This window comes from Brassica napus, chromosome C4 (genome assembly GCF_020379485.1).
Source record: "Brassica napus cultivar Da-Ae chromosome C4, Da-Ae, whole genome shotgun sequence".
NCBI classification, from domain to species: domain Eukaryota; kingdom Viridiplantae; phylum Streptophyta; class Magnoliopsida; order Brassicales; family Brassicaceae; genus Brassica; species Brassica napus.
In genome coordinates this window covers 19303506-19374908 of record NC_063447.1, presented here as the reverse complement: position 1 = coordinate 19374908, position 71403 = coordinate 19303506, and the positions used below count along the sequence as shown (strand labels likewise).

General features: G+C 37.0%; 5 protein-coding genes across 7 annotated transcripts; all 5 read right to left on the bottom strand.

Moving 5' to 3' along the window:
• Nucleotides 1–8631: 8631 nt before the first annotated feature.
• On the bottom strand, nt 8632–12228 carry LOC106427610 (stomatal closure-related actin-binding protein 1). Its single transcript, XM_013868326.3, has 13 exons — nt 12021–12228; nt 11326–11621; nt 11028–11156; nt 10841–10933; nt 10602–10742; nt 10431–10499; nt 10252–10335; nt 9968–10148; nt 9766–9882; nt 9419–9477; nt 9195–9329; nt 8964–9113; nt 8632–8861 (listed from the first exon to the last, which is right to left on the bottom strand). The coding sequence occupies exons 2-13, from the start codon at nt 11614–11616 to the stop codon at nt 8814–8816; spliced, it is 1497 nt and encodes a 498-aa protein (XP_013723780.1). The 5' UTR covers nt 11617–11621; nt 12021–12228; the 3' UTR covers nt 8632–8813.
• A 29785-nt stretch (nt 12229–42013) lies between these two features.
• Nucleotides 42014–45258, bottom strand: LOC106427612 (pentatricopeptide repeat-containing protein At2g26790, mitochondrial). Its single transcript, XM_013868329.3, has 3 exons — nt 42643–45258; nt 42488–42569; nt 42014–42414 (listed from the first exon to the last, which is right to left on the bottom strand). Exon 1 carries the CDS (start codon nt 45161–45163, stop codon nt 42767–42769), a length of 2397 nt encoding a protein of 798 aa, XP_013723783.1. The 5' UTR covers nt 45164–45258; the 3' UTR covers nt 42014–42414; nt 42488–42569; nt 42643–42766.
• A 2652-nt stretch (nt 45259–47910) lies between these two features.
• LOC106427580 (hydroxymethylglutaryl-CoA lyase, mitochondrial-like) lies at nt 47911–50426 on the bottom strand. 2 transcript variants are annotated; one of them, XM_048754548.1, is made up of 9 exons: nt 50069–50426; nt 49654–49788; nt 49434–49578; nt 49175–49357; nt 48979–49059; nt 48730–48885; nt 48471–48607; nt 48251–48391; nt 47911–48162 (listed from the first exon to the last, which is right to left on the bottom strand). In XM_048754548.1, exons 2-7 carry the CDS (start codon nt 49779–49781, stop codon nt 48536–48538), a joined length of 765 nt encoding a protein of 254 aa, XP_048610505.1. In that variant the 5' UTR covers nt 49782–49788; nt 50069–50426; the 3' UTR covers nt 47911–48162; nt 48251–48391; nt 48471–48535. The 2 variants fall into 2 exon arrangements, with proteins under 2 accessions (XP_048610505.1, XP_048610504.1); XM_048754547.1 differs by having other exon boundaries at nt 48251–48366.
• Nucleotides 50427–50660: 234 nt separating this feature from the next.
• Nucleotides 50661–61946, bottom strand: LOC106427595 (dnaJ homolog subfamily C GRV2-like). Of its 2 annotated transcripts, XM_048754545.1 has the most exons (22): nt 61099–61946; nt 60713–60946; nt 60510–60597; nt 60189–60397; nt 59826–59927; nt 59690–59752; nt 57370–59556; nt 56858–57220; nt 56552–56692; nt 55956–56348; nt 55352–55843; nt 54645–54868; nt 54199–54543; nt 53765–54059; nt 53028–53474; nt 52593–52938; nt 52162–52505; nt 51595–52062; nt 51376–51500; nt 51166–51289; nt 51018–51086; nt 50661–50938 (listed from the first exon to the last, which is right to left on the bottom strand). In XM_048754545.1, exons 1-22 carry the CDS (start codon nt 61522–61524, stop codon nt 50786–50788), a joined length of 7638 nt encoding a protein of 2545 aa, XP_048610502.1. In that variant the 5' UTR covers nt 61525–61946; the 3' UTR covers nt 50661–50785. The 2 variants fall into 2 exon arrangements, with proteins under 2 accessions (XP_048610502.1, XP_048610503.1); XM_048754546.1 differs by lacking the exons at nt 60510–60597; nt 60713–60946; nt 61099–61946 and having other exon boundaries at nt 59826–59937.
• A 788-nt stretch (nt 61947–62734) lies between these two features.
• Nucleotides 62735–65080, bottom strand: LOC106427611 (4-diphosphocytidyl-2-C-methyl-D-erythritol kinase, chloroplastic). Its single transcript, XM_013868328.3, has 11 exons — nt 64838–65080; nt 64652–64747; nt 64506–64574; nt 64326–64430; nt 64198–64254; nt 63917–64117; nt 63736–63828; nt 63560–63659; nt 63378–63477; nt 63128–63213; nt 62735–63044 (listed from the first exon to the last, which is right to left on the bottom strand). The coding sequence occupies exons 1-11, from the start codon at nt 64988–64990 to the stop codon at nt 62935–62937; spliced, it is 1170 nt and encodes a 389-aa protein (XP_013723782.1). The 5' UTR covers nt 64991–65080; the 3' UTR covers nt 62735–62934.
• Nucleotides 65081–71403: the final 6323 nt, after the last annotated feature.

Here is a 71403-nt window from a genome sequence, read left to right as displayed (position 1 = left end):
ATAACTATGTTAATTTATTTAATTGATAAAAGGCAATTCAAAAGCATATAAACAAACTGTTTAATCAACAATATGTGTATTAATTTTGGATTATTCTTACCACATTTTATTTTTAATAGAACTTTGTAAGCTTATTATAAGCCAAAACTGAATTGGCCCGGTAAGAAAGAAACCAAAATTGACCAATGTTTTTAAGAACCTTTTATAATCTATTATAAAATTAGATGATTTTATAGCCAACACCAATATAAAAATACTAAAATTTTATTTTTTACTTATTTGATTAGGTTAATTATTTTAATATTAATTATATATTTTATTTTTATGTATATGCTATTTTATGTTTTGACATACTTTATGAATTTTTTAAATAAATTTTAGTGTTATGTTTTAAGATAGTTAGCATATATATCAAGTTAGTTAATTTTAGTTCATATTTTGAAATTAATTTATAGATTTACTTTAGAAATATTAAGATTTATAAAAATATTAAACAATGATACTGATTTGGAATATTTTTCGTATTTTTATTTATATATGAATATTTTTAATAGTATATAGCTCTTATCGTAATATTGGATGTGCACATAATTTGTTTTTTTTCTTGTTAAACTCTTTTTATGTTAAGTTTTCAAGAATTTAGTATAAATACCAATCTAATTTTTAAGATAATTAATACATTAGTTAATTTATCATTTTTGTAATTTTGTATTTATTTTTATTTTACTTTCACATACATGATTATTAGAACATTTTTTATGTTGATTGCTTTTTTAAAATGTTATTTTTGTTCGATAAAATTTATTTTTAATTTTCAAATATTTAGTTTAAAAATAAAGTTAATTATTTCTGGCAAAAAAATTTAAACTTGTTTAATTTTATTTTGAGAGAAATAAAATATCTGAAATTTTATATTTAAAAATATCAAATTAACATTTTGAGAATACATATTATTAATAATAATTTTAGCTTCTATGTGACCACTTTAAATAACATATAGCCTCAATTTTAAAATCATATGTGCTTTAGATTCATATTTTCTTTATTATTTCATATTTTTTTATTTTTTAATATTATATTTTGTACGTAAAATTTATGTTATTCTTCCAATTATTTAGTTTATATATCAATATGATTCCTTTAATGATTTTGGCTTTTTCTAAATTTTACATTGATTATGAAAGAAACAATTTTTGAAAGTTCTATAAGTAATATATAAAATGGTGATTGACATATTTTTCTTGGTGCTTCAAGATAATATATGGATATTCTCAATAATTTACGGCATCAAATTATATATAGTATATGTTATTTGTGAATATTTTCAGTTATTTCTGTTTTTTTAAAGCATATAGTCCATATCATATTAAAGGTTACATACATAATTATATTTTTAGTAATAATATGCGATCAATACCAATTCCTATAAGGTACGTGAACAATCTCTTATTATATTAAGTTTTCAATAATTAGCTACAAATATCAATCTAACTTTAAAGATAAGTTTTACAAATTTTAATTTATCTTTTTATAGTTTTGTGCTGATTTTTATTTATTTTTACATACGTGATTATTTATAAATATTTTTTTAAAACTTTGTTTCTTTTTGAATATTTTTATTTTTGTTAATTTTTTGTTTAATTTCAAATATATAATTATTTTATATATCAAGTTAATTATCTTTAATAATATTTTTATTTACTTTATCAAATTAAGATGCTGACTTTTATATTATTATAATGATATTTTTAAATTCTATGTGAACACTTAAATAATATATATCCTCAATTTTGAAATCATATGTTATTTAGATTCATATGTAATGAAAAAGTGATTTAGATTTACATTGTCTTTATTATTTGAAATCCTTATATTTTTAAGATTATTTTTGTTACTTAATTTTATGTTGATCTTCCAAACATTTATTTCTTATAATAAACTGATTCTTTTAGTTATTTGGCAATTTTGCTTACAAAATTTATTATTGATATTTTTTTGAAAGAAATAGCTTCCATTTTGAAATCATATTTTGTTAGATTCATATGTAATGAAAAGTGCTTTAGATTCATATTGTTTTTATTATTTTAAAATCTTGTATTCTTTAAGATTTTTTTTGTTAGTTAATTTTATGTTGGTCTTTCAAAGGTTTACTTTATACGTCAAATTGATTCCTTTAATAATTTTGCATTTTCACTAAATTGAATAGTAGTTTCCTTTTTATTTTGAAATAAACATTTTTTGAAAATCTTGAAATTTTTAAAATAATAATTAAAATGGTAATTTGACATATTTTGGTGCTTTAAAATAATATGTGGATATTCTCAATGATTTATGGCATAAAATTACATATAGTACATATTTTTGTTGAATATTTTCAGCAGTATATAACCTAAATTTTGTAAATCATGTGTTTTAGATTTATATAGTTATAATTGTTTGAAAGTATTGCATTTTTAAAATAACTATTATATTTGTTTGTTATTTTTATGTTAATTTTCGAAACTTTATTTTATATAGTATAGATTTGTACATGATGTTTTTAACTTTGTAAGTTTAACTTATTTGATAATTATTTATATTTTATTTTGAAATAAACAATTTCGTAATATTAACATTTTTAGAAATACCAAATTGAAAAAAACGATTTGGTATATTTTTGGTGCTTTAAAATAATATGTGAACATTCTCAATGATTTATAATATCAACTTATATATAGTATATATTAGTTTGAATATTTTCAATAGTATATAACCTAATCTTTGAAAATCATAAGTTTAAATTTAGATTTATATAGTTATACTTGTTTGAAAGTCCTGTATTTTTAAATTAATTATTCTTTTCGTTATTTATTTTTTAATTTTCGAAAAAATATTAAACATTATGTTAACTTAATATAGTATTTATATTTTTGTAAATTTACCTTATTCGATATTGATTTATATTTTAGTTTGAAATAAACATTTTTTTGGTTGTATTAACATTTTTAAAAATAGTAAACTTAAATAATAATTTGTCATACTACGATTGGTCGTTTAAATCCTATGTGGACGCTCTCGATGGCTTATAGCCTCAATTTTTATATAGTATAGACTAGATTTTTTACTCGCGCTACGCGCGAATCTGCTTTAATAATTTAATTTAATTTTGCAATATTTTTTAAGAAAAAGATGAATTTCGTAAATAATATTTTTATTAATATTATTAAAATATTATTTGATTTCCTATTTACATTTTTTTTATAAATTTGTTATTTTTGAACTTAGCTATTTATTTGTTTGTATTATAAAAGTAAAATTACTGTTACTAAAGTATTTATAGTTTCTTATAAGTACATAATTTTAATATCACATAGATTTCTCAGTACATATACACTACTATACTATGCTATACACTACTATGAATACTTAATTAATAATTAGTTTTATTTTTTTAATAATATTAAGATAATATAATAGAAAATTGTTTTATATACATTTTTCTATGAAATTTATTTAAAGTGTGCTTTATTATTTTTCATAGTTAAGTTTTTATACAATTTTACCATTTAAATAACTAATATTTAGATATCAGTTTTTTTGTATACGTAAATGTATAAATGTATTTATAAACATGTGTATATTGTTTCTTAATAAAAAAATTAAAAGCGTCATATAGATTGTTCCATGCTTATTAACTAATACAACACTGTTATAAATATTTTATTATAATTTTATATGTATTTCTATTTGAATGACATAAAAGATTAATCCTTATGCAATATATCTAACTTTTTTGTATTTACCAAATTTTTAGAATGAATGTATTATTATATACTTATTTTATGCATATTTGTATTTAAAATACTCTTATTTAATTCTTTTAAATGCATATCTAATAGTTTTATATGTATATTTAGGTCTAAATCATAATACATATTTTGATGAAATTTAAATAATAGTAACTATCTGTTTGTTAGATATAAGAAAATGAGAAAATATATATATATATATATATATATATATATATATATATATATATAAAATTATGCTAATATTAAGTAATATTTTACTTATTAAAATAAAAAATAAAAATCTAAAAAATTAAATATATCTCCTACTTGATATAGTTACAATATAAATTAGTGGTGGGATTATGATGTTTTAGCGGTTCACAAAATATTTTCCCCGATGGAGAAGTTACTTTTCTCGGAAAAAGGTTACCATGTACTTCGATTTATTATTATTAGTGACCTAATTTAAAAAAAATATTTTAGATAATAAAAAAAATTAGGTATGTTTCATAAAAACATGTTTGGTTAGTTAAATGAATATTTGGATTATGACTTTTTAAAAACAATTGTCTCAAAATTTATTAAAATCTAATTGTTGATGAGTAAATAACTATGTTAATTTATTTAATTGATAAAAGGCAATTCAAAAGCATATAAACAAACTGTTTAATCAACAATATGTGTATTAATTTTGGATTATTCTTACCACATTTTATTTTTAATAGAACTTTGTAAGCTTATTATAAGCCAAAACTGAATTGGCCCGGTAAGAAAGAAACGAAAATTGACCAATGTTTTTAAGAACCTTTTATAATCTATTATAAAATTAGATGATTTTGTAGCCAACACCATAAAAATACTAAAATATTATTTTTTACTTATTTGATTAGGTTAATTATTTTAATATTAATTATATATTTTATTTTTATGTATATGCTATTTTATGTTTTGACATACTTTATGAATTTTTTAAATAAATTTTAGTGTTATGTTTTAAGATAGTTAGCATATATATCAAGTTAGTTAATTTTAGTTCATATTTTGAAATTAATTTATAGATTTACTTTAGAAATATTAAGATTTATAAAAATATTAAACAATGATACTGATTTGGAATATTTTTCGTATTTTTATTTATATATGAATATTTTTAATAGTATATAGCCCTTATCGTAATATTGGCTGTGGACATAATTTGTTTTTTTCTTGTTAAACTCTTTTTATGTTAAGTTTTCAAGAATTTAGTATAAATACCAATCTAATTTTTAAGATAATTAATACATTAGTTAATTTATCATTTTTGTAATTTTGTATTTATTTTTATTTTACTTTCACATACATGATTATTAGAACATTTTTTTATGTTGATTTCTTTTTTAAAATGTTATTTTTGTTCGATAAAATTTTATTTTTAATTTTCAAATATTTAGTTTAAAAATAAAGTTAATTATTTCTCGCAAAAAAATTTAAACTTATTTAATTTTATTTTGAGAGAAATAAAATATCTGAAATTTTATATTTAAAAATATCAAATTAACATTTTGAGAATACATATTATTAACAATAATTTTAGCTTCTATGTGACCACTTTAAATAACATATAGCCTCAATTTTAAAATCATATGTGCTTTAGATTCATATTTTCTTTATTATTTCAAATTCTTTTATTTTTCATATTATATTTTGTACGTAAAATTTATGTTATTCTTCCAAATATTTAGTTTATATATCAATATGATTTCTTTAATGATTTTGGCTTTTTCTAAATTTTACATTGATTATGAAAGAAACAATTTTTGAAAGTTCTATAAGTAATATATAAAATGGTGATTAACATATTTTTCTTGGTGTTTCAAGATAATATATGGATATTCTCAATAATTTACGGCATCAAATTATATATAGTATATGTTATTTGTGAATATTTTCAGTTATTTCTGTTTTTTAAAGCATATAGTCCATATCATATTAAAGGTTACATACATAATTATATTTTTAGTAATAATATGCGATCAATACCAATTCCTATAAGGTACGTGAACAATCTCTTATTATATTAAGTTTTCAATAATTAGCTACAAATATCAATCTAACTTTAAAGATAAGTTTTACAAATTTTAATTTATCTTTTTATAGTTTTGTGCTGATTTTTATTTATTTTTACATACGTGATTATTTATAAATATGTTTTTTAAAACTTTGTTTCTTTTTGAATATTTTTATTTTTGTTAATTTTTTGTTTAATTTCAAATATATAATTATTTTATATATCAAGTTAATTATCTTTAATAATATTTTTATTTACTTTATCAAATTAAGATGTTGACTTTTATATTATTATAATGATATTTTTAAATTCTATGTGAACACTTAAATAATATATATCCTCAATTTTGAAATCATATGTTATTTAGATTCATATGTAATGAAAAAGTGATTTAGATTTACATTGTCTTTATTATTTGAAATCCTTATATTTTTAAGATTATTTTTGTTACTTAATTTTATGTTGATCTTCCAAACATTTATTTCTTATAATAAACTGATTCTTTTAATTATTTGGCAATTTTGCCAAAATTTATTATTGATATTTTTTTGAAAGAAATAGCTTCCATTTTGAAATCATATTTTGTTAGATTCATATGTAATGAAAAGTGCTTTAGATTCATATTGTTTTTATTATTTTAAAATCTTGTATTCTTTAAGATTTTTTTTGTTAGTTGATTTTATGTTGGTCTTTCAAAGGTTTACTTTATATATCAAATTGATTCCTTTAATAATTTTGCATTTTCACTAAATTGAATAGTAGTTTCCTTTTTATTTTGAAATAAACATTTTTTGAAAATCTTGAAATTTTTAAAATAATAATTAAAATGGTAATTTGACATATTTTGGTGCTTTAAAATAATATGTGGATATTCTCAATGATTTATTGCATAAAATTACATATAGTACATATTTTTGTTGAATATTTTCAGCAGTATATAACCTAAATTTTGTAAATCATGTGTTTTAGATTTATATAGTTATAATTGTTTGAAAGTATTGCTTTTTAAATTAACTATTATATTTGTTTGTTATTTTTATGTTAATTTTCGAAACTTTATTTTATATAGTATAGATTTGTACATGATGTTTTTAACTTTGTAAGTTTAACTTATTTGATAATTATTTATATTTTATTTTGAAATAAAAAATTTCGTAATATTAACATTTTTAGAAATACGAAATTGAAAAACGATTTGGTATATTTTTGGTGCTTTAAAATAATATGTGAACATTCTCAATGATTTATAATATCAACTTATATATAGTATATGTTAGTTTGAATATTTTCAATAGTATATAACCTAAGCTTTGAAAATCATGAGTTTAAATTCAGATTTATATAGTTATACTTGTTTGAAAGTCTTGTATTTTTAAATTAATTATTCTTTTCGTTATTTATTTTTTAATTTTCGAAAAATATTAAACATTACGTTAACTTAATATAGTATTTATATTTTTGTAAATTTATCTTATTCGATATTGATTTATATGTTAGTTTGAAATAAACATTTTTTTGGTAATGTTAACATTTTTAAAAATAGTAAACTTAAATAATAATTTGTCATACTACGATTGGTCGTTTAAATCATACGTGGACGCTCTCGATGGCTTATAGCCTCAACTTTTATATAGTATTCGAAAAAATAATAAACATTATGTTAACTTAATATAGTATTTATATTTTTGTAAATTTACCTTATTCGATATTGATTTATATTTTAGTTTGAAATAAACATTTTTTTGGTAATGTTAACATTTTTAAAAATAATAAACTTAAATAATAATTTGTCATACTACGATTGGTTGTTTAAATCCTACGTGGACGCTCTCGATGGCTTATAGCCTCAACTTTTATATAGTTTAGATTCGAAAAAATAATAAACATTATGTTAACTTAATATAGTATTTATATTTTTGTAAATTTACCTTATTCGATATTGATTTATATTTTAGTTTGAAATAAATATTTTTTTGGCAATGTTAACATTTTTAAAAATAGTAAACTTAAATAATAATTTGTCATACTACGATTGGTCGTTTAAATCCTACGTGGACGCTCTCGATGGCTTATAGCCTCAACTTTTATATAGTATAGATTCGAAAAAATAATAAACATTATGTTAACTTAATATAGTATTTATATTTTTGTAAATTTACCTTATTCGATATTGATTTATATTTTAGTTTGAAATAAACATTTTTTTGGTAATGTTAACATTTTTAAAAATAGTAAACTTAAATAATAATTTGTCATACTACGATTGATCGTTTAAATCCTACGTGGACGCTCTCGATGGCTTATAGCCTCAACTTTTATATAGTATAGATTCCCATTATGAAATTTAAACCCACGCTTCTCAATTTTGTTAGTCAAAAGATGATGTGATGATCTCTAGTGTTGGCACGATGATTTTTGGTTCAGTCTTTAGGGAAAAGATGATCCATAATTCCCATGGACTTGGTAATTTCTTATTAGTATCTAACATATTGAATGTTGAGGTCAAGCAAACAAGTGTTTTTGTGAGATATGAAGCAAATGTACAATCAGTGAATCTTCTGTTTGAACCATTGAATGTCTGCTGTCCCGTCTCCTCAATTCCAGCACCTCCCAACCGATCAAATGGCTGGAAGATTAGTTTCTTTCATAAAAATATCAGTATTAGCTCTTTCACTTCTTTGGTTAATTGTTCTCTCACGACATGTCAATGAATCGTTACCAATTTTTTTCATTTCTAATATTATTAGCTCTCAAAACCAATTTCTGGTGTTCAAGAAGCCTTTTGTCATGTATATTAAAATTTAACATCCTTGGTACGAAAAAAACACATCCGTTATGCTCCTCAATTGTAAACAAAACAAACCACATCCGTTATATAAAAAGATACATCTTCTCTGATTCCTTCTTTTTTACACACAAAAACAGACAAGAAACTTCAATTCAAACAAATCCCTAAACCCCCTATATTATATATAAACTACAAAAACATAAACCTCTCAGTTAGGACTCGTCTCGGTTCTGTCCTCTGGGCCAGCAAGCGTCACCTGCAAACACATCCGTTTCAAACTCAGAATCAAAACAAACACCCCAGCTACTGCAGCATATAAGTTTTTTAACTCAAATCTTTTCTTCTTGTTACTACTCACATTGCAATCACAAGCGAATCTGCGTGCAAGCATGATGGCAGCGTTTCTTTCTCTCTCAGATTCAAAAGCAACCACAAAGGACACTCCTTTCTTTGCCTGCCAATACACTGCCTGAGCTGCCGCGTTCCCACCTCCTCTCACTCCACATAGCTATTATATGACACAACAACCATTGAAAGGGAATATGATGATGACAACCCTTAAAACGAAACGAGCATCACACTAACTAACCTGCATAGCACTAGAGTAATACTCTTTAGCAATCACCGTCTTTCCCTTGCAAAGTTTTATCCTCATTTTACCAACGTGAAACAAGTGGATAGATTCTGATGTATGGTCTTCCCCACTCATTTGCGTCACTACTACCTGTTGATTGATTACAACAAGAGGAAATGGCTTTTCAAGTTGCTGCTTTAGTACTTATATATGTCATTAGCGTGAAAGAAAAAGCTTACATTGAAATCAACATCGTGTTTTCGTACTAATGCCTCCACATAGCTACCCAGTCCAGCAGCTGTACCGATTTTTTTTTTTTATTTAACTTATTTATTCATTGATTTTTGCCATAACCAACTTTTCCACGTTTAAACTAATGAATATATATAATAGCCAGGGGTAAAGCCGAATGAAATATTAGCCTTAGGAGTTAGGTCATCAAAAATTTTGAAAAGGTTACATAGATATAAGCCTCCAAATTTGAAAAAGAAAAAAAAAATAGTTGAAATCTTTAATAAATCTCAGAACTGGCCCTGATAACAGCTACTAGGCAACACAAGCTACAAGAAGGAAACAATGAATGAACCTGGATCGATCTTTCCCACGGTGGATAATGAAAGCGTGTGGCCATTGTAAATGATATCAGCATGCAAGGCTCGTCCAACGTCAAAAGGCTCAGGAGCGTAAACTGATTTTGTGGCACCTGAATATTACAGAATATATGGCATTAAATATATATATATATATTTCAGTTAGAAAAAAGAAAGAAGAAAAAAAGGTGAGGGGACCTGATATAAGCTCCTTCTTGGTGTCATCAGAAGATGAACGGTACCACTGGATCGTACATTTTGAAAGATCAGGAGCTTCATCAGAGCAAGGTCTGACCCGTAAGCAAGAACCTAGAGCTTCATTGCCATCTATTTCGTATAAAAGTGATACATTTTCCTCGCTCTTTCTGCACAGTGCCAGCTGAATAAAAAAAATAGGCAAAGCGTGTCAGAATACATCTCTTTCTCAACCGTTACAAAATATGTGCAAAGGACCCGGGAATGTATAATTGGAATAAACTAGCCTTCTTTTTAAGTTGAAGAAAATGTTTGGATTTCTCTGCAAGCTGGTTCCTCAATGCTCGGAGCTCATATTCCATATCCATTACCTAAATCCAATGCCACATGATTTTTTGACTACTAAAAAAACAGCATAAGACAAGCCACTTCAATTAAAGCAACAACCCTTTCATCTAGTACCCACCTTGCTGGGCTGATGCAGCATTTTAATCCGCCTAGCTTCTTGAACCTCTTTCATTAAATCTTCCATGTCCTGTGATATAAAACATCAATCAATACTAAACTTATATACTTTACATAAATCAACAGTATAAGCATATGTCCTGTACTAGATTATGATGAAATCACTACGTACCTGCTTCCCAGAGGCTCTAGACATCTGTTCATGTTCTCGCAGAGCTTCTTCCACTCTTTGAACAGCTGCTCTTGCACTTTCAATCTCAGCACGCGCAAAAGCTCTTTCCTCGTCCACTATTTTCTTAGCATCCTCTGAGGCCTAAGTTAGAAAATGTTGAAACTATAATCAGCAAGAAAAAACATATTTTTCTATTGCTGAGGGTGACGATATAAAAGAGAAGCAAGAGCATCCTTTACCTGCTTCAAAAAAGAGGCCAGCTTCTTCACTTCGGCTTTTTCTATGAACAGCTCTCCTTCACGCTGAGTCAACTGAACAGCTAGAGCTTCGACCTAGCAGGAGACCACAGTTTTCAAACATGCTTAAGAAATGGAGGCACGAGGAAAAACTGTTGGTGAGTACCAGATTGACTAATAAAAGACTAACCATGGCAATGGCTTCCTCAACGTCATCCTTATTTCTACCGGCAACACGTCCTCTCAGAGACTCCAATGCATCTCGAAGTTTCTTTAAAAGAACATGTTTCTCCAAGGATGTTGCTTCTTTGAGTTTCGCCTGCACCCAAATTAGTTTTTAAATATTTCATCATATCTTCACTTAAAGCTACTTAGACTTGCCTTTTTGGTTCCTATATTTCTGTATTTATAACAAAAATAGTTTTCTGTTTTCGACTCATAACAAGAAGAGATTAAAGAAAGGGGTTTTAGGAGATATAGTAAGAGACCTCCTCGGAGAGCTTAGCAGCAGCAGCCAAGCCTTTCTCGAATTTATTGGCGAGGTCGCGAACAGACATACGCTTTTGCTGGTCCATGAGCTGCGCTGTCTCACGGGCAACAACCTCTTTCATTGACAACACTTTAGGGTCATCTTTCACATCAAAGATCTGGTCATTAGCCCCAATTCTATAATTTGGGAATCTACTTGATGCGAATCTCACATCTGCTGATACTGCTGCTGCTGCTGGAACCACTTCTTTGTGTAATGAATCCCTGAAATCTCGTGTCACCCTTGTCATTGTCCCTGTAGTATATATATATATATATATATATCACCACAAATGGGAAAAAAATGAGAAATGTAAATTAAAGAAAAAAAAAAAGAAGACACAAGTCTAAAACAGACCTGCCCGAGAATATCCCACAAATTTGAAATCGCAACAAAGAAACTCAATGCATTCCACACACATTGAAGCAAATTTAGATAAAAGTCAAAACCCTAATTAACCGAAACTCAACAACTACTATACATATACCAATTTAGAAACTAAATTCAATGAATTTTGAGTAAAATTTTAGGACAATGAAATCGAAAATCGGAAAAACGAAACACTTCTTGGGGAAACATAATATAATCGGAGAACAATGTCGGCAACGAATCTCAGTCGAGAGAACAAGACAGCGAAGGGTAAAAGCTCCTTACCGTAGTTGGATCGTTGGATTAAACTAATTGTTGTATCGGAATCCAAGTATGAGAAGGTTGTCTTGTCGGAAGACAGAAGAAGATTGGATGAAGAAGAAAAAGTGAGAGGTTTGATAGAGTCGTAAGCATTAGCTTTACTGAAAAGCAAAGACCGTGAAATTTTTTTTGTGGCTTTGGTGGAAATAATAATAATACAGTTGTTTCGAATTTTTGAGTTTTTCAACACGGGTGGTTGATGCGTGTCCCTGTAGCTGTCACGGGTTCTGTTTTCGTGTTTAACTGCCACGAAAGTTACATTATTATTTCTTCTAACCATTTTAATTTCGAGGAAATAAAATAAAATAAAGTACAATTAGAGTATATTTAATTCTATTAAAAAATTACACTATGTTACAGTGAAAAATAGAGCGATGGAACAAAAAAAACAACTTACTCTATATATAGATAGAGTAAACTCATTTTTATTCTACGAGAAAGTGACAAATATAGTACCACTAGAACACTTTTATCTTTTTTTTTTAAAAGAGCATTTTTATCTAAAACTCTATTTTATAGTGGAAAATAGAGTAGGGCTTGAGATGTCCTTAGAGCATAGCGCATATTTCTTGTTTTCGAATTTTCGGTTTTTCATTTTTGGATCGAGTACTTGTTTTGTCTCGAGGTTAAAAAAAAAAAAGCTACTAGATAAAAAAAGAAGGGGTTATTTGTGAAATAACAAAAACAAAAATCAAAATTAGCTTTTAAGAAAAAGGATAGAGAGATAGGAAGAGAAAGTTGAGAGAGAATAAAAATTTGGTTAGTTTGTGAATTTTGATTTTTTTATTAGGTACTGTGTGCAATTTCTCAAAAAATAATTTTATTAGATAAAAGTTTGAATTTAACCTAAATGTTGCTAATGACTACTACATCAACAAGCTTAAAACTATAAGATGGGGAGGCTATTCAGTATTCAATACTTTTACTAACAAGCAGTCTAAACGTTGTACTTCTATTACTAAAAAAAACACAAGAAAACTAGAGGTTCTTTTGCTTCCTCTCCCTTCAGTTTAGGCCCTCCCGCTCAGATGGCTAGATTTCTTTTTGTTTGTCCGCTTCCTTTACTTCGCCGTTCTGTCAAAAAATTCAAAATGGTAAATGAATGTTAACATTTTTTACCAAAAAAAAAAAAAAATCAAGAAAACACTATATTTGATTTTAGGGAAATTTGAACGTGAAAAAAATTAATAATTCACTAACTGACTAACAACCCTAAATAGTTAGAATATAATGTGTATTTTATATAATAATACACTTTTACTCTTTTATGTACCTAAAGCAACCGGTTGAGAAAATAATTTATAATAAATAATTCATCATTTCAAAAGTAAATCGTGGACATCTAGTTTCACACATAATTCTAAGACAACTTTTAATAATAAATTTGGGGAAAGCGAATATAATTCTTCTCAGATCTTTTCAACCGGTTGTAAAACAAGGACGACAAAGAAAAGACGATAATACATAATTAGTGTACTATTCCATTGACAGATTCTTGTTCTATTTTACATAGACATATTATGTAATGCGATATATTTTATTTCTATACTATTTTACAATGTTCCATTCCATTTGAAGAGTGCTTTATTATGTTTAGAAATATAGTTTGTAATTTTTTTAAGTTCTAATTATTGTTACATGTTTTGAACATGTAAAAATTGTCCTATGATCTATATTGTATAGTTTAAAATTACATAATATTATGTACTTTTTTTTATTTTGATATTTGGGTTTAGGGTTTATATTTGGGTTTAGAGTTTATATTTGGATTAGGATTTAGTGATTACGGTTTAGGGTTTAGTATTTAGAAGGTGAGATGGTATGGTTGGGGTCAGCATTAACTTCTTCCATGCAATTATGAACATTTCATAATTTCACCAATATGTACTATGTTATTTATTTGTTCCATTCTGTTTGGGTTTAGAGTTTATATTTGAGTTTAAGGTTTACTGATTAGGGTTTAGTATTTAGGGGTTGGAATGAGATTGAGATACGGTTTAGTATCTAGGGATTGGGGTTGGAGAATGTTTAGTATTTAGGGGTTGTAGGTCGGGTTATAATACTATACTACTTCGGTGATATGGAGTAGAACATTCGGGGCATATGTATGGAGTCAATAAACGTATACGTGAATGACTCTTTTTTTTTCCGAATATTTTTCACGTGCTCTTGACCTTATATTCTATTGACTACGTTATTTTCTCTCACACATTTTTATTTTTACAAGAAATTCTCGTATGTCATATTACTAAAAGATTTACTATATGCGGTAAAAAAATGCATGACGTTGGTGTTCTTATGTGATTTAATTGTGAATAGTGGAGTTTTTATCCTATCTATATGTGTATTGACGTCATCTATTACCTCTCTCTGTAACCTGTTACTTGGAAGCGAGAAGGACTTAACCGGACTAAATGTGTGTATAATGTTATTGATTTAATAACGTCAAAATCATGTCTATATACTTAATATTCCCTCAGAAATTGGCTAGTTCGCCAATTCTCCCTTGATTTTACTAATTGTCTTTTTTCTTGTTTTCATAGTATCAAAAAGAATTTAACATTGCAATGATTGGTTGGGTTTTATTTTGTTTCTGTAATTTTATTTATTTTTAGTCACTAAACTTTATCAACCATAATATAGCTTGATTTTTAAAAGTTAAAGTCTACATCAAATTTTTATTAATTTTTACCAATCGTACTTTACCATTATTTTTAAAACTACATAAAAAGGAAACTTTCTTTTTTTATGTATTCTAGAAAAAAAACAACATCTCCCTTTCATAGGTTGTAGAATATGTAAAATGAAAAACATATCTATAATATCAAATAAATTAGATAATCATAACAAAAACATATATAAATATCTTATTTAATTTTGAATGTTTTATAATTATTGAAAATATTTTATATAGCATAAATATTATTTACATATCACATTTTAAATCACAATAAACTTTGATAATTTATTAAAAAAAATATTAATATAAATTATTTTAATTGATAAAATAATTATTTTATGTATACATCACATATTTCACATATTTTATTTAAAAAATCTACGATCTATAACCTACAACTACAACAAATTTAACTATAACAAAAGTCTTTGCAAAAAATGTCTACAGTAACAACTTTACGACTACAACCAACTTGCTACAACTAAATTTTTACATCTACAGTCGAACTAATCATCACCATAAGTTTACCTCAACGGTTTGGGCTAGAAGAAATGAATATATACAACTATGTGATATTGACTACTAGAGCTTGATCCGCGCATCCGCGTGCACTACAAGAAAACGTTTCCGTTACGACGAAAAATTAGGAGGAAAATTCTTCCTCGTAAACTTACAAGTAGTTTACGAGGATTTTGCGATGAAATGGAAATTCTTAGTAAAGTAGACGTAAAATTACTTGGAAAACCGCTCGTCCTAAATGTCATGTAAATTTACGACGAAAGTACGTCGCAAAGAATATTCGTTGTAAAACAAATGTAAGAGAGATGTAAAACCCTTGTAAAATTTTCCTTGTAAAATCGTTGTCATTTCTCACAACTCACTCTCTCACAACACAAACGAAAACAAGAAAAAAAATTTCCCCAACAAAAATTCTAAAAAAAAAAAATTCCCAAAATAAGTCTAAGGAGAAAAACAAATGGCGGATGTCGGTAGTATTTACGAGTTACGAAGTTGGATATATTCTCATAAAGATTCGGAAGAGAGAGTGACGAATGCATTTCTGAGCGGGTTAGAGACATTCATGTACCAGGCGGGGGCTGTACACCAATCACGCAGGAGAGCGGTAAGATGTTATGCCCTTGTCGGAACTGCAAGAATTCAAAATTTGCACGTAGTGAAACTGTATGGAAGCATTTAGTAAGTAGAGGATTTACACCACATTATTATATTTGGTATCAACACGGAGAGGGTTATTGATGCGGCAATCCAAGTAGAGGTTCCCGTGGTTAGGCGTGGTCCGACTACCCGGAGTGGAGCCAAGGCCATAAGACTCGGTTTCTCTAAAGCTGTCCAACAAATCCTTGATCAAGGAGTTCAAACCGGCCAGGAAGAGTTACTAATTGAAGAGATGATCCAATTGAAGATTCAAGATCAAGCCGGTCCAATCCAATTCAGATCACTCGCCCAGAACCGAACCGGCCTAACCATCTCTACATGTGAACTCGGTTCAGACCCTGTCCCAATCCCAGCCGGTTCTGAGTAATCCACCCATTCCATTTAAGGTAAGCAGGTAAGATTTCATTTATGATTTCTAACCGGTTTATTGTTTTTTGGTTTGTGTTGGTTCTATCTTTTAATTTCAATTGCATGAACTTATGGGCAAATTGTTTAAGTCCTTTTTTTATTTATTTATTTGAGTCCAATAATTCAAGGCCATTTGTTTAGCCTTTGCTTTATTTGTCCAAGAAGAGTCGGCCCATTCTTGTCTAGGACTTGTCGATTTTAGAGTCCAAGAGAGTCCATGTTGCTTTGCTTCAAAGTCCCCTAGAAGGGCATAGCTGCAGGGTATTGAATCCCCACTATAAGCAGCCTTGTATTTTTTTTAGTTCATGAAATATATGAGTCAGTTTGCCCCTAGAGCAAGGAAAACCCTTAAGTCTTCTTGTTGAGCGATTTGGCTTGAAGCAATCCCGGATCTTATCAAGCTTTCCACCACCAAGCTTGTGGCGATTCCTCACTCCATACCATCCACCGATCCAGCTTGAGAGAGACTTCAGTCCAGCAAGCCAGATCCCATCTTCACGCCATCTTCATCCCCTGTTCTTGTTGAGAGAGACACACGTCCAGCAACTTGAATCCATCAGCCATCTCTATCCTTCTCTTGTTTTTGTTTCATTGCATCTTTTGTTTCAGATCGGCCATTACAATAAAAACCCATAAAAATTCATATTTGTTTCTGTTCTTTATTTCTCAGTTAATTTACTTTATGTTCTTCATTTTAATCCATAAAAACTCATAAAAATCATTCTCTCTTGTTTCAGGTACAAACCGGCCGATCCTCTCTCCATCGCATCCATCTAGCCGCTCCCTTGTCCATCCGTTCGTCCTGTCCAATCCGATCTCTTGAACCTCAGTCTAGCCATTGAGTAGTCTGGATCCCAGCCTGCAACATTTGGTATCAGAGCTTAAGGCTCCTGAAAAAATCGAATATATCTTGTCCTTAAACTTATTGCTTGCCGATTTTGTGTTCATTCATTTGCATTTGAAAAATCAAAAAAAAATTGTTCTTGCTGTTCTTGCTGTTCTTGCTATTCTTGATTGTTCATCATAGTGTCTCTCTAGATCATTTTCGTGGCTTAAAAGAGTTGACAATCTGTTTGTCTAGATTGATCGGCCAGCTTTCCATATTTGGAGGTCGATCGGTCGATTTGTATTAAAACTGATTGGTAATTGTTTAAATCACTTAGATTGATTGCCATTGCATTTAAGTTCATTGTTCTGATTAGTATTGCATTTAGTTTAGATTGTCAATCATATTTAAAAAAAAAAAAATCTTTCAATCTGATTTTAATTTCGAAATTGCATTTGATTTGAACTTTCCTTTTTCTGTTTTCTTGATTGAATCGATTTTCTTTTCAAAATTAAAAAAAAAAAAAGAGATTTCACTTTCCATTTATAATTTAGAATCCAGTTTTAAATTTCATTTAAAAAAAAAAAATCTTTCAATCTATTTTCAAACTTGAATTGCATTTAGTTTCTACTTTCTTTTTTTTATTTTCTTGATTGATCTGATTTTCAAATCAAAAGTTAAAAAAAAAAAAATTACCTACCTTTTTAAAACTTTTCGAATTTCATTTCCATAATTAAAAAAAAAAAATTGCATTTACTTGACTGATTGTTTCTTTTATTTGTCTAAGTCTTTTCATTCCTTTTTATTTATCTCTTTCTATTTCCCTTTGCACTTGATCTCTTTTCTTTCTTATATACAGGAGAGACATGGGAGACGTCAATGCTAATGATGTTCCAACCCAAGCTGACATTAACGCTCAGCTAATGGCCGGCCAAGCCCAACTTACGGCCACTATGAATGCAGTAACTGAGCAGCTGGCTCGACTGGAACAAGGGAATCATCCCAATGATCCGCGTCCTAGGAGAAGGAACCATCCCTATCTGGATGATCCACGGTGGTTCTCTGACGAGGACAGTTCCGATTCCGAACCACACAATCGAGAAGAACCTCGACCTGCCCAAGCTGGGCGAGAAGGTCGACGAGAGCACCGGATCCAAGGAGATGGGAGTCCGATCAGGAGGAGGCGCCGAGAGGATGAAGTTCCTTGGCAAGGAGGCAAAGACCTCAAACTTAGCCCGCCCACATTTGCTGGAAAGGTTAACCCGGACGCTTATGTTGAGTGGGAAAGGCGCATGAAGTACATCTTCGAGTACTACAACTACTCCGAGGCCAGGAAGATAGCCTTAGCCGCGGCCCAACTGACTGACAATGCTCTCTCCTGGTGGGATAGAGAAGTGTCTGAGGCCGGCCGAGTCTATCGAGTTGAGACTTGGGAAGAAATGCGATCCAAGCTTCGCACAAGGTATGTCCCAGCTTATTATCAAAGGGACTTATAAAAATGTTTTCGTAAATTATCTCAGGGAACCAGGACAGTAGAGGAGTACTACGAGGAGTTTGAGTCCCTCAGGAACAAACTCAAGACACGTGAGACTCAGGAGACGCTGATGGCACAGTTCATGGACTGTCGGCAAGATCGCATCGCCCGAAAGGTGGAGCGCCAGCAGTATGTGACCTTCCACGACCTGCTCCACTATGCCATTCAAGCTGAGCAGCACATTAAGAGGAAGAATGCGTCTACGGCCAAGGGCAAGAGTACCTGGATGCAACCGGCTTCCAGAGGTGCTGACAAGGGAAAATCCATTGAATTGGAAAACCGGTTCAAGAAGAACCCAGCCGAGCCGTCTAAGACCGGTCAAGCCGATCAAGGTAAGAACCAAGCTCAAAACCAACGGACCCGTGACATTATTTGTTTTAAATGTCTGGGAAAGGGGCACTACGCGAGAGATTGCCCAAACAAACGTGTGATGGTCCTCAAGGCTGATGGAGAATATGAATCCCAAGACGAGGCCGAGGTCGAGACCTTAGTGTCATATGAAGAGGTGGTCGATTATGCTGAGACCGGAGAACTATTGGTTACCAGACGTTCTCTCAGTGCCCTCTTCGACCCTGAAACCATCCAAAGAGAAAACATCTTTCATACCAGATGTAGCGTGGAACAAAAGGTATGTAGCCTGATCATAGATGGTGGTTCTTGTACTAATGTGGCTAGCAAGTATCTTGTTGATAAGCTAGGTCTGATCAAGATGCCCCATCCGCGGCCATATCGATTTAAGTGGCTCAATGATGAGACTGAGCTCAGGATAGCCGAACAAGTTGTTGTGTCTTTCAGTATTGGCAAGTACCATGACCAGGTCAAGTGTGATGTGGTGCCCATGCAAGCCGGCCACATACTCCTAGGGCGGCCATGGCAGTTCGAAAAAGAGACCATTCATCATGGCCGAACCAATGTCTATAGTTTCAACCACAACAACAAGAAGCACAACCTAGCACCTCTAAGTCCTCAAGAGGTTTATGAGATGCAACAGGCCATGGACCATTCCAGCAAGGTAAGTAAGACTAACCTTTATCTCACTTCCAGTCAAGTAGTTAAGTCTTTACACCATGACACGCATGTGCTACTAATGGTCTTTAGGGAAGGTTGTTTTGCAGGTATTGAAGCCCAAGAGATACCAGCTGAGGTACAAGGCCTCATGGAGCGGTACAAAGACGTCTTTCCTGATGAGATACCAGCCGGTTTACCCCCTATCCGTGGCATAGAACATCAGATCGACCTTGTACCAGGCGCGCCCTTACCAAACCGAGCAGCCTACCGAGTCAACCCAGAAGAAGCCAAGGAGTTAGAGAGACAGGTCCAAGACCTCATGGATAAGGGTTACATCCGTGAGAGTCTTAGTCCGTATGCAGTTCCGGTCCTATTGGTACCTAAGAAGGATGGGACATGGCGCATGTGTGTGGACTGCCGAGCCATCAACAGCATAACCATCAAGTATCGGTACCCAATACCAAGATTAGATGATATGTTGGATGAATTAAGTGGATCTGTTGTGTTTTCTAAGATTGATCTCAGGAGTGGATATCACCAAGTTCGTATGAAGGAGGGTGATGAATGGAAGACTGCCTTCAAGACCAAGCAAGGTCTATACGAGTGGCTAGTCATGCCGTTCGGTCTCACCAACGCCCCCAGCACTTTCATGAGACTCATGAACCAGGTTCTTCGACCCTATATCGGTAAATTTGTGGTTGTGTACTTTGATGACATACTGATCTATAGTCGTTGCTTAGCTGAACACATTAGCCACCTTGAACAAGTGATAAAAGTTCTTAGACAAGAAGGCTTATATGCTAACTTGCAGAAATGTGTGTTTTTCACTTATCAATTGGTGTTTTTAGGCTTTGTTGTGAGTTCACAGGGACTGAAGGTCGATGAAGAAAAGATCAAGGCGATCCAAGACTGGCCCACACCAACCACGATCGGACATGTCCGCAGTTTCCATGGCCTGGCCAGCTTCTATCGACGGTTTGTCAAGGACTTCAGCACCATTGCTGCTCCAATGACTTCCGTGATCAAGAAGAACGTATCCTTTACTTGGGGACCAGCCCAAAAAGAGTCTTTTAACAAGCTTAAATATAGTTTGACTCATGCACCGGTCCTTACTCTACCTAACTTCGATAAAACTTTTGAGATTGAATGTGATGCATCAGGTACATGTATTGGAGCCGTGCTTACTCAAGGAGGCCGTCCCGTGGCCTAATTCAGTGAGAAATTGAGTGGAGCTACCCTCAATTATCCGACCTATGACAAAGAACTTTATGCTCTAGTGAGATCTCTTGAAACTTGGCAACATTATCTTTTGTCTAAAGAGTTTGTTATTCATACAGATCATGAGACGCTTAAACATCTAAGAAGTCAGACCACACTCAAGAGGAGACACGCCAGATGGTTGGAGTTTGTGGAGACTTTTCCTTATGTGATTAAGTATAAGAAGGGTAAAGACAATGTTGTGGCCGATGCCTCTTATCTCGACCCTGGAAGCTAAGATCATGGGTTTTGAACTTATTAAAGATTCTTATGCTACTGACCTTGATTTTCAATAAGCTTTCAGGAACACTACACAAGGAACATTCGGTGCCTACTACCAGCATGACGGTTTCTTGTTCAAAGAAAAAAAATTGTGCATTCCCAAGGGTTCTATGAGGTAATTGCTGGTTCGGGAGGCCCATGGTGGCGGCCTCATGGGGCACTTTGGTCGAGATAAAACCTTAAGTGTCCTGACCGACCATTTCTTTTGGCCGAACATGAAGAGAGATGTTGAGAACCTATGCGCCAAATGCACTGTCTATCTTAAGACAAAATCCAGGTCACATCCTTACGGTTTACATATGCCATTACCTATTCCTAACCATCCTTGGGTAGATGTTTCTATGGACTTTGTGCTGGGCTTGCCCAAGATAGACCACAAAGACTCCATTTTTGTAGTGGTGGACAGGTTTTCCTAGATGGCCCACTTCAAAGCTTGTGACAAAACCAATGATGCTACCCAGACAGCCAACCTGTTCTTTAAAGAAGTGGTGCGCTTACATGGTGTTCCCCGAACCATTGTGTCCGACCGAGACACTAAGTTTCTAAGCCATTTCTGGAAGACACTATGGGGTAAGATCGGTACCAAGCTGCTGTTCTCGACCACTTGTCATCCACAGACTGACGGCCAAACCGAGGTAGTAAACCGTACACTCTCTCAGTTACTGAGAGCTACGATCGGTAAGAACTTAAGGAACTGGTTAACTTGTTTACCGTTTATTGAGTTTGCCTATAACCATGCTAGACACTCTGCTACTGAACTTTCTCCTTTTGAAGTTGTCTATGGTTTTCAGCCTGAGACGCCCCTAGACCTGCTCGAACTGCCCAACTCTATGTTCCGCAGTCGAGATGGTGCCACTAAGGTGGAATTCGTTAAGAACCTACACCGGAGGGTCCGGGAGAAACTAGAGGCGAAGGCGGCCAAGGTCAAGGCTCGTCTTGACCAGAAGAGAAAGGAGGTTTTGTTCGAACCAGGCGACTTGGTGTGGTTACACATGAGACCGGAGAGATTTTCAGATCAGAGAAAGTCCAAACTGTCACCACGAGGCACTGGACCATTCCGGGTCCTTGAGAAAATCAACGACAATGCCTACAAGCTTGAGCTTCCAGGTGAGTTTAAGGTTTCCCCTGTGTTCAATGTGTCTGATTTGTCTCCTTTCCTTGCAGATGATGGTGTTTTGAGGCCAGAACCTTTTCAAGAGGGAGGGAATGGTGTGGCCATCCAAACAGAGGTTCCCGTGGTTAGGCGTGGTCCGACTACCCGGAGTGGAGCCAAGGTCATAAGACTCGGTTTCTCTAAAGCTGTCCAACAAATCCTTGATCAAGGAGTTCAAACCGGCCAGGAAGAGTTACTAATTGAAGAGATGATCCAATTGAAGATTCAAGATCAAGCCGGTCCAATAGAGGTTCAAGATCAAGCCGGTCCAATCCAATTCAGATCACTCGCCCAGAACCGAACCGGCCTAACCATCTCTACATGTGAACTCGGTTCAGACCCTGTCCCAATCCCAGCCGGTTCTGAGTAATCCGCCCATTCCATTTAAGGTAAGCAGGTAAGATTTCATTTATGATTTCTAACCGGTTTATTGTTTTTGGTTTGTGTTGGTTCTATCTTTTAATTTCAATTGCATGAACTTATGGGCAAATTGTTTAAGTCCTTTAATTTATTTATTTATTTGAGTCCAATAATTCAAGGCCATTTGTTTAGCCTTTGCTTTAGTTGTCCAAGAAGAGTCGGCCCATTCTTGTCTAGGCCTTGTCGATTTTAGAGTCCAAGAGAGTCCATGTTGCTTTTCTTCAAAGTCCCCTAGAAGGGCATAGCTGCAGGGTATTTAATCCCCACTATAAGCAGCCTTGTATTTTCTTTAGTTCATGAAATATATGAGTCAGTTTGCCCCTAGAGCAAAGAAAACCCTTAAGTCTTCTTGTTGAGCGATTTGGCTTGAAGCAATCCCGGATCTTATCAAGATTTCCACCACCAAGCTTGTGGCGATTCCTCACTCCATACCATCCACCGATCCAGCTTGAGAGAGACTTCAGTCCAGCAAGCCAGATCTCATCTTCACGCCATCTCCATACCTTGTTCTTGTTGAGAGAGACACACGTCCAACAACTTGAATCCATCAGCCATCTCTATCCTTCTCTTGTTTTTGTTTTTGTTTCATTGCATCTTTTGTTTCAGATCGGCCATTACAATAAAAACCCATAAAATTCATATTTGTTTCTGTTCTTTATTTCTCAGTTAATTTACTTTATGTTCTTCATTTTAATCCATAAAAACTCATAAAAATCATTCTCTCTTGTTTCAGGTACAAACCGGCCGATCCTCTCTCCATCGCATCCATATAGCCGCTCCCTTGTCCATCCGTTCGTCCTGTCCAATCCGATCTCTTGAACCTCAGTCTAGCCATTGAGTAGTCTGGATCCCAGCTTGTAACAGTTATGGTGGAAATGAAGCTAGTAGTAGTAATAATAACTTTGAGGATGCTGGTGATAATGAAGAACCGAATCATTTGCATAATGAATATGGTAGATCATGATAGGTTTCAAGACATGATTACTGATGCATTTTTAGAAACAACTACAACAATAGCTGGTGGAACTGGAAATATAGATGAACCTAATTTGGATGCAAGAAGATTTTGTGTAATGCTAGTTGCTGCAAATCAACCAATCTACACTGGCTGTAGAAAAAGTCTCTCTAAATTGTCTCTAGCAGCTAGGATGATGAATATTAAAACGAATTATAACTTACATGAGAATTGCATGGATGCATGGACGGAGTTGTTTAAGGAGTATTTGCCAGAATACAACGTGTCTGCTGAATCTTATTATGAGATTCATAAATTGGTTTATAGTCTTAGGTTACCTTCGGAGATGATAGATGTTTGCATCGATAACTACATGATCTACTGGAAAGATGATGAGAAGCTAGAAGAGTGTTAATTCTGCAAGAAACCACGATTCAAACCGCAAAGACGTGGGAGGAATAGTGTACCGTACCAAAGGATGTGGTACCTGCCAATTACAGACAGGTTAAAAAGGTTATATCAATTTGAGAGGACTACTGCATCGATGAGGTGGCATGTTGAACAAGTCCAGAGAGATGGCGAGGTCACTCATCCATCAGATGCAAGACCCTGAAAATATTTCAACAAGGTGCACCCAGATTTCAGTAGAAATCTTGCATCCGAGAAACTCTTCAATGCAGTGGCTGCTCGGGTTGAAGAGCGGGAGACGCAATTAACCCCCATCAATCTCCCAATGGATTACCCGTCAAACTGACTGTTGGACCCAATTTTGGTCCATATACTAATGGACCGCGATCAAAGGCATGGGCCTTGAAAATAAATCCGAAGCCCACAACCAGAATACGAGCTCGAAGACGAGCTGTCGAGATCGCGGAGATCGTGCAACAAGAGACGAAGATCTCGGAGCTGTTACGAACGTCACGGGGTGGACTTACTATAAAGGAGGAAGGAGAAATACGGAAGGGAACCCGTTCAAAACCCTAGAGAGAGCTACACACTTACATCGATCTTGTTTTCTTCCCACTTTTAGATTCTTTCTTTATCGATCTCGTTTGTATCACTCGATCTAGTTCAATCCATTGTATTCGATCTTATTCATCAATAAAGTCCATTTTCACCTACTGGAAATTATTTAACATCGTTGTGTTCTAAAGATATCGTTGCCTACATCGTTAGTGTAGATTTTAGGTTCTACATTTTGGCACCGACTGTGGGGAAGATAAAAGAAAAACCTCTTTGCTAAGAAACCGATCTAAGTTTCCTACGCGCGACTATGGATTCCAACCAAGTCTGACCTGATTTCATCGGATCTATCGATCTCGAACTCCTCAGATCGGGCAAATCGATCACGTCAAGAAAGGTCGATAATCTCGATAAACGCTCCCATACCTCGCGAGGAACGATTAACAGTCCCACTATCACCACATTCGAGGATACACCACAGAAAGGGGAAATCTTGACTTTCCACGAGCATGAAATTGTAAAGCTCGATATGCCCCACGATGACGCCTTAGTGATCGCGTTAGAAGTAGGAGGCGTCACCTTCTCGAAAATTGTCGTCGATATCGGAAGTGCTGTTAACGTCATTTCACAAGAAACGCTACGGTCGCTCGAACAACCGGCCCCAAAGATCAGACGAGAAACGACCCCCCTCGCCAGTTTCGAAGGAAGGTCGATCCTTTCGCTCGGGGTCGTATTATTAACTACGAAAGCCTGCAACCTGAAGCGAAAAACAAAATTCACTGTAGTCAATCTTCCCATGCCTTTTGATGCCATTGTAGGATGCCCCTGGTTACACCAGATGAGGGCAGTTCGCTCAGTTTATCACCAATGCGTGAAGTTTATGTCTCCAACCGGAGAAAAGATCATACTCGGAAGCAAGAAACAAGCTCGAGCCTGTTACATGTTCGAATTCCGAAAAATGCCACATAAAGAGGAGAATATCCCACTCGCACGCGACCTCTCGGTCAAAGACCCCGCCAAAGATTTATCAAGTACCGTCCCTCTGGACGAAAGTTCCCCTGAAAAAAGCGTTAACATCGGGAACGGTTTACCTCCAAAGTTAAGGCGCGACCTCTTGTCGTTCCTCAAACAAAATATCAAAATGTTCGCATGGTCCGCGGCAGAAATGCCAGGAATCGATATCAATGTCGCTTCCCACGACCTAAACGTCGATCCCACATTTAAACCCATCAAACAAAAATGAAGGAAGTTGGGTCCCGGGCGAGCCAAAGCCGTGAATGACGAAGTGGATAAGCTCCTGAAAATCGGCTCCATTCGCGAAGTCCAATACCCCGACTGGCTTGCAAACCCAGTCGTGGTTAAAAAGAAAAACGGAAAATGGAGAGTATGCATCAACTTCACCGATCTCAACAAAGCATGCCCGTAAGACAGCTTTCCATTACCGCATATTGACCGGCTAGTAGAAGCCACAACCGGACATGAACTACTCTCCTTCATGGACGCATTCTCTAGCTATACTCAAATCCTCATGAATCCTGAAGACCAGAAAAAACGAACTTCATTACGGAGCGAGGAACATACTGCTAAAAAGTGATGCTATTAGGGTTAAAGAATGCCAGAGCCACTTACCAAAGATTAGTAAACAAAATGGTCTCCAAGCAACTTGGGGAAACAATGGAAGTTTACATAGACAACATGCTAGTAAAGTCATCAAAAGCAAGCAACCATGTTCCCTAGTTACAAGAATGTTTTAGCATCCTCAAAAAATTCGGAACGAAACTAACCCGACCAAATGTACGTTCGGAGTAGCCTCTGGGGAGTTCCTCGGCTACCTGGTAACCGAAAGAGGAATCGAAGCCAACCCAAAGCAGATTGCAGCACTCGTCGATACCTTACCCCCAAGATCGGTCCGAGAAGTACAACGCCTCACCGGGAAAATAGCCGCATTAAACCGTTTATATCCAGATCGACCGATAGATGCCTTCTTTTCTACAAGTTGTTGAAAGGAAATAAGAAATTCGAATGGAACATCGAATGCGATTCTGCCCTAAAAGAGCTCAAGGCGTACATCAGCGAACCGCCCGTGTTGTGAAAACCGATCGTAGGAGAAACCATATTCCTATACGTCGCGACCTCCGAAGACACGGTGAGCGGAGTCCTGATCCGGGAAGAAAGCAGAGAATAGAAACCAATATATTACGTGAGTAGGTCGCTAGTCGACGCCGAAACCAGATATCCCGTAATTGAGAAACTCGCACTAGCGGTAGTAACCACCGCCAGAAAACTGAGACCCTATTTCCAGTCTCATTCAATCTTAGCCATGACGTCGCAACCCCTTCGGACAATAATTCTCAGTTCGAGCCAATCCGGCAGGCTCGCAAAATAGGCAATCGAGCTCAGCGAATATAACATAGAATACAAACCACGAACGAGCTCGTAAGCGCAAGTACTAGCAGATTTCGTCATCGAACTCGTCCCAAAGGAGGATAGATCGAGCTCGAATACTGAAAAATGGAGATTACATGTCGACGGGGCATCATCGAAACAAGGATCCAGAATCGGAATACAGCTCGAATCCCCGACGGGAGAAATGATCGAACAATCATTTCGCCTAGGGTTCAGCGCGTCGAACAACGTAGCCGAATACGAATCCCTGATCGCAGGGCTACGGCTCGCAAGAAGCGTCGGTGCCCGAGAAATCAGTGCCTTCAGCGACTCGCAATTAGTCACAAGTCAATTCCACAGAGAATACGAAGCAAAAAATAAAAGAATGGAAACATACATTTCAGTCCTGCAAGAAATCGTTCAGCAGTTCGACAAGTTCGAACTAACAAAAATCCCAAGGGGAGATAATACGTCAACGGATGCGCTGGCCGCGCTAGCTTCAACTTCCAATCCGGCGGTAAAACGAATAATACCAGTAGAAGGGATAGATAAACCAAGCATAAATCTCCCATGTAAGGGAATCGACCTTCAGGAAAACAATCCCCCGCGCATTGACGCAATCACTACGCGAAGTAGGGCATGAAGAGAAAGCCAGGGTCTTGACAACGAAAACAGCGACGAGCCCGACAATCATTCCACCCTGAGCACATCGCGCGTCGGGACCAGAAGAACAGCGACCACCTCAGCTATCCCTGAAGAGGCCGTCCATAAAACCAGCAATGAGGCGCACGAAGCCTTCAAAAAGGAGCTAGAAGCCAGACCAGATTGGAGAACCCCGATATTTAAATATATAAAGGACGGCGAGCTCCCCGCCGAGAGATGGAAAGCTCGAAAAATAAAAGCCCAGAGCTCGCGTTATTGTATCATGGAGGAAAAACTATACAAAAGGAGTCTAAACGAGCCCTATCTATTAGGTGTATCCCCTAAGGACGCGTTCACAATCCTGAAACAAACTCACGGGGGAGCATGCAGAAGTCATTCCGGGGGACGATCCCTAGCAATCAGGATAAAGAAACTAGGCTACTTCTGGCCAACAATCGCCGATGATAGCGAGCAATTCGCGTTAAAATGCGACAAATGCCAAAGGCACGCACCGATGATACATCAACCGACTCAGAAAATGTCTACGATATCCTCACCATACCCTTTCATGAAATGGTCCATGGATGTGGTAGGCCCGCTAGTACCTTCCGGACCAGCCCAGCTGCGATTTCTTCTGGTATTAACCGACTATTTCACCAAGTGGATTGAGGCCGGAGCATTCTCAAATGTCACTTCCACGACGGTAACCTGCTTCATTTGAAAAAATATCATCTATCGACATGGTCTACCTTACGAAATAGTAACCGACAACGGACCACAATTCATTTCCAAAATGTTCGACGAATTTTGCGTGAAATGGAAAATCAAGATTAAGGCCGCGAGCCCCCGATACCCAAAATGCAACGGTCATGCCGAAGCCGAAAATAATACTATAATGAACAACCTCAAGAAGAGGCTCGACCTCAAGAAGGAGAGGTGGGGAGAAGAGCTGCATGGTGTCCTATGGGCCTACAGAACAACCCCCCAAACCGCAACCGGTGAAACTTTGTTTTCATTATCTTATGGAGTCGAGGTCGTAATCCCAGCCGGAATTGAGGTCCCGAGTCAGCGACGAAGAATATGTCCAGAAGACGCCAAACTCAATGAAAAGTTGTTAATCCATCAGTTGGATATGATCGAGGAGCGACGTGAAAAAGCAGCAATACACGTACAAAATTACCAACAAGCCGCGGCACGTTATTATGATTCCAACGTAAGAAACCGCGCTTTCTCCGTAGGCGACCTAGTTCTCCGGAAAGTGTTCGACGGAACGAAAGAGCCGGGAGCAGGAAAGCTAGAAACAAAATGGGAAGGACCATACAAAGTAACCAAAGAAATCCGAACATGAGAAATGCAAAACAGGCCTCCCAGAAATAAGACCTTGGAACACCTACAACGTAAAGAAATACTACAAATAACGCAAACCCGAACCTCGATCATAACTATCAAAGCTTTGAGCTAGGGGCCATCGATGCCTACAGCTCAGTCAAAAATGGAACTACGATAAGGCTTGATCCCTCGAAAGGGGTACGTAGGCAGCTCGTCACCGAGCGCAGCCCAGACAACCGAATAAACACTTGTCGCTTTTCTTCTAGCACTTAGAACATTCAATCACCAAACATAGCCTGACTTGCGATCAGGCCATATAAAGGCCCACAAAACAGATTCACGATCAGTCTCTGTTCAACACACACCTTTTAAATATTAAAAGGAACAAGCTCAATGAAGCTAAAGCTAAACATTCGATTAGGAAATGTATTAACCCGATAATCCACTTACTGAAGACAAATTTATGTTTCTCCAAGCAAACCAAAAGCCAAAACAAAAAAAAAACACAGAAACTACAAAGTCCAAAGAAAACAAACTAACACTTGCGTTATACTTGGTCAACCGAATCATCAGAAACCTCAGGAAGATCGAGGCAACTAAGAGAAGGATCCGACACCGAGGCAACACCATAATCAAGATCGAGCGAGATTTCCCGATCTTTAAGACGCACCAATTCCTCTTCGAGCTCGAAACCGCCTTCGCTATACTCGGTCAAAGCCTCAATACGAGCTCGCACCTCCTGCAAACGAATCTCTACAGCCGTCTCTTCTTTCTTCTTCTGGAGCTTATCCTTCAACACGGCGAGAACCGCGTCATACTCTTGGGCAAGAGACCGACGAGCAAGATTACGTTCCTTGAAAGCCGTCGCCTTGCAACCTTCAATCTCCCTCCTATGCTTTCCTTCATCAAGTCGAGATCAGTCTGAAGAGCGACCTTCTCCGCCTCAGTAGCGACCAACTTCCCCTTCAGCCCTTCGACCTAGATCTCGCGCTGCTTCTCTGTTACTCGAACGGCCTCCAACTCGCCCCGAAGCTGTTGAACCGTGAGAAGATGACCCAGACCTCCTCTTTACTCGGGAAATCAGCCAAGCGCTTCTCCATCAGAGCAGCATATTCATTACTCGACTCCATAGCCTAAAGCAAAAACGACAACAAAGGTCAGCTAACTGGACAGAGCAACAGGAGCAACTACAAGACAAAATTACCTTAGCGTTCGCGACCGCCATCTGCACGTAAGCATCACGTTCACGCATATCATCCAGAGGAGGAAGCCATCCCTTCTCTCTGATCTTGTGCCAAATCAGGGCAAGACCTTCGGGGTTCTCAAGGATTGGGACCTCGTCGTCATACGAAAATCTCCACGAAAAAGTCCCCTGCACATCCGAGATACGAGCGCTCGGGTCAGCTTGCGAAGTACCTTCGTCAAAAACTCTTAACAGCGGAGGAAGCTCCGAGCTCGGTGAGTTCGAACTCACACAATTAATCTCCTCGCGAGCTCGATAACGGCGCCGGTGAGTCGGCGAATCGATCTCGTCAGTCAGAGCCAGATCACCAACAGAACCACTTGAAGCATTTGACGCCCTCTGAACCCCACCAGCAGGAACATCGACCGACACCGGCCTAGCCAAAAGACCCGGAGACTGAGCCTGTGACCTCGACCTAAGGGTCGGTCCACGCCGAGTCTTCTGAGCTCACTCCAGCGACCCAACTTCAGAAGACTCATCAGGACGGTCGGGCAGCGCCTCCTTCTCCCTCGCCCCTGAACAAAACATACTCGGAGAATTAAGCGACGCGTAAACATTAAAATTTTTTAGGTGAGAAAATATCAACTTACTCTTAGCGCGATGACCTTTCTTCGGTCAAACAGGTGCTACCGGACCAACAGGAGTGGCACGGTTCTCGCCCGGTGGAAGAGCATAAGCAGCTTGAATTCGCTCTGCAGTAAACGCAAGCCATCGAGGGTTACCTCGCAAAGTGGCGATTAGCCCACGAAGCTCGGGAGTCATAGGCGCAGACCCAAAGGGCTTTACAAACAAGCGAAGAGGGTTTAGAAAACGCCAAAAGAAATAAAGAGGGGAAAGAAGAGATTCAAAACTCAACCAATCTCGTTGGACCACTCCCTCGGGATCGTCTCGAAGTCAAAGTCGCCGACCGACGCCTGGTTGATCTTAAAAACGAAAAATTTCTCCCTCCATTGATCATCTCTATTAGGAATACCGTCTATAATAGAGCGGCCAGGCCGAGGTGCGAGAATCATCGTCCCAGGAAAGCCGCTGTTCCTCTTAATAGAAAACAACTGCTTCAGATCCTCGAGACCGAACCTAAGGCCTTCCTCCCTAGCTCGGATCCACGAAGCCAAGAAATAACGCCAGAAATTAGGCGCCATTTGAGCAAATGCCATCCCAAGCTCCGCAAGCGCCTCGAGAAGGAAGCGAGGAAGAGGAAATGACAAACCTCCGTCCTGGAAATGCGATGTGTAGGCCACGCAATACCCCGGCGTAGTCGATTCCCCAGAGATCGTAAAGGGTCTCGATATGTTTCGCCTCGATAATCGTCGGGAGATGAGGACCAAATTTCTCGTTTGCCATAGATTCAAAACAAAAAAGTAAAAAGCGATGAGAAAGAAGGAGCGTAGTGTTGAAGAAGACGATATGCTCAGTTAAAAGTATAATATATATATAAAAAAGAAAACGGTTCCCGAAACGCTAAAGTCTAACCGGCCGCGAACCCTCGATTTTAACCGCACGATTCGAAAATGGCCGACAAGTCAAATCAAGTCGATGCGCGTCCCACTTCCCGAGAATCACGACGCCGCCGGATAACGGTAGTTTTCACCCTTTCGATTTCCCAAGCAAACCAAAAAGGCTGGGAGACAAATGTTGGACCCAATTTTGGTCCATATACTAATGGGCCGCGATCAAAGTCATGGGCCTTGAAAATCCGAAGCCCACAACCAGAATACGAGCTCGAAGACGAGCTGTCGAGATCGCGGAGATCGTGCAACAAGAGACAAAGATCTAGGAGCTGTTACGAACGTCACGGGGTCGACTTACTATAAAGGAGGAAGGAGAAACACGGAAGGAGACACGTTGAAAACCCTAGAGAGAGAGCTACACATTTACATCGATCTTGTTGTCTTTCCACTTTTAGATTCTTTCTTTATCGATCTCGTTTGTATCACTCGATCTAGTTCAATCTATTGTATTCGATCTTATTCATCAATAAAGTCCATTTTCACCTACTGGAAACTATTTAACATCATTGTGTTCTAAAGATATCGTTGCCAACATCATTTGTCTTCCCTAGATCAAACCCCGATCACTATCAAATACTTAGTGTAGATTTTAGGTTCTACACTGACCACCGAAGAGGTCGACATGATCTTCGAAGAGGTAAAACTTTAGAATTTTCATTAAACAAATTTAACTATTTAATATAATTTAACTATATTAATATGTTTTTATAGGTGGCTCCTAGAAAAAGGGACAGACAGTAGGCATAGACTATGTTAACGAAGTTGCAAAGGCAACTTTGTCATACGCTTCGAGACGGGATGAAGAGGATTCTCAGATGAAAGCTCGGATGGATAGCCAGCAGGATCGTTTAGACTCTTTTGAAGATCTGCTGGACGTGATGGCGGTGGGAAACCCTTTAGTGCAGAGAGTATTAAATGAGAGATGAGCAGCTCTCGGGCTGCCAATACGGAATCCCGAAGATGCCGATCCAGACCATTCCCACCCGAGCACTGCCACCGACTACTTCGATAATATGTAGTAGTTTTTTTTATTTGTTTTGTTTTGTATTATGAATTTAAATATTATGTTGTGACTTTTAAATAGTTTTATAAAATATGTTTTGGATTTTCATATTTCGTTTTATATTTAAATTTTTTAAAATTTCAAATATTAAATAATTTTTTTTTATTTTTAATTTAATATTAAATGGTAAAAAACTATGTAAATTCGTTGTAAACTTTACAAGAAATTTACAATGAAATACTCGTAAGGTCGTCGTAGCGTTTACGTGGAGCTTACATCAGCAGAGTTTTAAAATCCTCGTAAGTGTTACATGAGGTTTACATCGAAATAATACGAGTAATTTACAACAAAATGTTACGTCTCGTTTATGACGAAATGTTTCTTTCCGTTTTACGAGGAAAGCTTTCTTTGTAAACGTTACGAGGTGTTTACGACGAAACCTCCGTTACGACGGACGTTTAACAACGAAACGTGTTTCGACGTTAATTCGTCGTAACACCCTGTTTACGATGAATTTACAAGGAATATTGCCCTCGTAAAAAAATATTTTCTTATAGTGGTGGACATTTATTTTTATTTTTTATAAATAAATATCTATTTGTATAATTGATGATATATATTTTATATTAATTTATATTTATTGAAATATTATATAAATGATTTTTTTTTAAATTTTTGTTGTTTTATGTTCGTTTAATTTGATAAAAAATAATAAATACTAAAAGTTGGGATTATGTAGTTTATTAGTGGCATTAAAGTATTATTAATTAGTTGTTTTATTGAATAATCAATTTAGGAAATAGTTTATTAAATTAGGAAAAGATAAAGAATACTTAAAGTTAAATTTATTAATTATTTTAGTAGCAATATTTTTTAAATAAGTTGTAAGTCTTAGGGTTCCTATTTATTGTACTCTTCTTTGATAAGACAGATAAGCGAGTACGAGTAGTATGCACCACGACTCACTTGGACCTGAAAGCTCAATTTGAAACTCTTCAGAAGAAGTCAACTAGATGAATCCAGTTAGGGAAAACAACAACGCTCCCACGAGTGACACATGAATCCTCTTAAGCTATCTACAATGTTTGAAATTATTCAACATCTTAATCTACACTTTTAACATTCCCCATAATTTTTTTCTTCCACCTATTAATTCAATATTCATTTAATTTTTACTTTTAATAATTTTACTTAACAAAATTTAACACTCTATCCACCATTTTTATCTCATATTTTTCCTCTTCTAGAATTGTATTTTATTAGCTTAAAAATGAAAATATATTTTTAAACCATAATAACTAAAAATGAAATGTTGACAAAAAACTAAAATTAAATAAATTTAAATTTTAAACACAAAAAATGTCTTTAATCAACTTGAAATAGTATTTTCTTAAAAATAATGATAATTTTAATGATAATGTTCTAGTAAAAAAGATTTTTTCCTATATCTAAATCAAATAAACAAATCTATATTTATAAACCACAAAAATATAAATTTTGATATAGTTTGTTTTCATAAGAAATGTTATTTGATACAAGATAGTTGATCTCAAGTAATTACGATATGTAAATTTTGTTTTATAAAATTCCATCAACCAGTGATATTGTTGCATGTCAATACAATTTTAAAAAGAAAATTGTTCATTTTCGATCAGTTTTTTTAGTGTGGTTTAAATTGGAGAAAATCAACATAGTAGGTCTCATATTATGCACTTTCAACCTGTTGAATAAATTTAAATACAAGGGGATATATGTTGTGCAAGATGTGAAGCCTACGGGAGTCGATAAACCATGTGTTTTTCGAATGTCCTCCAACACTTCAGGTTTGGGCTCTCTCGAATATACCATCAAATCCAAAGATTTTCCCAACATCTTCTCTTTTCAAAAACATGGATCATCTTTTTTGGAGAGTCTTTCCTTAGATGGATGATCATCAGTTTGCATGGATACTATGGTACATTTGGAAATGAAGAAATAATAAAGTCTTTAGCAACCTGGATATTGATCCTAGGGAAACTCTTAAGTTGGCAGAAACATAATCAACACTCTGGGCTTAGGCACATATATTGAACGAACATAAGATAGCACAAAATGCGGAGGTTATGACACTACCGTCAATTCCAGGAAGATGGTGTTTCACAGATGGTTCTTGGAAAGAGAATGATACTTTCTACGGACAAAGTTAGTTTTGTACTCTAGGAGGATTTGATGGGCTGATGAAGACGCGAAATGTTAGAGCTAGTCTCTCTCCTCTCCATGCAGGGATGTTAGAGCTAGTCTCTCTCCTCTCCATCCAGGAAGATGGTGTTTCACAGATGGTTCTTGGAAAGAGAATGATACTTTCTACGGACAAAGTTAGTTTTGTACTCTAGGAGGATTTGATGGGCTGATGAGGACGCGAAATGTTAGAGCTAGTCTCTCTCCTCTCCATGCAGGGATGGAAGCGCTACTATGGGCAATGGAATGTATGAGGAACTTACGGCAGTTTCAGGTCACGTTTGCAACGAGTTGTTCTCAATTGGTGAAGATGGTTTCGGAATTTTGCAAGTTATTTGGAAGATTCAAAAATCCTGAAAGAAATTTTCCTCTGATCAGAGATCATCTATGTACCACGAACGCAAAATACTAAGGCGGATAGCCTAGCACGCAGTGTAAGGAAGTAACTGTCTTTCGTCGTTCACAGGGATGCAGATCTCCCGATGTGTTTCACAGAGTCAGTATGAGTCTGTATAAGTTGATGACAAAAAAAAAACATGTTGAATAAATTTAACAAGAAGTAATCTATGTTGAGATAAGCTTGAACAAAGCTTGAGAGTCCAGCAACCTATTCCTAGTTAGATTAGGATCTTTAGAGATAAGGATCATAATAGATATGTGTGATTACAATTAGGAATAGGAAATAGTAATGTCTTATATAAAGCAATGTCGAGCAATGACATTAGCTGTGCGTTTTTGAGAGTGATTGTGATTGAAAGGTTTTGAGTGAGTTTTATCCTTTGAGTGATTAATAAGAAAGAGTGTTTCTTATTCTTGAGTTCTTGAGTTTTATATTTGGTATCAGAGTAAACTAAACGACCTACGATCAAACGTACTCGTAAAGAAGGCAACGACCCATGGCTGACGCGAAAGAAGAGATCGAGATAACTACCAAAGCAACTGGGCCAACCTCCATCAAATTCCCGATGCTTAGCTCTTCCAATTACACCGTTTGGGCTATGCATATGAAAATCGCTCTAAAAGTAAATAAAGTATGGGAAACCATAGATCCCAACAATAGGCATGAAGAGAAGAACAACATCGCCACTGCGTTGCTATTCCAATCCATTCCCGAGGCATTAGTACTACAAGTCGGTGATCTAGACACAGCCAAAGGAGTCTGGGATGCAATCAAAGCAAGGCACGTCGGAGCTGAGCGAGTAAGAGAAGCTCGACTACAAAGATGGCTGATTTCGATAGACTTAAGATGAAGGAGGAAGATACAATTGATACCTTTGTCGGCAAGCTATCGGAGATTTCGTCCAAATCAGTTTCTCTTGGAGAAATAATCGATGAACCAAAACTCGTCAAAAAGTTCTTGAAAACCTTACCAAGGAAAAAATATATCCACATTGTTGCGTCCTTGGAACAGGTTTTAGACCTAAATACGATGAGTTTCAAAGATATAGTCGGCATGCTAAAAGCATACGAAGAAAGGATATGTGAAGAAGAAGAGGAAGAGCAACATCGAGATGATCAAGGGAAGTTAATGTATGTTAATTCAGAAACGCAGCATGAGAATTCATATGGGAATGCCAGAGGAAGAGGACGAGGTGGTCGCTTTGGTTGGAGAGGACGAGGACGAGGCCGGTATGGCTCTTATCAACAGCAAAGAGACACGTATAAACAAGGGCAGGAGAGAAGTACAGCCCACATTACATGCTTTCGCTGCAATAAGACCGGACATTACACAGTTGACTGCCCCGATAGATTACTTAAGTAGCAAGAAAGGGTTGAGAACAAGGATGATGGTACGGAGGAGGCTGATAATCTAATGGTACACGAGGTAGTTTACCTCAACGAGAAGAAGGTGAATCCAAGCGTGTTTGAGACTGAGCAAAACTTGGATAACTTGTGGTATCTTGATAATGGCGCTAGCAACCATATGAGTGGAAACAGAGCATTCTTCGTTGATCTAGATGAACAGGTCACTGGAAAGGTTCGGTTCGAAGATGATTCGCGCATAGACATATGAGGCAAAGGATCAATTTGTTTCCGTCTGGAAAAAGGCAAGAAGAAGATGTTAAACGACGTTTACTATATTCCAGGTTTACGAAGCAATATAATAAGTCCAGGACAGGCCACATAGGTTGGATGTGAGGTGAGGATGAAAGAAGGAACATTGATGTTGCTTGATCGTCACAGACAATTGATGGTCCAAACAACAAGATCAAAAAATAGGTTATACAAGGTTGTATTGGAGGCAGATACAACGCATTGCTTGCTTACCACAAAGGCTACTGAGTCAGGTAAGTGGCATGCGCGGCAAGGTCACGTCAATACTGAGACAATGAAGCTAATGATCAACAAGGAACTGGTCACCGGCGTACCTCGTATCATGGTTGAGAAAGAGACTTACTTGCGTAGCGTGCTTGTATGGGAAGCAAACAAGACAATCTTTCCCTCAATCAACCTCTTTCCGAGCCAAAGGACCACTCGAATTAATACATGGAGATCTTTGTGGTCCTATCACACCGTCAACCCCAGGACACAAAAGATATGTATTTGTACTAATTGACGATTACTCTCGGTATATGTGGACAGTTCTGCTCAAGGAGAAGGGTGAAGCGTTTAAAAATTTTAAAAATTTCAAGATGCTTGCAGAGCAAGAAACCGGATTAAAGATGAAAACACTACGAACAGACAGAGGAGGTGAATTCTGTTCACACGAATTCAAGCTCTACTGTAACGCAAACGGAGTTGATAGACATCTAACCGCGCCATATTCGCCGCAGCAGAATGGGGTCGTTGAGCGACGCAACCGCACCTTGATGGAGATGACAAAGAGCATCCTTAAACACATGAGCGTACCAAACTGGTTATGGGGTGAAGCGGTGAGACATGCTACATACTTGATTAATAGGATTGCAACACGCTCATTGATGGCGAAAACGCCATATGAAGCCTTGCGCTGTAAGAAACCAAGTCTCGCCCATCTTAGAACTTTCGGTTGCGTTTGCTACGCGAGAACAGAGACAGCTAGGAGAAGGAAGATTGATGATTGGTCGAGAGCCCTAGTTCACCTCGGAACAGAGCCGGGGTCAAAGGCCTATCGTTTACTTAATCCCTCAAGCAAGAGGATTATAGTAAGTCGTGATGTAGTGTTCGATGAAGAAAAGGCTTGGAACTGGGAAACACCCAACACAAACGATGATGGCAACACCAACTCTATCGTCATTAATGTACAAAGCAACGAGAAGGAGGAAGAAACTCAAGGGATGAACGATAATGTGACCAATGAAGAGGTCGATGAGGACGAAGAAGGCGATGATGGTGGGATCGAAGAAGAACAGTCCCAGCCAAGACAATCCTCTCGAGTAAGCGCCAAACCTTCTTATTTGGATGACTACATTCTTCTTGCTGAAATCGAGTGTGAGAGACTCTTGATGGTCATAAATAATGAACCTTGGGATTGGAGTGAGGAAAAGACATGAGAGTATGGGTTAAAGCTTGTGAAGAAAAGATTTGTTCGATTGAGAAGAACAATACGTGGGTTCTTGTTGACTTACCAAAAGGTTTCAAGGCAATCAGATTGAAGTGGGTATTCAATATTAAGAGGAATGCTGATGGGAGTATTAATAAATACAAGGCACGGTTAGTAGCAAACGGTTATGTTCAAAGGCACGGGGTTGACTACGATGAAGTATTTGCGCTTGTAGCTCACATTGAGATTATCAGATTGGTAATAGCAGCGTCACGAGGTTGGGAAATACATCATCTTGATGTAAAAACCGCTTTCTTGCATGGAGAATTAAAGGAAGAGGTCTATGTTAAACAGCCAGAGGGTTTTGAGGTCAGAGGAGAAGAAGGCAAAGTGTACAAGCTAAGAAAGGCTCTTTACGGTATGCGTCAAGCTCCAAGGGTGTGGAAAGTAAAGCTCAACCAGATACTAAAAGGTCTAGACTTTCAGCGTTGCTCAAAAGAGCCATCACTCTATCGAAGAGAAGATAAACGTGGAGTGTTGATCGTGTGTGCATATGTTGATCATCTACTTGTCACGGGCACCACAACACAAGCAATCTTTGAGTTTAAACGGGAGATGTCAAGGTCATTCGAGATGAGCGACCTAGGGAAATTGACATATTATCTTGGTATTGAGGTAAGACAATTCGAAGGAGGGATAGTGTTGATGCAAGATAGATATGCTCGAAAAATCCTTGAGGAAACAAGAATGCACTCGTGTAATCTTACCCACATACCGATGGACATGAATGTAAGACTGTCCAAAGGTACGGATGAGTCGAGTATTGACGAGACAAGCTATCGAAGAAGCATTGGATGCCTCCGTTACCTGCTACACACACGCCCAAACCTCTCCTTCAGCATTGGAGTACTCAGCCGGTACATGCAAGAGCCGAAGGAGTCTCGTGGCTCTGCACTTAAACATGTACTAAGGTACCTACAAGGCACAACTTCGCTTGGTCTTGTGTTCTCACGATCAACGCCGCTTGAACTAGTGGGCTACAGCGACAGTTCACACAATGTTGATGATGATGATGGCAAAAGCACAACTGGCCATGTATTATATCTTGATGGAAGTTCGATAACATGGTGCTCCCAGAAGCAAGAGATCGTCGCACTATCATCATGTGAAGCCGAATTTATGGCTGCTACAGAGGCAGCAAAACAGGTGATTTGGTTACAAGAAGTACTTGGTGAGATCGTGGGAAAATCATGCAAAAGGATAACAATACGGGTTGATAATAAGTCTGCAATTGCACTTACTAATTTCATGGACGAAGTAAACACATACATAGGAGGTTTCACTTCATCAGAGAATGTGTGGAGAATGAACAAATTGAAGTGGAACATGTATCCGGGAATGAGCAGAGAGCAGACATACTGACCAAGGCACTTGCGCGGATAAGATTCAAGGAGATGAGAAGCCTTATTGGAGCTGAAGATGTAAGTGAAAATGAGTTCAAGCTTAAGGGGAGAATGTTGAGATAAGCTTGAACAAAGCTTGAGAATCAAGCAACCTATTCCTAGTTAGATTAGGATCATCTTTAGAGATAAGGATCATAATAGATATGTGTGATTACAATTAGGAATAGGAAATAGTAATGTCTTATATAAAGCAATGTCGAGGAATGACATTAGCTGTGCGTTTTTGAGAGTGATTGTGATTGAAAGGTTTTGAGTGAGTTTTATCCTTTGAGTGATTAATACGAAAGAGTGTTTCTTATTCTTGAGTTCTTGAGTTTTATAATCTACATCAAAATTTTGGATTTTCAACAAGTTCATTGCTTGTCACTATTGAAAGTTTTATTCAACAGGTCCATTGCATATGGTTTTAGAAATTCATTTTTGAATAATATAGATAGGTACACCAAACATGTGTAGCAAAGTAAGCAGAGACTAACACAACTCAAAGTGTGGAGAACCTGTTTATTTGAGGAGAAAATTTTGTCTTATTTTTCAGTTCAAATTAAGAAACTTTTTCGAGTTCAAAATAATTGAGGGGTTTTAGGAATAACCCTTTCTAAAAGCATAATTTGTTAAGATTATGTTTAATAAGTTGGGATTAACTTGAGTAAATATGTAAAAGGAGATAGGTTTGGAACTTTTATTCAGCTTTTCTACTTGATGGAACTTTGGCCGAAAAATATCAAAAACAATAGCCAATAATGAGTAATTACATGTATCTCTCGGATCCTTGGGGCTATGTTTCTAGAGGTTTAGAACCTGCTAGCTTTGATTTCTACAAATGTATCTCAATCATGTATCTCTCCTTGTATGTTTCCTTGTTTTAAATTTTAATGGAAATTCAGTGTGAAAAAAGAGTAATTACAAGGTTTCCCCTCTTCTGGATTTAAGACTTTTATACAGTTTCATTTAAGAATTGTACTAGAGATGTAATATGTTTTGAGAAAATGACTAGGATAGCACTAAAAAGGTTTTTGTCACAAATATAGCCTCTAAGAATAAAAATGACTAAAATAGCACTTAATGTTTTATCAAAAGAGATAAATATACACTTATACTCTAATGATAAATTAATTTAGACATTAGGGTTTAGAGTTAAGGAGTGGGGTTTAGGATTTAGGGTTTAGAGTTTAGGATTTAGGGTTTAGAGTTTAGAGTTTAGGGTTTAGGGTTTAGGGGTGGAGTTTAGGCTTTAGGGTTTAGAGTTAAAGGGTGGGGTTTAGGATTTAGGGTTTAGGATTTAGGATTTACGGTTTAGAATTTAGGGTTTAGGGTTTAGGGTTTAGAGTTGGAGAGTGAAGTTTTGGGATAAGATTTCAAATTTTAAAAAATTAAAAAAAATTAAAATTTTCAAAAATAAAATGCTATTTTGGTCATTTTCATTTTTGAGGGTTATTTTTGTGACATAAACTTAGAAAAATGTTATTTTGGAGATTTGCCTAATATGTTTTTGCTGGCTTTGGAAGTTCTCCTCTACAATATAAAGTCAGCGGAAGTTACGACCGTTCCTAGTTGAGAGAATTACTTGTTTCCATGGATCATGAGCCAAACAAGTCTTCGAAGTCGATGACCATAATGAAAAATAAGCCGTTGGTGTCATCAAGCCACCACAAATTATGTAACAGGATACTTGGAAGGTGATTCTTTTAAAGCTTAAATAGTTGTTGAGACTTCAGATTTGGATAAAGGTTTCATCGCATACTAATGAAGGCTGTTATATACAAGAAGAGAGCTGGGTGGAGGTTCTGTGTCAAGGAGGTAGTATGTCAGTGAATCATCCTTTTGTGACTGTTCCACGGACTTTCCGGGACTAGTTCGTTCGGGACGAGTTTATCAGTGGAACGAAAAGAACAACCAAATAAGCAAAAGGAAGAAGGCACTATGAAAGAGGACGAAGAGAAGAACGTGACTGTTAATGCACCGGTGCAAAAAAAAAAATTTGTATATTCCAGCACGGTCCAAGATTTGGAAACTCTACCAAACCAATCGCCAACTTCGTCTGAATGCAAAATCTCTCTCTATATATTGATAAAATCCAAACCGATAACGATTGCTCAATAGTCAACAAGTGTTAATCATGATATCAGATATCAGAGACGAAGGTCTCATGTCAGACCCAGTACAAATATCAAACATAAGGAAAAGTGTAAAAAAAAACGTACACGGTATGTGTACATCCAGAACATTTCCTCCCAACTCAGCTTCGGGTTCTTCAACTTTGTTATACTCCCAAGCTCATCACTGCCTTAAGAAGACGACCCTACGGAACATATCATCTTCTAAAACGGTGAATCAAGATACGGTCAAGTGGAGGGGAGATTTGTATCCGTCAACATCAACAGACTTGCCCCCAGCATATCCATGGGTTTTGTGAGATACATACACGTAGATCCTGGTTTTCCTGAATAATGCAAAGATTATGTAAACTACGAAAAAAGCGGAGTGCAATAATCCTGCAAGAAATGAGCTCTCACAGTCATATAAGTGGATAACATGCAGCTATTTCTGTGGCTCCTCCTCAGACTCTGGTTCCCATACAGCAAGAGTACTCATGCCCTGTTACATTAATAGACGATTAGCAATAAAACAATAAGCAATTTAATCAGAAAAATACCCCACTTCCCCTTACCGGTGTAGTCTTTTGATTTCTCTCAATGTTTTGAATTCTACCTTTTTTTGCCTCCAAATAAGATGCAAAATTAAATATATAGATCACTTGCAAATCCATGCTTGACCTTTCAAATATACACTCTTCATTTCCGATACTGAGATCTCCTGGTCTTCATAGCACGCTTAACTACAGCAAACAAATGTTCAGGCAGTGTAATATCCTTTCCTGACAACTCGGTAACAAGTGCATCTGTGCATCCTTTGCGATGACAAGCAGATATTAGAACATTGTAGGTCACATTATCAGGCTTCAGCCCACACTCTATCATTCGATAAAGGATGTCGGTGGCGATATCTACGTTGCCAATCTTGCAATGGTGATTCATCAGAACAGTATACATCTTAACGTCTGGTTCTATACAAGCAGCTCCTAACTTTTTCCAAATCTGTTTCGCTTCTCCTCGAAGAAGGCAACCCATCTCTCTATCCAACCTCAGATAACCATGAAACAAAACCGTGTATATTATCAAATCAGGTTTTATCCCTCTCTGCTTCATCGCTTCGAAAAGATCACTGGCTTTCTGCAACTCCATTAGCCTAGAGTACGTCTGAATCATGATCGTATAAGTGACGAGATCAGGGAGGTTTCCTCTCCCAACCATTTTGTCAAACACCAGCTCGGCTTCCCTCACGCTATCTACCTTACTTATCATTTTACCGTACATGCTCCTCGCGGGTTCGACTCCATAAGCCCACATCCTTTTCAGCACCCTCAGAGCTTTGCCCTGACAATTCTTATTATCCTCGTCGCAGAGAGCGGTAAACAGTTTAAAGCACAGGTTCTTGGGCAGAGGAGAGTTTAGCTCAACAAATTTTCTATAGGCGTCTTTAGCAAGGCCGGAATCACAATAGCCTTTCACCAAGCTGGCGTAATTCTCCGGGCACTTGTCTTCAAGACTCGTGAAGAACTCTCTGGCTTCTTCTAATTTACCCGCGGAACAGAGGCCGTCGATGATCACACTGTGGGTCACAGCAGTGGGCTCTACACCTTCATTTCTCATAGCTTTGTAAATCTCAACCGCCTTTTCGCTATGACCGTTCCTGGCGAGCCCACCGGCAATCACGTTGTACGTGATCACATCAGGATCCGTGCCCTTTGCTCTCATCTCATCAAACAAATCGAGCGCATCGGCGAATCTGCCTTGAAGGCAGTAGCCGTCGATCAGAGTCGTGTAGTTGACGACATCAGGAACCATTCCTTTATCCATCATCTCTTCGAGCAGCTTCATAGCTTCGTCCACTCTCTCGAGCTTGGTAAGAGCTTCGAACGCGGCGTTGTAACACACCTCGTCCAGGAAAACATCCATCTCTTTGAACTCTTGGAACCTTTTCAACGCTTCCAGCCACATCGCGGACTCACGCAACGCTCCCATCTTACAGTAGCAATCGAGGATCGAACTCACGATCACGCAGTTGATCCTCAGTCCCTTTTGCAGCATCGCATCCACGATTCTCAAAGCTTTATCCAACTCCAAGCTTTTGCAGTACAAATCGATTATCACCGAGCAAGCGTAAACATCAGGACCGATACCAAACTCCTCCATTTTGAAAATAACTTGTTCCGCGGCTTCTGCATTCATCTCCTTGCAGAATCCGCGAACCAGCATCCCGAACGCGAACCCAAGCGCGTCACCAGAGAGAGCTTTCGCATCTATCAGGTCGTCAATCAAAGCAAAAGCCATCTCTGTCTTGCCGTTCAAACAAAGCCCTTCAATAAAAGTCGTATAAGCAAACACGCTGGAAGTCTCTCCGAGCAGCCTCGCGGCTCCGTCCAAATCGCGTTTTCGACACAAGGCCTTAACCACAATCGCGTAAGTGTAGTCGTTCGCGGACAGGCCAAGCTGGTTAAGCTGGCGGAAAAGAGCCACCACCATATCGGTTCTACCGAACTCGACCAAACGGTTCATCAAGAAGTTGCAGGACTTGATGCCAGGGACGCAGCCCAGGCGTCTGCTCTGGTACAAGACATCTATAGCTTCGTCGAACATACCGAGGCCGACGTAGGCTTTAACCAAGGCGCCGGAGACTCGAGCCAAGAGGAAGTTAGAGGAGTCAGCACCTTCTTCTTCCCCGATTGCTTCCATCAGCTCCATCACGCAGAAACCACGCTCCTCCTCGTTCGTAATTACTTCGACCAGCACCGAATCTAACTTCCTGTCTAACCGCCAGCGGGAGAGGATTCTGACGAGAGCCGCGTACGCGTTGAGGTTAAGCGGGACCCCGTTTTGTTTGAGCTGGCGGAGGAACGAGAGAGCGAGGTTTGGGTCGTCTTCGGCACTGTTGAGGACTCGGAGAAGGCCGGTTTGATTGATATTGGAGAGACTGAAATCGAAGTTGTTATTCACCTGCTGTTCACAGTCTGAGAGGTTAGGGTAAGGGGCAGAGACCGTGGAGGAGAAACGCGAAGAGGCGGATGCTGCTGCTCTCCGAGCCAGTCTCAACTGTGAGAGTAATGGTGGAATTGGAGAGAACCGCATCATATTGGCGATTTGGGTTTCAGTGAGAGACGACGACAAGCACTTTTTTTTTTGGTACAACCCTAAACACACCCGTTACCGGCCCTTTGAGCCAAGGATATGTTACTCTATTTATATTTGTCATTTTTATTACTTTTTTTTTTTTTTGTGCACAGTCATATTTATTATATATTATAGAGAAATTATGCTACATATACACATAAAATACCATAGTTAGGTTTTTGTTTCTAATTTTTATATAGAAATTAGTTTTAAAAAAAAAATAGTTTTTAAATTACTAAATGATAAAACAAGGGTTATATTGGGTTTTAAGCAAACACTCGAGATTAACATCCGTACTCATGTGCGAATGTTCATTTTTAATTTTTTATGAATTAATATTTTTTTATTATTATTAGTGTTACATATAGTTGTATAAGTATTTGAGTATTTTTAGGTTTATATATATTAGAATTGAACCGCATAGGGTACCACGGTTATTTTTAGTTTGGATTCAAAATACATGTCTAGAATCGGTTAGTATTGTTTACTTTTGGTACAAATATTCAAGTCTGTTTCAGATACATAAAATTTTGGATATTTTTGAGTTTCTATACACTAAAAACCTAATTTATCAGGACTTGGAATGACCTAACTCAAAACCCATCCGAATAAATATTCGAATGTAGCCTAATTTCAAAACCCAAAAACACAATACGCGAAAGAAACAACCCGAACTTGAACGGGTATCCAAATGTCTATGCCTAACTGATTCTGTAATTTTTTAAAAAAAATTCTTTGTTAACCATTTTGAATTCTTGTCACAAATAAATCTGTTTCATTCAAAGATGTCAAATTATTATGGTTAATATGTAAATATATGTTGTCAAAATATTATAGAAAAGATAATTAATGAAGTAGTTAAAAAGAGTGATAAAAAAATGTAAAAGATAGAATAAAACACTTCATATCTAAATTATGTTTGTAATAAATGATGTCGAATTATTTAGAAAACTAAATAAATAAAGTGATTAGAATTAGTTAAAAATTGAATGAAAATCTGTAAAAATACTTAAAAATATGCAAATATTATTCTGTACTTCGGTTTTAATAGAATACTAGGTTTTGATCCGCGTAACCGCGCGGATTTTGTTCATTTTTAACATAGTATAAATGATCAACAGTTTTCCATGTTTGAACGTATGTTAACTATTTATATTGTGTTTAGAAGTTAAACCAATTGAATAATACATTACATAAGTTATTTTTCATTTGATCATATTTTACTATATGGACCATTTTCAATTGTATTTGGTTATAGATATAATTATTTAGTGTACTTGTGTATGTTTATATGTCTATAATAGTTTGCCAAATATATGTTATATTTTCCAAAGTAAGTTATATGAATCAATCATCTAAGACTCTTTAAAAAGAATTGTGCATCTTAAAATTATATTAATATTAAAGTTGAGATTTTTATCGCAAATTTTAGAATTTAGTTAGTATAATTATGCATCATCTGAATTTCATCAATGCAAATCTAAATTATCAACTATAAATTTATTTTGAATATTTATAAATAAATATATTTAAGTACATTATATTGATATTTAAATTATTTAGCATATATCAATCCTCATTAAAAATTTAATACATTTATGTCTATATTTTTAAAATGAATATTTATCAATTAATAAACTATTAAAAAAATTATTTTTAAAGTGAACATATATAAAAAACTATATACTTAGTACTTATTTGCAATCCTAATAAACTATATAAAGTGAACATATATAAAAAAAACTATATACTTATTTACAAACAATAAACTATTTTAACAAATTTTAAAATTATGTATATGATATATTAAGAAATATGTTGGTTTATGCTTAAAGTTTATATTGTGCTATTATAAACATTTGTTGTTATTTTATTGGTTAGTATTGCTTAATCATCATTTTGAAATAATTTAGTTAGTTTTGCTTTTTCCCAAAATGAGGCCGTTTCTATGTTAGTTTTTTTTAATGGTGGATGCCAATATTAATTCACATGTCATAACATTGACGGTAAACGAAAAAGAGAAAAGGTATTGATATTAATATTGGTCTAAATGTTGTATTGAAAATGTTACCAAACAATGTTTAAGACATTGTCGAAATATTAATTAACCGTAGTCAATATTATTATCCTAGATATTATTTTCAAAATATATGCATTATAAATTTAAAATAAGTATAATGATGGTAGTTAGGATTTGAAAAATATCTCAACTATATATTGTTTGGTAATTTCTTATAAAAACAGGAAAATAATAATTAAAAACGATTAGTTTTATAAACTTTTCTTTGAATAGTTTATTTTTAGTAAGTACAATAAAATACTATTAATTTAATTATTTGGTTAAATAATAAAATAAATTAGCATACTAAGAGTATGATTTCGTATAATTGTCAATAATAGCACAACAATATTAAAAGTATATTGCATATCAAATAACATATGTTAGATTTACAGCGCGAGAAAGAAAAAATTTCTAACAAATGTTCTTTAATGGCATAGTTTTCAAATAAATGTTTATATGAAATGTCATAGCTTCCACGGAAAAATTCAATTAAGACCATTTGGTATAATCAATAAGATAATAAATTGAGAGTCTAAATATATGAAATGCTACCCATTAATGAAATAATTAGATTTGTGTTTAGTAAGAATTATTTAATCATTAATGAGGATATTAAATTGAATAAGGATATATTGTTGGGATAATATGAAGATAACAACAAATATGCAATTAATAAACTTATTTAAAATGGTCCAACTTAAAAATCACACATGAAGTGAAGTGAAGTTGTGAAATAGAATAGATATTATACTACGAGAACAAACTTAGGTTGACTTTTATGCTAAAGAGAAACATATTGAAATTTTGTTCTATTTTACCAACTTTTCCATACTTATTTTTGGTATGATGGGCAACCGCCTAATCCAGCAACTGATGAGTCTACTATGTTTATTCCCATCTGTTTTTATTATTTTTTTCCACAAACACATGTCAGTCAAACCCATAAATGAAAGAATTTCTATAAAATTCTATTTTCTTAGACTTACTTGGAGAGATACCAATATGTTTGCAAGAGCTTGTCCATAGGTATCGTGGAAGTGAACAGCCAGCTTTTCCGCTGGCACAGCTGCCATCACGGCTTCAAGCATGGGAACCACAGAACCTGATTCATTTTATAAGAACAGAATCTGTTAAAAAAAAAAGAAAAACAATTCAGAACAGAGAAAATTGATTAATGAGGGGAAGGAACACTTAGAAAACAAATACCAGGAGTGCCGATTCCAATTGTATCACCAAGAGAAATCTCAAAGCAGCCCATGTCATAGAGCTCTTTAACGACATGCGCTACTTTTGAGGGTGGAACCGCTCCTTCCACTGGACACCCGACCACGCAAGATACGTACCTTCAACATTGGAAAATATTATCATCGAAATGAGAGAAGGTGAGAAACCATAAAGCACATAATCAAATAATAACTAAGGTTAAAGAACTAAAGTAGGGAAAGAAGCAAATAGAAACACGGACAGGGATGGAATGCTCCTTTGCAGCAGTGGCAACAGCACGATATCTCAAGAGACTCTCTTGAATGGTAGAGTTAATATCGGTCAAAGAGAATGACTCGGAAGCCGATGCAAAGATTGCAACTTCCTTAGCACCTGCAGATACAGCTGCTTCAAAACCCTGAAAACAATCAAGCACTCTCTCACTGAAAGTAAGAAGCCAAGCATTTGTTTTTTTTTTTTGGCCGTAAAGGAAAAACTAACGGATACACACTTTAAGATTGGGAGCCAGAACTGGGAATCGAGCCCCATGTAGACTATTTACTGCATCCATTACATTCTTTGCATCTGCAAGCTACAAGGCGAGAAATGGTACAAACCAAATTAGTTTCCCTTAAAGCATCTTTCTGTTTCTAACATACCAATTTTGTTTCATGCCACATGGCATATTAGAATAAGAGCATATTTACCTGGGGAACCCATTTAGGAGAAACAAAGCTTGTAGCTTCGACAACGGGCAATCCAGCAGAAACCAATCTACGAATGAGTTCCACCTTTACAGATGTGGGGACTATGTTTTTCTCGTTCTGTAGGCCATCCCTTGGACCAACTTCTACAATCTTCACAAACTTGGGTACTTCTCTAAGGAGCTTCTGAAGAATAAGAGTAAGAAACTTTTTTTAAGAAAAGATTAATCATTTTGGAGATATTTATGCTCCTGGAAATTACCTTGTCATTGCTAAAGGTGTGAAAATGTTTTGGTTCCCATAGAGTCCCAGAAACTGTTGAGTTCCCAAATAGAAGTTGTCGTTGAGATACTTTCCTAGAATGCCTTTTCCATGGAAATGACTCTTTGCCGAAGCTTTTATCATCGCTGAAACTCAAAAGAAGAGTATAAGAATGGAAGATGCCTTCAACATCCAATAAAAAAAGGAATGAGAGCACTCACTTGCAACTGTTTGAGGTGCTGCAATAATCTCTTCCCTGGAACTTGTCAATAGAAGGATGATGAGGCAAGTTGTGTGTTAAACTCTTGCACCATAAAGAATGTGCTCTTCTCACCCCATTCCTCTGCATCTTTTTTCTGGAGAAAAATCGTCAGATTCGTTCGTTGCTCAAAATATGTTCCAGAATAATAATTTGAACAACATCATTCCTTTTTTTTTTTTTTTTTTTTTTTTGCTTCTCTATATAAAATACTTGGTTCTCAGACAGAGATTACATGTTCAATAATGATTCATGAGAAAAGCATCATTTTGAATTCTCTCTAAATGGCTGGGATGGAACAATAAATTTAATTCGATCATTATATAATAGAAAAAAAAAAAAGGAAAGGAGAGAGAGAGAGGCTAAATAAAGCTTACCGGAGAAAAGAGTGATTGGATTCCTGCGGAGAATGAAATATCAGAGGAGGCGGCAACTTTAATCTCCTCAAATTCTAGTTGGGAATGTCCCTCTCCGAGATGCCTAACATTCACTTCCACCTCAATAATTTGACCATAATCTCATCTCTCCTAAAAAAAATATGATATACGGTACCCACTGTTACAAAAATAATTTATTTTCTATTTATATAAAACGTGATTAAAGTCAAAAACACTTTAACCAAATCAACTAACCATAACCCATCCGACCCGTCTCATTCAAAGATGTAACACGGATCACCTAAAAACCTAATAAGCGCTTCTCTCCTCTCCCCTGTCTTCCTCTTACAGCTTATCGAAACCCTCGAAATCGACTCTCATTCTCAATGTTGTGCTTTTCTATTGATGGTGTAACCTTGGTTGGATAAGTTAAAAGCGAAATCTTTAAAAGTATGTACGTATCTTACTCTATATACAAACACTTGTAGCAATAAGCAAGAACCACATTTTCCAACATCTTTCTTATTGATCTCCCTGATCATCGAAAAAACCCAAAACTAATCAACATTATGAATCTTTGGTAGCAACCAAATAAAAACCACATTATTTTTTTTTACTTTCTCATCAAACATTTACAAACGACAATATCTTCTCAGTAGAAAGAAGCAAGAAAAGGAAACTGATGTGACTTTACAAAAAGGAAGGATACACAGATGGTCAAGGTGACGAAGAAGAAGAAGGTGGAGCAGTAAGCGCGTAAGTGAGACTGTTGTTGGATGAGCTCTCGATAAACCCAGCCACTCCCGCCGCTGACTGCGTGTTCGATGGGAGGAAGAGATCGTGCTTTTGGTCTTTATATGCACTCCACACCTGTCATCAATTCAACAACTTGCATTAATATTTACAGAACAAATCTGAACAAGACGTTGATGTTCACAACAGTACTTACTTCCGAAGCGTCAAGTATCTCACGCACTTTTGAGCAATGGGCCCCTTCTGTTGCAAAACCATGCAGCACCTATACGAAGATAATAAAACTATTTCATCAATAACAAATTTAAAAGAGAACTAACCTTTATCAACAAATTGATACCAACCTCAACAGCAAGCACCCGCCCGATAGATGCTTCCGATTCATTCAATTTCATGTGAGAGCTGAGCCCATACCTTCCCCCCGTCCTCCAGTCAAGCAGCCCAAGAAGCACCTCAATAAGACCAACCCTACCAATTTCTCACGTTTTAGTGTTGTATTAACCTAGGTTTCATGACCACCAAAGACCAACTTATAAATTAAAAGTATGACTCACTTTAGACCCTGCGCAACAAGTGCATCTCTTGCTCGATTTCCAGCAACAACAACACGCTTAAGTGTCTCAAGTGCTAAAATGCTCCCACCAAGCCATCCTATTGCTTTCATCAGAAGTGGAACCACCTGGTGTTCAATCGACTTGAGAGTCATTACAATGTCACAACGTTTTAACCACTAATATCATGTGCTTAGTAAGAGAGTGAATATAGTAGTGAACCTGGGCATTTCCCGCACTAGTTGCAGCCATTGCTTCCGCACAGGTGGTACTAGCGGCTAGTTGATGTAGAACACGTAAGCAGCTAAGTCGCACACGTTCTTGAGGAGTTTGCCCAGGTAGTGCTGAGGGCTCGCCCGTCTCTTGCGCTCCATCAGAGCCAATTTCTTCATCCTTCACTTCTCCTCTAGACATCGTTTCCCGCCTGCCCTCATGCGCCACAGCAGCGACAAGTTTGGGGACATACCCTAGAGTTCCTACGTGATCAGCAAGTCCAGGATGCACACGCAACAAAGAAACCAATGCAGCAGAGAGAAGGAGAGGGAGCTCAGGGTCAACAGGATGTTGTTCGTAATGTGTTGCCGCCATCGCTGACAAATACTGTTCCAGCAGTCCTTCCAAGAATCCTTTTGGATTTCTCAAAGGAAATTTGGGATCTTTTAAGAAAAGCCTGACATAGATTCCACTAACCTACAAAGATAACTTGCGTTACGAATTATGCTTCCACACAAAAGAACTATTTCACTACTGCAATGATTCATGTATCAGTTTAAATAAATAAGAGATAACCTGTGGTTCGTCTCTCATTCCTGGTTGACCAGGTGATTGCTCGGGTACATCCCATTCAATTACACAACCCTTCTGTTGTTCAAGATAAAGGTCAGATGCCATGGTCGCAATCTGTGCAGATAAGGATGCAGCCATTGCTGGTGTCCACACAAGTTCTGGAGTCTCTGTGGTCCGCTCAAGAGCATGTACAACAGCCTCTCCCGGTCCATCACGGATAATGGATACAAGACCGTCTGGAAGGAATCTAACTAGCGCGATAGCAACTCTAGGCCCATGCATCGGTTGTGCGACAAGCTTCCCTAACAAAGAAGCCGCTGCAGCTCTTTGCTGAATGGGAATTTCTTCTGCACAAGATCAATTTGTGTCATGGATGCCATTGCATGCAATTAGGAAGCAATTGGGAAAAAGAAAAAAGAGTTAAGAATCATTACTTTGCAAAGGCAATAAAAGTTCCAGAATGTATACTACACCACCATGTTTTGCAGCAGCCCAAGCAAGTTCCGGTGTGCTTGCCAGAGCATAAAGAACATGGAGAGCACCCTCGCGAAAAGAAGGTGCAGAATGAAGCATTTGCAAGAGGAGAAGAAGACTAGATCCATCAGATACCATTGTCTCCAAGCAAGGAGCATAAGCCGTAAGACGAGATAGAACATTCAGACACAGTTTCGGAATATCAGTTTCTGATGCAATGGGTACTGAAAAACATTCAAAGAGCGGTAATAATCTCTCCTTAGACGAAAACACTGAAGCCAGATCTGGATACTTTGTAAGCAAGTTCTACACAAACACAAACAAAAAAAACCAAATAAAAGGTCAGACATGCTGACTTCTTTCTAGCTATGCATTCACATGTTGCATATGAGTACCTGAAGAGCAGTCAAAGCTAATTGGAGGTTATCAATCAGAGATTTCCCTTCCATTTTCATTCCCTCAGCTGACGTTTGATGATCGGAATGTCCTTCAACCAGTGAGGGTTCTGCGACAGTACTTTCAAGTTCCGGAGTTTCAATAGATGAGCTGCTGTCCTCAATCAAGTTTTGGTCCTCAGAAACCGAGGGCAACTCAGTATGCACTAACGATGATATAAAGTCGATTAGAGCATTGCAGAATACTTCTGGTTCACTGATTTCTGAGTCGGGTTGATCATTATACACCTTCAAGTAAACACTGCCAATATAGACCTCTTTCGCCAGTGCCTCATATGCAAAAGATTGTGCAGTTTTCAGATCATATGAACCATCAGGGCTCTGGCAGGCACGTTGCTGATCCACAAAATCTAAAAGCTCTGATCGAGTTGCAGAGTTCCAGATTATCTGTGAAACAAAATTTGATACAGTCACAGTCTATCCAGCCAAAACCTCAACATCCTTTTAAAACTCAGTGAAGTGTTCAGCAAGTTTTCATATGTGCATATAGAGAGAATCTTAACAATAGAAAGTTCAGCAATATGGTGACATCAAACATATATTTAAATATGAGAGTGACAAATCTTAAACTAAGTATAGACCAAATGTACATGGAAATTTGAAAATGCTTATGAACCACTCATTTCAATATTTTTAAGCTGGTCAGACTAAAAATTCAGAAAACGATAAACATTTACCTCTGGTGTCTCCAAATTTGTGTTAAGTTTGGTCAACAAATCTTTGGCAATTTCATCTTTCAATAAACTAGCAAGCTTTGGAGTCAGCAATGCTCTGAGAACATCAGCCGCAGTTGCATTGTAAGGTGTCAAACCCTCATCTGCACACAGTCCACTAAGCCTTGATAGGGCTTGTGATGCTTGTACGGCATGCTCATTCTTGGCGATTTGAATGCTAACTCCAACCCCGTGAGACTCGACGGAATTTGATTCCTCTGCAGTTGAGTCATACTGTAGTAATAATGGGAGAATGTACCTGATCGAACAGACGCACAGCCATTTGTTATACACAAGCAAAGGTACAATTGAGTGTAATAAAGACTAAAAAAAGTTCGTGTCAAATATAACTGAACAAGAACATATTGACGACAACAAAGAGAAAGAAAACAACTCACCATAAGGCACCGGCCCTTAGCAGACCCTGCTGAAGCTCGGGGAAGACGGAAACATTGGCAATAGACTGAAGAGCAGCATTAACGGCTGCAGGCACAAGTTCTAATTCCGTGCAGTGCACAATGTCTTCAATCAGACTGGATAACTCTAGAATTCTAGCCCTTGCACCCTCAAACCGACTTATTACAGCGAATGTACGCATTATATTTGTGACAATGATTGCAGCTGGTTCGTGTTGTGAAGTTGTTGGCTGAACCACACACATGCAGCGGGTAAGAAGAGTCGAAAGAAGCTGCACACCACCATCTCTCACTAGTTCTTCACCATTCAATGAAGATGCAGCACAGCTGACATGGTAAATACAAGAAAATGAAGTAGGTAAAACGATAACTTTGAAGGCATGAAAATGAACAAAATTAAAACTGCAAAATTTTAGCAAGAGAAATACGTTAATGAAACAAGCTCAGATGCTGCAACAAGGAGAGGGGCTCTATCGTCAGACAGAAAGTTGTTATCCTCCTTGTCCACTGTAACTGCATCAAGTAACATTGGGTAGCCAGCATATTTGAAAGGCTGCAACACATGTCCGTAACGCCGATATAAGATGCACTGCGCTTTCAGTAAAAGCAGCAACCTCCAAGGTTGAGGACCTTGCAGTCCTTGCATTGTTGCCTATAAGTAGAAGAATGGAAGAATTTAGTATAATAAAATCTAAAAACTAGTTCCAGAAAAATCAAATATAACACTAGATTATAGTATGGAGTTGAGTAAAACAAGAGTTTCATAGATTGAAGAAACACTGGTCTTTTTAAGCTAAAAGTTGAGCATGCTCATAAATTGCAAATTAGATAAGAATGTTATGCACATACTCCCGATTAATAGACAAGTTTGTCGTACAAACACCAAAAATGAAAAAAAGTTGACCACCATTTTCTCTACTAAAGAAAGACGCAAGGCAATTACTACGTCTAGCATTTATCAATTAACTTGAACATGAATTATTTGCTAGTATCCAAGATGTTAGCACTTTCCAACATATAAGCAGATGCGCCAATGCTCTAAAAGAGAACTATAATAGCAGACTATGATGCTAAGCTAGCACATAATTGAAAGAAATCTCAAATACAGACAATGATCAAAATTTGGTTGACGTACCTGTAGGCATTCATAAGCTTTTTGAACGGCCAGAAACTTTTCTCTTCCTTCTGGATTCTTATCAGGATGATACTTCATCGCAAGTTTCCTATACTGGCGCTTCAGTTTATCTTCATCAAGGTTTTGGATCTGTTTGGATATATTAGATGCCTCATTTAACTCAACTTGACCCCTCCCGTTTAGGTCATCACTTGAAACATCATTCAGGGATATTTCCAGAATTTTGCAAGCTTCTTCTTCAGAAAGATCCATGGGTTTCCTTGTCAACTCTTCGCGCCACATCACGAGTAATGATTGTAAAAACTCAACATGTTCAACAATTGGCCAATTTGGAAATCGAATATCATTGCATAAATTTCTGAGATAATAACGATGACACCACATCTCATCTCTAAGTTCTGGGTATGTAACAGGTGGCATGGGAGCATAATCATACAGAAAGTGGCAGTGCTGTGACAGTTTCTGGGGATAGTCACCAAGATGCTGCAAAACCTGAGGAGAGAAAACGATAAATCAAAACTCAAAGATAAAAAAATATATTAGTTTACAAATAATAATCAAAAGAAAATGACCTACAGCCCGCAGCAAGATATATATAAAATACCTGACATATAAGATGTTCTGCTCTCATTTTATGTGTCCATATAATCTCAGGAGTATCGGAATCAGATACCATGGCAGCTGCAAACGCAGCCGGTCCACTACGCTCTAACACATATAATAAGGACTCGGGGAGAAGACCACCCAATACGCTTCTCTTAGCAAGGGGCAGTGAGGAGGAAACAGTAGCTTCTTCCCCACCATGAAATGCTTGATGCACATGGGTGACCGAGAAGAGTTGTGCGATTGAATATAGGTTGGATCCAGGGTAAGCAAGGGCAAAGTAAAAGGCACCGGTGTTGTATAGGCGTATCATCGCTTTAGGGTTTCTGGTAACAACATCTTTCAAAAGAGCAGCGCTGGCCTCCACAATAGCTGGTTCCCCAGAAAGAATAGCCTTTTCCAAAATTTGGAAAACCATCAGATTAACAACGAATTATAATGATTTTAGTTGATAATTAAAAGTAATGCAGTCTCAACTCTCAGTTTTAGAGTGGAGGAAAGCTAACTGTGCAAGATTCAAATACGGACTTATGTTGCAACTTCTCTCTCAGATGCTACGAAATAGGGGAAAACAAGAGCAGAGAAAGAAGGCATTACCTGAGCTATGTGAGGAAGACAACGTGTGCTAGACAAGATACGTTTTACTCTTGGTGTTGGAGTTACAATCTCTCCTGCGTCATCCAAATCTGAATGAGCCGAAACCATGCTATGCAATATGGACAATGCAGCCTCCCCTACCTGAGTAGTCTTTCACCAATTAGATTGAGTCTTGCATAAACATGTCAGAATGAGAACAGACAACAACGGAATGGACATGAAAAGTATATTTTTTTTGAAAAGTTTAAGATGATAAAATCAATGGTAAAAAGCAAGCCACACACATAAAGTAATCCATAGTTTCACCTGTGTGGGTGTGAGGACTGGAACTCGGACAGCTACTGCCCACCTAAGTTCACGGATATCACGCAATTTCTTCCAGTCTGACATTCCAAAAGCCCGACACTTTGTTGTCCAGTCAATCTCTTTTTTAGACCATAAGCTTCTGATGACGTCTTTCTCAACAGGTCCAACTTCTGCACCACCTTTGTCAACGTACATCCATTCCTTAGGTGGTTCCATAAATGCAGTAGCAGCAATTAAATTTGACTGTAATGGAATAGGAGTCCTTTCCGAGTTTTCATGAACCACCGTCAGCAGATCTACGGCTAGGACACAACCACCAACAACAACACAACCTTCGACGTTTAACAAGACCTTCACTAAAGCCTGCATGTACGAGAAAAAAAGTAAGCAACAAATCTTGAAAAGAGATCGATACTCTAAGTGGTCTAACTATATGAAGACAATATTGTATATGACGACCTAAAAATTAACTTTAAAAACTGGGAAAGGCTATCTTTTATAATCTATGATACCTTCAAGAGAAGAATCAGGCGATGCCTCAATGCTCTATCATCTGTCCTATCTATAAGTCCTGTAATATGTGCAGTGCCTTCAAAAGGACCTATTAGCCTGTAATGTTGCTCATAGACAATGGACATCGCTCTTGCACAAAGTTCCCTAACAGACGCTCCTCCCCCTCCACCAAAACCATCAAGCCGACTCAGGTCACACCAATCGCCTGATGGACCCAATTCATCTGGAACAGCGCCACCAACAGTTAGCCCCATATCAGCATCACACTGAAAGCGATGATAGAGTGCCCTGAAAAAAGCAACTGGATCACGGAGAGGGAAATCGTGTGCCTTGCCAGCGCTCCCACTCTCAAGCAATAAGCGGAGATAATATTGACCAACACAAACTTCTTTAGACAAGCTAGGATAACTAACAGAGAACTCGGAATAGTTCCAAGATATACGTGGGATAGTCCCCTGGCCAGTTGTGGACTCCACAGCCACATATCCTGGGGAAATATCTTCGGTGCGCTCTTTCTCAACGTCTAGGTTGCGAACCTCAGCCTTCAAAGCTTCCCTTAATTCTTGCCTTGTACGCTCATTCCAGATGAGGTCTGCACGATTATGGTCAAGGCCAAAGGCTCGCCAAAGCTCACGCCAATTTAGAAGTAGCTTTCCCGAACCTACAGGTGTACTTTCTACAATAACTTGAGCAGGTGCTGGAAGAACTGGATTCTGGATACCATGCAAGTTTGGTTCAGAACCAACCAGATTGGATGAACTTGTATCATGCTGCTCATTCCCATTTGCATTTGTCGAATTTGAAGTAAATGCTGGATACCCATTTTGTGAAACCCCTGCTGTAGTACTGTCAGCACCTGGAAAAGCAGAGGCCTGCGGATTCAAAGTTTCGGAGGAAGTTTCTACAGCAGGCCTTTGAAAGTTCTCGGACTTTGGTGCATCACCAGTCTCAACACTGTTACCAAGGGGAAGAGGAAAATCTTCAGCACCCGTTCCTCTTGCTATGCGACCTCTTCTCTGCTGAAGTAATCTTTTATGCCGCCTATTCGTTGATGATCCTTCTTGATTTGTATCGTCGAGAACATCATCAGGACGTGTATGCAGATATGCAACAAGCCCGGGTGGCAGTACTCGAGACAGTAGATCCAAAGCTGGTTGGTAAGAATCTGCCCAGAGTGCAACAAGCTGCCTACTTACATCACGGCGTTCATTGGCAGGAAGGGAAAATGCATTCAATAAATGTCTCAACAAAGCACCATCGCGCAAAGCAGCATCACGCATTGACTCTGCAGCAATTGCATCTTCTTCGGCTATTGTACGCATTATAACAGCAATGATTTCCCTAACACTTTCAGCAGGATGCGCAAAGAGTGAAAATAAACGGCGTCGTAGGGCAGCTATTTGGCGTAGCATTTCTACAAAAACAGTGTATTGGGTAGTCTCTCCATGTGGATCACAAACCATAGCCTCAAAGACTTCAACAATCGCCATCGAAAACAAAGGTGAGACTGATGTGGGCCTCAATCGATTAACCAGGATCGTTACATAACCCTGTTGAGCAAACAAAACCGACTTGGTATGCATGATAGTCGCATGTTTTTCTCCTCGGGAATCTGGTGCACTACTTAGATCTGCTGACCCACCACCTATAAGGGATGCAACAAGCCCGGCAGCTTCAGCAGCCACGCCTTCAGAACCGTTCCTAAGTAAACCCATTATCCTATTAACAGCAGCAGGAAAAGACATAATATGGGATGCTGCAGTCCTGGAGGACAACAACCTACGCAAACATGCAACAAAGCCAATGACAGTTGCTGCTGCTTTCGGTGAAGGAGCTGGCAAAGGGGGGGCGTCAATAGGGAGATTTGGAGTTGATGGGAGCATTGTAATCAATGCCATCAAAGTCACCTCAGGGACTTCCATATTGGCCGGCACACCTGTATACGGGATACAAGCATTGAACTCCCTTATTCTACGCCATAGTCTAGCCCTACAACCAGGAACCGATCCACCTTCGGCAACAGCATCTTTCGCAGCAGCAGCTAAATGTTTCAGATGTAGAGAGCTAGTTTCCATATCAGCAACAAGATTTTGTGGTCCAGAGATCAAACTAACTCTTCCACAAGGAGGATCAATCCGATGACCTGGCATGGTAAGCCTTGGTAATACTGGTATTGGGGCTTGTCCCTGCATCATATTTCCCTCGTTTATTAATATACTGCTCTACCGGTGCAACAAAAGCAAAGTACATATACATATATGAAAAAAATAATTGTTTATGTCAAACATATCTATTTCTAAAAATGATAACTCTACGTACTTCTGTTTGCAGAACATCAAGAATTGCTGCAAGTAGGTTGTCTCGGGATATGCTCGAGTAGACCTAAAATATGTGGCACAGAGGTTAGCTTATAATCAGGAAATAAATATGTTGCATAGAATTAGAACAAACTCACATGTACTGGACATCCATCACCGAACTCGATAGCAAACATTTGGGGCTCCTCTGCGAACCGGACAAGTGAACTTACTGAAGATAGAGGACGAAAGACAACAACCTGCACAAATCTAAGCAGTATTCTCGGAATTTGACAGGACAAAACCAAACTGAACAAGTAAACTTCTTCCTAGACATTTTCAGTATTACCAAGTCACCTAAAAAGTTGCAACTTACTTGACTTATGTTCAGTTAAAGGCACGGCCATATCATGGAAAGGTTTTGAGATAACAGAAAAGAATATCTAATAAAACAATGAAAGCAAAGCAGTAGAAACTAGTCATATATAAAAAATTATGTCAAAAATGCGTTGCCAACTTACTTCATAGTTATCTATTCGTCTCTCCACAAGAGAGGCCTTGGTAAGAATTAGCTGAAGGGGTACAGCATCACCATGTTCACCAAGTCCTCCTTTAGGACCAATTGCCAAGCTTAGTCCAGGCATGTTTAAAGTTCCATGAGCAGCAGATCGCAATCTAGTAACAGACCACCACCCATTAGGAGTTTCTTCAGCTCCAACTGCCTCTTTAGCTGCATCGTAAAGTTTAGAATAAGCTGTGGCGATCAAAAGAAACTAAAAAACAAGATTAAGAAAAGACAGATGAACTATACAAGACACATAAGCAAGAGAGGTTGTAAGTACCCCTGCGTGTCATATAATCGGATGCTGTCAGGGATAAAGAACCATCGACTGACAAGAACACCCCAGCCATTGACTTGGCGGTTTTAGCCTGCAAAGATGAAATTTACAAACATCAATTTTCTATGTTGCATCGCCTAACTAAATATTAAAGCAATTCGAAAGCATTCACAAGATTTAACAATGTCCAAGGATCACATTAGTACCAAACTTGCGACAATGGAGGAATTTGTTGTCCCGGGGGCAGCTCTGAAAGCTTTTGACTTTCTCCCATACATGGGACACAGGACAAACCCAGCAGAGTCGGTAGATTTTGTCCGGTATGCATCAGAGAGAAGAATAATGGCTGGGGAACCCATGTCTCTGAAATCCAAAATCCAGCGTGAATCACCAGACTTTGAGTCGATGAGCTCCAAACCAACATAGGTGACCTTCAATTTCTGCAGATCAAAAGTAATTTCGGTTAATAACAAAAGCTCAATGATTGGAATAGTAAAAAAAAAGAAGGCAATTTTTTTACAAAGAGTTGCAACTTTAAACTATGTTGAACAGCTAAAGGCCTAGTCCGAAACCATTCAGGGAGTGTGCTTACATATGGAACCCATTCAGCGTTACGTCTCCTAAGGTGAAGCACCTGAAACTCAGCCACGGGTCTAATCAGGCTCCAACGAAGCCGATACAACTCGGTCAAAATGCTCGCTCTGTACCGAGACGAGAACTTCATAGCCTTAAACTTGCCTTTCCCATCGGTCCTAACACTGATAGTAAACTCACCGCCAACAGTATCCGCGTTGTCGTCCCTTCCAATCAAGGGCAAAGCCCCGTCGAAATTGCTCCCAGTCTCATAAGAATTAGTAATCGCGAGGGTGTTGGGGTCAAGCGTGACGATTCCCGCGTTGGAGATGCAAAGGATCCTCTTGTAACGGCCGCGCCAAGAGTGCTTCACCACAAAGTACCTAGCGAGATACTCTGGCTCTTCCGCGGCGGCGACGTTTCCTCTCGAGACGGAGGAGTCCATGGCGCTGCTGCGATCGGATCCGACGGAATCGATGAACTGTAAGGTGTGGGTGCGAGGGGGGTTGCCTAGAAGAGGACGGAGGAAATCCCAGAATCCTAGCCTGGTGTGATCGGCGACGCCAGGATAATGGCGGGATCGGGACTGATTCGCCCCCAGCTCTTTTTACTTGGTTTGGAGAAAAGCCACCGGGGCTGGCTGGCTGGCTGGAGATGTGATCAAAACGGACAAGCTTAAACCCTAATTTCTCATACACGAAATAACGATAAAATCGCGAAGAGGCTAACTGCCTCCGATCTTCTGGAAGATTGGGGTCACGGATCGGCGAAATTTTGCGATCTGAGAGAAGAGGGACGATGGAGAAAGAAGAAAGAAGAAAGAAGAAAGAAGAAAGAGTCGCGAATTATTATTATTATTATTGTCTCATGTTTTTAACACTTTGACGACTTTTGTTGAGGTGGTCATGTCTGTCACATTCCCTATCTCCGGTGCCATCTAGATCTCTGCCATTTATTTTTTCTTTTTACTTCGATACAAAAATGATTTTTCCTCTTTCTTTCACAACCTTACTTTTATTTAATCTCTACATTTCCAGCTCCTTCTTTTTTATGATACGATTTTCGTGTGATTTTGTTCATTTCGTTAAGACCAATTTTTATCTCAACATTTAATCTGCCAGTTCGCCATATAATTGTGTGCAATTCTGACAGAGATAAAGATAAGCGTTTAAGTGGAATCAACAGCTAAGTACCGGAAGCCTTTCCGATCTTGAACGTTTCGGAAAACAAAATGAATGTTAACAGATAGATATATACATACTTTGTATCTCCGGGTAAAAAATATTATTTTAATAAAAAAAAAAAGTGGACAAAAAACTGAAACTGTATCAAAACACAAGAAATCAATGGAAAATAAATTACGACCATTCAATGAAAAAATGTTATTCGTCAGGTACATAAATGCTTATAGTGGTTCCTTGAATTATATCTATCAACAAATGTAATTTTACAATAGAAGATATACTCCACTCGCTACGGGTACCATCGGGATGAGCCGGCGGCTAAGAGTTTTCGGCCGATGCCAGCTCCGCCTAAAAACTTTACAATAGAAGATATACTGTAACGTATATGAATCCTATCAACTGTCTCTCTTTTAAAAAAAATTATCATTCACAATCTAACTAGACAAACATTCATAATGAGTTTTTTCACCATGCATAACCTTTTTTTTATTGTTGCATTTGTGCAATTTTAGTAATCTTTTAATATACAAATGATACTACAACATTCTTGTTTTCTCTTGAAAATGATGATACGCTTGACAAGCTCAGACTTTTAAGAATATGAGACCAGTAATAAAAATTTGAGAGAACGAAATCCAAAAAAAAATAAAAATCATTTGGACATAAACTTGTTACATCTCATTGGGAATTTCTAGGCGAGACTCAGAGGAAGAAGTAGTAGCAGTTGCGGACGCAGGTTCTTTGTACCACTCATTAGCCTCTCGAGTCATAAAGTTTGCTTCTGCAATGAGTTTACTTGGAATTTAGTTCTTCACATGTTACAAAATACAGAAGAAGAGAAACCACTACTTGTAAAGAGCATACCAGATAAGAAGACCTTCTTGTATTCTTCATCGTCATATATAAATTGCGGAGGATCTGGCGAACCAATACCAACTATGGTGCTTCCACTGTTATGCATATTAGCAAGACAAAGTCAAAACTTTAGCACCAAGGTTCTCATTATTCTAGCAAACAGTACTCTGTATGTATACTCAACTACTAGATGACATTTTATGAAGATTTTCAATGAATGAGGCTCTATATACAGATATAGTTGTAGAAAAAGGTATACCTCCCAGACATAAAGACAGCATCATATTCCCCGCGCCCAGAAGCTATTACACGTTGCTTCAAGCGTTTGAGAGATGGAAGAACTTGAAATGCTGGTAGTTCTGGAAATGTGAAGAAAGTGCAGAAAATGTAAAATCCTTGTACATGTACTAAACTGAATCTTGAAATTTAAAAGCTCTTTACCCAAATCGTTTACGCAAATGCTTTGAGATACCCCGTTGTTGGTGACATTCTCCAGTAATGTTAAGGGATCAACGTTGCTTGTCTGATCCAGACGGAGACGCTGAGAAAGAAAATAAAAGCCAAAGCCCCATGAAGAGAAGCTTCTACAAGTCAACACTTAATCATGAGGTTCTTACTTTGTAAACTTCAGCAGTGGAGCATGCTTCTCGGGGCTTTATGAGCACCATCGGAAGATCAAAAGGAAAAGGAGAAGGAAGGTCTTGGACAATCTTAGGATTATAATTCAGCAAAAATAAAATAAGATAGCATAATGAAAACAAGAATGATGCCGCAAAAGGGAGAGCAGCAAAGGCATACCTCACCTCTCCCGGTACAGTAGGCAGCTCCATGCGAGAAGAAGAAGGGAACGTCTGATCCTATTTCACTAGACCAATCTTGGAGCTCCTTCTCAGAGACAAGACCTCCATTGAGCTCATTCGCCGCCCAGAGTGCAGTTGCAGCATTACTGCTTCCACCACCGAGTCCAGCTCCAGTAGGCACCTGCTTATCTAGATGAATCTTTCCATACAAAAAAAGAAGAGAGACATAATAAGTTTTTTTTTACAAGTGTTATTAAATATGATGTTATATTGTCTTACCCAGAAGAACTTGTTACTACCAGTTTTCTTCCTGTAAAGGTTAAGTGCTTTTATAATCTGCCGAAAAAAAACAACACAGCCGTTAGAAACAGTTGTTCAATCTGGGTGAAGCATTAAAGACATCTCACCAGGTTTCTGGCATCGACAGGGACTCCAGAGACGTTGGTAGAAAGACGGTCTTTGGACTTTGATGGAGACAATGAGAATTTAATTGTGTCCCCTAAGCTAATCACCTAAATCAAAATGCGGAAAAATGAGAAATTATGGAAAAGATTAAAACTCGTGTGAGGTGAGGAGGAAGAGCTTACATGAAACAGAGAGGCTAAATCATGAAACCCGTCTTCTCGTTTCCCCGTTATCCTCAAGAAAACATTGATCTGAAAAGAGTATTTGATTGGTAAGGATACAGTACAAGAGATGTATAGAAGAACTCTATAAGAACTGTGTTTAGAACCTTGCAAGGTGAGAAGAGCTTAAGCCTTGACAAGGGAGCTTCTTTGTCAACATCATCCCCAATCTTATTAAGCCTCTCGTCAGGATCAAATACTATCTAGCATCACCTCAAACAAATATAATAAATGAGCACCCGACCAGCTAAGCATCACCTCAAATTCAGATGCCAATCAACAAAAATCGTTACCTCGACTTGCTTTCTGGAAGCTTTCGCTGAAAAACTCGGAAGGGGACGAAGAAGCTTTGGAGAAAATGAACAAGTAGGGAGACTGGTTCTGGTTCTGAAAGAAGTGGAAGTGAAGTTGAGAGATGAGGTCAATGGAGGAGAAGCCGTTGCCATTGTCTCTGTCTCCCGACCTGTTTTTATCTTCCTTTGATCCAATCCACTATGCTAGTTTTCTTTTTTTTTTTTTCGTTTTTCATTATTATGATATAGTTTTCACTTTCTCATTGTTAAAGCCCATTACGAGTAAAATGGTTGGTACATGGCCCAAACAAATTAAGGCCCAATTTGAAATCAATATTACGTTTAAGATCAAAAGACAAAACACACACACGTAGTTGATAAAAAAAATAGAAGACAAAACACACACACGTGCAACTCATCTATAAACTTCAGTCGATTATGGCGAAAGCTGCACTTTTGCAAAGGTTAAAAATAAATATAACTAGTGGTTGGCCCGTCCGTAGAGCGGGTGAATCTACAATTAAACTATTTTATATTAAAATATATTTTATTTATTGATCAAAAAAAATATTTTATTTTTTTGGAAATAAAAATTAATTTTAAATTGTATTAATAAATATTATATGTTTTAACTTTAAATTGTGAAAAACAGCTCTTCACATTTTTTGCGGGGAGTGTCGGTTAATTATAACACAAAGTTTAATATTTGTTAGAAGATCACAATTTTTATTGTCAATTAACATTTGAATGTATGATCTGACAATTTCATTTCATGTATTTCATTTCTTTTGATGTCGTTGCCATTTGTCCACAAGAGATAGTTGTAATTGGATAAGTGTGAAAGCTTTGAAGCTTAGCTTATATTATTGACAATTTGGATTAGAACGGTGTACATCACATATTGTTATTTTTTTATAAATGTAAATCTGAATAATACTTTGAAAGCAGACAGAGAATATATATGTATTATTTGAAACAAACATATAATTTGAGTCGTCTGAAAAAATCTCCCAATCTAAATGATTTTTAAGTGAAAGTGTAAAAAAAAATATGTAAATATTCTTTCGAGCTTATTTAGTTTTAAAAACGCTCCAAAAACTTAATTTCGTAGTAACACTTTGTTTACAAGTAGTCTATGTATTAAAATAACAGTGGGTACCATATTGTATTGCATTTATTTGCTAAGTTTAGTTTTGAAATCTAAAAAAAACATGACTGTAGATTATTTATGTATATATATAAATATGGTTTTCTTTGCCCACATTCTTTCACCTCAGCACATAATAATATTGTGAAATGGTCTACTTCCCAGAGGACTCCAAGTTGTTTTGTTTCTGTCATATTGTGGAGGAGGATAATTGACAATACAGTGTGGCAGCTATCGATTTTGTTAATATTTAGATTCTAGTTTATTTTAATTAAATTTGTCAGTCATTTCTTATGACTGTTATTAGCTTTATTAAATCCAACAGAATGTGTATGATGTGCTAAAACATGTTTATTTTTCAGACTAAGATTTTATAAATGCAGTGAGCTAACTTTATAATCAAGTAATTGCTTTTAAAATTGCCATTATAGAAACACCTTGCACTACAAGAAAACATCAAGGATTCTGAGGGAAAAAATCGTCGGAATTTCGTCGGAATATCGTTATTCCGACGAAACACGTCGTCGGAAATAATTCCTCGGAATTTCTTTTTTCCTCTGAAATCCCTCGGAATTTTCCGACGGAATTCCGAGGAAATAAATTTCCGAGGAAATTCTGAGGATCCCTTGTTTGTCGGAAAAGTCCTCGGAATATACCGAGGTAGAACTTCGTCGGGATAATTCCTCGGAAGTTCATCGATCGATGCGTGTTTGGACATATATACATCGATCGATAGGAGTATACCGACGGACTTTTTCCTCGGTTTATTCTGAGGAACTGTTCCCTCGGTATATTCCGAGGGAAATGTCCCTCGCTATATTTTAAAAAAAAAACGGATCGATCGATGCGTTTTTGTTCAAAAACGCATCGATCGATCTAGTGAAAAATATAATTAATTTCCTCGGAATGTAAAAAATATTAATTTTTTTGAAAAAATAAAATTTCTGAAATTTAAATTCGAAAATATGAAATTAAAAGTAAAATTGAAATCATATTAATTAATATTTAAAGTTTCACAAATAAAAATAAAACATTCCGAGATTGGGGAAAAAAAAAACTACGGGTCTGGCACGTCCGGGAACACCTCGTTCGGGTACATCCTCTGCATCATCTCCATCATTTGCTGGTTCAGCCTCCTCTGTGCCTCATAGCCCGCCTGTTGAGCCGCCATCTGGGTCTCCAACAAAGATATTCGATCATCTTTGTCCTTCAACTGAGCCGTAAGTACTTCTGGATCAACAAAGGGCGGTGGTGCAGAAGAAGGAGGAACCGACCGGGTGCGACGACCCAAACCGAACAAACGTCCCTTCTTCTTTGGAACCGACTGAATAGAAAAAAGCCAAATTTAGAAATTTAAACCAAGAAATAAATGAATTGAACTTTAAAAAAAAAAAGAACTTACGGATTCAACGATTTCGTTGATTCGAAACCGGGACAAGTTGGTCGAAGCCGTCGAAGCGTCATCCTCGGTTTGAAGCTGAGACACTTCGTCTACCACCTGAGTTTGGACCAGGTCGACCACGTCCCTCACAAGACCGTCATCAATCTGGCCGGTCTTCTTGTTGGTATACGCCCTCCTCATTAGGGCGAGATCATCGACCGGCTCGCCATCATTTTCTTCCGCCTTGAAAAAAACATAAAATTAAAGAAACATTAGAAATTAGAAGAAATGCACAATAAATTTAAATTCTGAAACTCAAATAATTGAAGAAAAAGCGGTTGAACTTACCATGCGATCTCCGAGAGTGGCAATAGATTGAGCACCCAAGTTATGCTTGTAGATGCCCTTCCCTTTACGGTCGCTCCTGCGGTTGGTGGAGTTGGTGGAAGAAGTTTCTTTCGTCTCCTCCTTATCCCAATGCGCACACAACTCCTTCCAGACCGTGTCGTTCATCGACTTTGGGACCTTTTAATTAAAAAAAAAAGAAAAAGTTTAATAAATTAAAAATAGTTTAATAAATTAAAAAATTGTTTAATAAATTAAATCGAACCTTATTGATTTCCCACTTCTTCTTCCACTCGTGGATCTGCTTCCCATAGTTGTCCATTACTTTATGGACGAAGTGGTGATAGATAAAGAGCGTCTCATCGGAATTCCAGTTGAACTCTTGCTGCAAAAAAAAACAATTAGTAGAAAATTTATATTAAAGATTAAAAATATAAGTAAAAAATTAGAATACTTACCGCAAACTGATGAAACCACAGAACCTGCTTGTCGGTTGGGAAGTGAGTGAAAGTCGGATGTCCACTGTCGAGGGCCGAGTACATCATACGGTTGATCCATGCGCTGATCCCGTTCCCGGATCGGTTGAACCTTATTAAAAGAACAAACGGTTAATAATGAATCCAAATTTAAAGAAAAAAAAATGTTTAATTACCATGTTTGACCCCGTCCATGTGGATACGGAGTGAGATACGGAAGATGGTCACGACCGGGCTGTTGAACCAACTCCGCAACCCTCATCACTCCCGGAGGACCCGGAGGAACAGGAGCGGATGTAGCAGCGGGAGCGAGAGGAGCATGAGCGGGTGCAGCAGAGGGAGATGTATGGTTGGAGCTGTGGGGCGAAGGGGAATCCTGAAAATGGCTGGAATCCCGAGACTGGCTCCCCGTACCACCACGACCACGACGCTGTCGAGGCCGGGTCTGATCATCATGAGACCTGTAAATTAAAAAAATATATTTAATAAATACAGAAATATATAAATTAATTTTTTTTATTAAAAAAAATCCCAAATAATTTAATCACAGAAAAAGATTTATATATATTAAATTTTTTAATAAATATATAAAAATAGTTCTAATAAACAAAAAATAGTTTTAATAAATAAAAATTGTTTAATAATTACAAAAAAATATTTTTAAATAATATATATGAAAAATATTTTTAAATCCCAATAATAGTATTTAATCACAAAAAAGTTTTATAGATATTTAAAATGTTTTGTAAAATCCAAAAAATCGAATTTATATAGAATTTTTTTTTTGTAAAATCCAAAAAATCAAATTTATATAGAAAAATCATTTTGTAAAATACAAAAATCGATTTTATATACAAAAATCGATTTTATAAATACAAAAAATAAAAAAATTATAAAAAAATTCTAAATCAATTCAACAAAACAAATTATTCAACCAAATCACAATTCTAAACCTATTATACAACCAAATCACAATCCTAACCAATCACCCTAACAAAAATCTATCAAAACTACACAAAACCTAACAAATAGAACCTAAGAGAGTGGGATAGGGTCCTTACATGATTTGTGTAAGAGAAGAGGGAGATCGCCGGAGATATCATCGGATTTCAGGGGAAATCGCCGGAGAGAAAGAGAGGAGTCGCGCAGAGGAAGAAGAGAAAATGGGGAGAAGAAGGGGCTCGTGGTTATAAAACCTAGGGTCCGACGGACATTATCCGTCGGAATTCCGTCGGAATTCTAATTTCAATTTTCGCGAAATATTTGCCCGGTAAAATGAAAATATTCCGAGGAAATTCCGACAGATAGTAAAATATCCGTCGGAATTTCCTCGGAATATTCCGAGGAAATACGAGGAACTAGTGTTTGGGGTTTCAAAACATCAATTTTTTTTGCCGTATTTCATTTCTTATACAATTGTAATGCATACCATTGAGGATTCTTTGTATACCATGAGCATAAACCATTTTGAAATAACAAATTTCAAAACTATATTGAAAGTATCCCTTTTCGCCTTTACCGTTCATTAAAAGGTATAAGTGTTTCTCTTATCGTTGCGAGATTTCGTCTCATACAATCTCCTGAAAAGTGTTAATTATACGGTAAACACAAAATTTTTGGACTTCATAATGAACGTAAATTACAAAAACACTTAATACAGGATGTTATATAGGTGGTGATTATTTCTTATTCAAACGCGCAAAACGTTGTTTTTTCGGTTTACAAATCCTTAAAATCCTTCCCCTATTTCCTTCCCGTCCTTCGGAATTTTCCTCGGATTATTCCGAGGTAAACCTCCGAGGAAAACCTCTTTGGTATTCAAATTTACCTCTTCTTTTCCCTTCGAAATTTCCTCGGCTATTCCGAGGAAATTCCTGACGAACTAGTGTTTGGAGTTTCAAAACGTAATTTTAAAAAAAAAAAACGCATCGATCGATGCGTTTTTGAACAAAAACAATCGACATCGATCGATGTTCTACTAAGATGGCCCGGGCCCTAAGTATGTTCGAGATTGTGAATCGATCGATGAGAGTATCCCATCGATCTATCGACAATCTGAATTGTTCCCTTCCTCCGCGAATTTCCTTTCTCATTTAATCTGGAAAATCTTGTATGTTTTTTTAAAAATGCATCGATCGATGCGTTTTATAGATCAGTACAGACACCCATTCATCGACTAATACACGCATCGATCGATTACTAGGATGGAGCGCAATCTGGGCCCAGTTAGAAGATGTTTCTCGTAATCCGATCGATGAGATATCCTTATCGATTTCTAGTCGACAATCTGAATTGTTCCTCCACCTCGGAATTACCCTCGGAATTTCTTTTCCGGAAAAATCTTGTATGTTTTTTTAAAATAAAAACCCATTCGATCGCTCGCTGCTTCCTAGGATGGCCCGGGTTGGACGATCGTGAAGTATCCCCATGTGATCGATCAATCGAGAGTATCCACAGATCGATCGATCGACAATCTTAATTGTTTCCTCCTCCTTTCGTTTTCCTGGAATTTCCTCTTGAAAATCTTGTATGTGTTTTTTTAAAATTGCAAGAATCGATCGATGCGTTAGATAGAACAAAAACTATTATCGATCGATTACAAAGGATGGAGGAGGCTGATATCGATCGATCGATGCGTTATAGAAAAAAAAACGCATCGATCGATGCGTGTTCGGAAAACAAATTATAATCAAACCCAACCTTTTTGGATCTAAAACCCTTAGAACCTCTCATCCCCCTCTCCTTTATAGATTCCCTATTCTCTATCCCGTTCCGATCTCGCTCTCTATAATTCGCCCAATTCCCCTTCGATTTTATAGAAATCATCCGATTGAACTTTTGGGCTCTATTCCACTTGATTTTTTCGAGCTCTACCTGATTCCTACACTCGTCTACACTCACCCTAAGACAGGTATACTCCCGAATTCTCTACCACATCTCTGAAATCGTGTTCTTGAGCAATTTTTTGGTTTTGTGAATTTCTTATTTCCGTGTTGATTCCTTGATCAAATATGCATGAAACATATGTTAAACATAAACATGGAAAAGATACACAATTGTCTGTGATCAACGAGTTTGGAAACATGATTTGAGATGATTTAGGGATAGAGAATTTTTTTCAATTTTCGTTTTTTTTTTATCACAACTCGTTTCGATTTCTTTTTCATTTTCATGTTGCTTTGAGTTCTTAATTGATTATAACCATGTTGAGAGCAAT

Coding starts and splice junctions, on each gene's coding strand:
- LOC106427610 (XM_013868326.3), bottom strand. CDS start 11,616: ATGACAAGGGTGACACGAGATTTCAGGGATTCATTACACAAAGAAGTG. Junction 10,149..10,251: donor TTCTTCAACTTAAAAAGAAG/GCTAGTTTATTC, acceptor TTTTTTATTCAG/CTGGCACTGTGCAGAAAGAG. Junction 9,478..9,765: donor CGTGGGAAAGATCGATCCAG/GTTCATTCATTG, acceptor AAATCGGTACAG/CTGCTGGACTGGGTAGCTAT.
- LOC106427612 (XM_013868329.3), bottom strand. CDS start 45,163: ATGATGCGGTTCTCTCCAATTCCACCATTACTCTCACAGTTGAGACTG.
- LOC106427580 (XM_048754548.1), bottom strand. CDS start 49,781: ATGCAGAGGAATGGGGTGAGAAGAGCACATTCTTTATGGTGCAAGAGT. Junction 48,886..48,978: donor TTCTGGCTCCCAATCTTAAA/GTGTGTATCCGT, acceptor GATTGTTTTCAG/GGTTTTGAAGCAGCTGTATC. Junction 48,608..48,729: donor CAAAGGAGCATTCCATCCCT/GTCCGTGTTTCT, acceptor CCAATGTTGAAG/GTACGTATCTTGCGTGGTCG.
- LOC106427595 (XM_048754545.1), bottom strand. CDS start 61,524: ATGGACTCCTCCGTCTCGAGAGGAAACGTCGCCGCCGCGGAAGAGCCA. Junction 60,947..61,098: donor ACGCTGAATGGGTTCCATAT/GTAAGCACACTC, acceptor TTTGATCTGCAG/AAATTGAAGGTCACCTATGT. Junction 54,869..55,351: donor AAGCTTATGAATGCCTACAG/GTACGTCAACCA, acceptor TTCTACTTATAG/GCAACAATGCAAGGACTGCA.
- LOC106427611 (XM_013868328.3), bottom strand. CDS start 64,990: ATGGCAACGGCTTCTCCTCCATTGACCTCATCTCTCAACTTCACTTCC. Junction 64,748..64,837: donor CTTCCAGAAAGCAAGTCGAG/GTAACGATTTTT, acceptor AGGTGATGCTAG/ATAGTATTTGATCCTGACGA. Junction 64,575..64,651: donor AGCTCTTCTCACCTTGCAAG/GTTCTAAACACA, acceptor TACTCTTTTCAG/ATCAATGTTTTCTTGAGGAT.